Source organism: Photinus pyralis, unplaced genomic scaffold (assembly GCF_008802855.1).
Source record: "Photinus pyralis isolate 1611_PpyrPB1 unplaced genomic scaffold, Ppyr1.3 Ppyr1.4_LG6, whole genome shotgun sequence".
Classification (NCBI taxonomy): domain Eukaryota; kingdom Metazoa; phylum Arthropoda; class Insecta; order Coleoptera; family Lampyridae; genus Photinus; species Photinus pyralis.
Window position 1 is genome coordinate 10,278,722 of NW_022170663.1, and position 72,089 is coordinate 10,350,810.

At 36.4% G+C, this 72,089-nt stretch overlaps 1 protein-coding gene across 1 annotated transcript; it reads left to right on the forward strand.

Moving 5' to 3' along the window:
* The first annotated feature begins 9,674 nt into the window (after positions 1 to 9,674).
* LOC116174081 (orexin receptor type 2-like) lies at positions 9,675 to 56,639 on the forward strand. Its single transcript, XM_031491875.1, has 4 exons — positions 9,675 to 10,194; positions 25,026 to 25,173; positions 48,737 to 48,967; positions 56,389 to 56,639. Exons 1-4 carry the CDS (start codon positions 9,781 to 9,783, stop codon positions 56,622 to 56,624), a joined length of 1,029 nt encoding a protein of 342 aa, XP_031347735.1. The 5' UTR covers positions 9,675 to 9,780; the 3' UTR covers positions 56,625 to 56,639.
* Positions 56,640 to 72,089: the final 15,450 nt, after the last annotated feature.

Here is a 72,089-nt window from a genome sequence, read left to right on the forward strand (position 1 = left end):
TGCTATAGAAAAAGTGCGAAACGGGGAACTATCCGTACGACAGGCCGCGGAACGATACAACGTACCAAAAAGTACTTTACAAAGAAGGATTGCTAATAAAAACAAAATTGTAACAGGAAGCGAGAAGTATCTTGGAAGATTTAGGCAGGTTTTCTCTGTCGAACAAGAAAAGGAAATTATCGAATACATCTTTGAAATGGAAAAGCGCTTCTTTGGAATAACGTATTCGGAACTCCGTCAAATAGCATTTGATTTTGCCGCTGCCAATAACATTCCTAATAATTTTAATAAAGAAACCAGGATGGCTTCTAAAAAATGGATTTATAATTTTTTAAATAGGCAAAAAAACATTGCCCTAAGAAGACCAGAAGCGACATCCTATGCCAGAGCAACTGGATTCAATCAGCGAGCAGTCCAAAGTTTTTTTGAGAATCTGAACAAACTCTATGAAAAACATAAGCTCACCCCAGACCGTATATGGAACGTTGACGAAAGCGGCGTTACTACCGTTCAAAAGTTGCCAAAAATTCTAGCCCAAAAAGGCAAGAAGCAGGTGGGTGGACTGACAAGTGCGGAGAGGGGAGTAAATGTTACAATAGTGGCTTCCATGAGTGCTACTGGGAGTTTTTTGGCACGAGCTTTTATTTTCCCCCGGAAAAAAATAAAACCGGAGTTGATGGACAGTACACCCAACGGAAGCCCAGCTTTTCCCCAAGACAAAGGTTGGATGGATCGCGAGATATTTTTGAAGTTTGTAAAATATTTTGTCGAGCAAACAAGACCTTCAAAAAAACGGCCAATTCTGATTATTTTAGACGGACACTGTTCCCACACTAAAAGCATAGGCGTTATCGACTTTTGCCGTGACAATGGCGTCATTTTATTATCTTTACCGCCCCATTGCACCCACAAGATGTGGCGTATTTTAAGCCGTTCATGTCTTATTACGATGCCTACATTACACGGTGGCTAAAAAATCACCCGGGTCGTGTGTTTTTGGGTTGTATCAGATCGCCGGAGCAGTTTCGGAAGCATTTGGAAAAGCATCTACGGTACAGACAGCCGTAAATGGATTCAAAAAAACAGGTATTTGGCCTTTCGATAATGAAATTTTTCAAGAATGGGAATTTGCTGCATCCAAAACAACAGAGATCCAAGAACACTATGAAACGGTAAACTCGGCTGAAGAAAACCGCGCAGTAACACCCACCAACTCAATTGCAAACGTTACACCTCTTAATTCCAAACCAAAAAATATTGTGATTTCGTCATTAAATCAAGAAGAGAGTGATCCTGAAGAACAAATTCCGCTGTCAGCTTTAGTAGCTAAACGAAAAGCAGCAACAAGTTCTAATACCTCCAATAAGGTGAAGCTAATTGACATTAGTCCCCTACCAACAGCGAAGGAAAAACAAAAAAAGGTTTCTAGGAAATCTATGAAGTCTACCATTTTGACGGAGTCACCATATAAAAACGAATTAGAATCTTTGCAAACCACTAAGACAATAAATGCCAAAACAGTAAAAAAATCATTCGTTAAGAGAAAGAATTGTCACAGTTCCCAAAATACAAAGTTGGGCCAGAACAAAAACACTAAAAAGGATAATGCTACCGAGAATGCTACTGTAGATGATACAAGTTGCATCGTATGTGAAAAGCCATACAACGAAAGTGAGGAAGATTGGTACCACTGCCACAATTGCTTGGAATGGGCTCACGAGTCCTGTGGGATCATGGATGACTATTTTTTTACATGCGCTAACTGCGAAAATTGATGTCCCGTCTTAGGAAATCCTTGGTCCCATCTTAGGAAACTGGTGTCCTAAGTTGGGACAAATTCACTTTTTTTTTAAATATAAGAATTCACATCGTCTGTTTGTAAATATTTTATTTTCTTATTACTATATGCTTTTGATTGAATAAACATTTATGTTTACTGTGGAATTTCCTTATGTCGCAATTAGTTTGTCAATTACCAATTTTTTAAAAAAAGTGCCCCATCTTAGGTTACTCTCCCCTATGTACGGCGATAGGGGGTCCCACAGAAAAACTTTTAATAAAGACATACCTAGTTTGTCTTTTTAATCATTCTACATATCACATTAAAAAGTATTAAAATGCACGCGGGATAAAGAACTCGAGTTTATAAAGTTAATCAATTTCTTTCGTTTGCGCGATTTGAAAGTCAACAACTGACCTAAGAGGGATGAGTTTTATTTGATTTTGGCTCTAATTGGAAACCGTAGCATCTATCCCGTAAGTTTCGCTGAATTTCAAACCAACGGTATACAAACTGAACAGATATTCCAGATGCGGTTGTCACTAATTCGCGAAAATTCAGGAGATAAACAAGATTTCTGCAAATTTCCAGGTGAAATTCGAAATCATCGTTTAGTTCTGCGATGTGAGATATTCGTTTCAAATATCTAATTTTAATGACAAATCTTCCGAGATTTCCGTAGAGTAATCAAACATCAATAAAAGCATCCCATTTGGCCGGGAATAAGTGCTAGTTTTTGAAATCAGTAAGTACTCACATTGGCATATGATAAAGTGTAATTAGTCCAGAATTGCTTGCAGGTGTTTGTATGAAGAGAAATTGTTTACTTTAAAATCATCCCTGTGACGTGAAACTACCACTGAAAATTGAACATTTTATGAATCTGTTATGTCTTACATTTCCTGGAACCCAAGCGTGGGAGTGTAACAAACACGTTACTAAATTTATTTTATTTTCTCTTGTATCTGTTATTGAAAGGTCACATTCGAACCGACCTCCCCAACAATTTTTGTTATCATACTTTATTACAACTTAAACTAAGTAGATGAAGTTAACTCAATCACCGTTTTTATAGAACTTTATTTCCAAATTACTTTTGTAGAGCATTTCACTAAAGGCAAAACCAGCTGTTATAGAATATCTGCTCGTCCGTCCGTTCCGCAAATTACTACTGTTAAACTGGATAAACTTTACAAAAATCCGTCGTTTTTAAAATTTTATTTTCATTTTTATGTAACATAAAATTAAAGAAGTCTGTATAAAAAAGTTCAAATAGTTGATGATTCTTTATGTATAAGAAACAGGATTGACCGGCTGGTCAGGGCAGAGTTAGGTTTCCCAGCCCTGGGCGAATGCAAACCCGTATAGAATGCGCGCCAGGCAGATACAAAATCCTGCCACACTTAGGCTTCTTAAACGGCTCAAACTCCGCCGATATATATATATATATATATATATATATATATATATATATCTGGGGCTTGGTTCTAAAAGGGCCAATATCAATAATGATGTATTCAAGAAAACTTGTTTTAAAGTTTTGTGCATAATTACTGCTCTTATGTAGGCGCTTTACTATTAGTAGTTAGTTGTTTTGTTGACTTAAAATGATTGCGCTGATTACTCTTTTGCCCTTAAGATAACATCATATTATGAAAACTAATTTTTTTGGAAAAAAAACTGACATTGGCCTTTTATGAATAAACAAAAAAATGGAGGAAAAAAGACTTTGACCTCGTTTCAAATTCTATATTTCTAAAAGTAACTTACTATACAACAAAAATTTCATGTAACAAAATAAACTTCAGTACTAGTCGGCAAAATGATACTCTTCATCTTCGCTTCCACTGAATGTATCGGAGGCTGTTGGGGATGTTGTTATAGTGTTAAGAAACTGAAGATAGTATGGTCTACTGCACTCATCAATATAGGGTAACTGGTCTCTCAAATGCTGCATTTTATTACTAGGAATACCCAAAGGTTTCGTGTTAATTGGCAATAGGGCGACACTTTCAGAATTTCTAGTTCTTTTCCTCAGCAATGTCACTGTTTTGAAAGGGTCATCGTCACTAAAAGAAGTTTTGTATTGTAACAAACCAAGGAACTCGCTTGAGTATTGGATAACTCTTATTTTAGACCACACAATCTTTTCACCTAACGTGTTTGTTTTGGAATGCTGAAATTTTCCTGATAACAGTGACTTGAAGTTAAGGAATTCTTGTTGCTGCATTTCATGAACAAAAATAGGAGGTCTTCTAGAAATTGAACGGATCAAATTGGCCCAATCTCTGGGAATGTCTACTTTCACTGTGGTCAACTTTTTCGTTTTCTCAATCGCTGCATGGATAGTGTCCGCTTCCATGTGCGTATGCCCAGGCACCAAACATTTATGATAGATGTTAATCTCTCTCCCTTCTCTTTTCATTTTTTCTACAATGGTAAGTAGCATCACTGAAACTAAAATGTTTCTATTTTGACCAGGGCAACAGTCACTGTATAAAACTGCTTCAGTGATATTGAGAGGAATCTGATTCAGGTAGGTGTATAAACATGAACCACCTCTTTGAGCTATCGTCTCATTCCAGATATAGCATTTGGCAGAGTTAGTAACCCCCTGAGTTTCAAAAATGGTAAGATTAAGAGTCCATAATTTTCTCTTATAGAATGATATGCTGCTTTTTAGATAGGGGTTTGGTAAGCACTTCTGCAAATCGAAACTTATTACCAAAAGATGTGGATTTATTTTACATGCAGCTTTGTCTTTCTTCTTTTCCTTGTAAGCGAAATCAGCTAGTGATCGTTTTTTTTTTCCATTTCAATTTTCAGTTTTTCATTTTCTTCCTTGGCTGACTTTAAAAGAAGATCATACCTATCGCATGTAGCAAAGGGGTCTTAAAGGATACCTATATTAAATTCTTCAACAAAAATTTTTCTATACATAGCTTCGTTTTTCGGTGTTACATTAATTTCTTGGCAGTATTCAAGATAAAGTTTATACATCTTTGAAACTGAAAGATCAGAAGATAGTACATAGATACTTTTTTGTAGTCTGCTCTCTTAAATAATGACTTTCACACACATGAAACATTCGAATATGATGTCTTATTATGTCTTTGTCTTCTTCTTTTGTTTTAGGGTGATTTCCATGTTTTCCTCTAGCATCGTCTGGACAAATCTGTGACTTAGAATTGCGCTTTTTCTCTACGATTATCCGTACTTTCTTTAATGATAGGTCAAGTGTTGATCTAAAAAAAGTTTGACAGACTTCAATTTTTTCTGTGTGCTTCTCGAAATAGTAAATTCTGGTGTAATGTCTCCTACTTTCTTCATTACTGCTTCTTAGCCTTTGTACTTTCTTCTTTATTTCTTGAATGTGACTGGCTATAAACTGATTTTGTGCCTCGTGTGATAGATAGATTGTAAAATGCCCTGAAAATCGCTTGCCTTTCCTCGTGTGAAAATTGTTCAAAGCATTTTTTCCTACATTTGCAACTATCTTTCAACGACTTTTCGGGTACTGTTTTACCTTTTATTGTTGTGTAAGCTTTTCCTTTCATTTTCAAACTCTTCCTTCTATTTTTGTCCCAATTATTTGGATTGCGCTTCCGTTTCCTACTCTCCTCACCTACTTGCACCCTTTTCCTTCCTCTTCTTTTATTATGCTCATTATTTTGTGGCTTCAATGTATTGTCCATCATTTCGCCAGAATCTGCCGTAATGTGTGTTACTTCTTCACCTAAAGTATTATCATTCTGATCAGAATCTGAATCATCGCTTTCATTCTCTTCTGGTTTATATTCATCATCAGAACTTCCTTCATAATCACCATCTATTTCATCGTTGCACATATTTTCTCTATAGGACACAGAGAACTGGTCCCTTGATCTTAACTGCAATTTATTTTGATTTTTAGGTACAGTACTGTTACTAGAATCTGCATTTCTCTGGATTTCTGCAACAAAACCAAAACTCTACAAGTTACTTACCTTAGTTCTCAACATAAACCAGAGGGGTTACCTGATGCTTTTCTATCCTCTGCTCTCTCTGAATGAGTGTCAGGATTAGGAGTATAGACGGTATTATTCATGGATTCTGTAATAAAAATGGTACTGCTAATTGTAATTCTTACGTGTAAGCAATTACCAATCCGTCCAGCCTAAATTATAATTTCATCACAAATCTTACCTTTACTTGACATTTCTGCCTCACAACACATTTTCACTAATTGTTTACCACGAGACAACATACTTGCACGCAAAAAATCGACCGAAGCCCGTAATAAAAGCCTCTGTTGCAACTTGCAATAAACGAATTCTAGGTTAAGTATAGGTTGTCAATCGGCCAATGTACGCCATCTGTGACGCCATCATGCGGTAAAGTTTTATGATAAAAAGGCCAATGTCAACTTTGGCCCATTTAGAAGCAAAAGTAATTGTTCGTATCCGGGCCTATGTCTACATTGGCCCTTTTTACTACAAGAAATCTGTTCTATCACAAAACAACTTAGGCCTTTTAGTACTTTGTATCTGTTTTCCTATTGCATATAGACATTGGCCCTTTTTACACATATAAATTTAGCTGGAATGTAGTTCCGTAGTACGTATAGGCCAATATGCAAAATAATTGACATTGGCCCTTTTAGAACCAAGCCTCAGATATATATATATAATTTTTTTTCATTTTCATTTTATTGCCTATATAGTGGGCCGAGTGTTAGCAATTCCCACTCACCCCACTATACAATCACAAACAACCATGCCTTACCTGGGATTCGAACCCAGGACCCTTGTAGCCAAAGTTAGAGCTACTAACGGTAAGCTCATCTACGCTAATATATATATATATATATATATATATATATATATATATAATTTGTAATGTGTTTTGTGTACGGATATCTTTTATTTGGATTACAATTACCAACATACTCCATCTAACTGTGAGATTCTTTGACCCCCACGGCTGTGGCTGCGAAATCTTGACCGTGAACGTTAATTCGATTTTGCATCGGTGGTCATAAGCTTGAGTTTTTTCTGCAGTGGTGCGATTCGAGCACGGTATTTCGTCAGGAATCCTCTTGAGTTATTGCTCGCACTGATAAAGTGGAATTATCGCCACCAGTAATGTTCATGATGTATGTGGTCAGCCATGTCGGCTAGTGCTCACAAATTGACGTGTCTCTTGGCAAGTACAAACGGAACTTGCTGTGGTAATCGTTGTAAAAATAGTCCCAGAAAAAAAATAATCCGGAATGGTTGTACTCCCTGCTAGTTGTCGCATTTCTCGGAGCAGTTGTGATGGTCGACGCTTGTCTAATTCCATCTCTGTTAAAATTTGTTTTTAAACGTTTTTCTTCGGTTTCCGTGAAAAGGTAGCCGATTCTTCAGGTCGGAATAAGGTTCAATGGAGATGGATTTTGTAGAATTGCGACGATCTTTCCGGTCTCTCTCGTTCCGTCACATACAAGAAAAAAATGCAAAAAAGACACGCATAAATATTTAATTACTGAATTATTCCAAGTACAAATACGGTATTACTGACGGAATTAAAATGTGCTTGAAACGGCGGGATCAGTCGACGGAGCTTCGGGCGCCACCAGACGTTAATTTCGCGCCTGGGCGGCGGACAGAAACTAACGGGACGGTTACGGCTGCCACAGGTGCTTCAATCGGAGAAATCGGTTAATCCAGGGCTTCGAAAAGGTACGGTAAAGACTGACGGTAATCTACAACAGAATTACGGACAACAAATTCCCAAAGCGGGAACGGCAAGTAATTAATTATCTAAATGAGAAAAATACAGAGGAAGAAACCCCTTTATAAATCCTAACGGTTAAGATAGTATCTCACCTCGGCGTAAAAACAGTCGGAATAACGAATTCAGCAAACTCTTCTAACCAACAAGATGGCTCCTCTCGTGCTCTTACCTATTTATTCATTCGTCAATTTGGGAAGGGAATATGTAGGAAAATCCAAATCGGACGGCGGCGTGTCGTTGCGAGAAGCTCCAAATTAAAACTTCTTTAATTAATTGTGTGGCCCACATAGGTCCTAAAAATCGCCAACCGGTATCTAAATTCCAATTAATTAAGCGCGCTTCGAATAAGACCGGACTCCACGCAATCGGACTAGGTTGGCTGCAACAGATAAGATTAGCTACCGGGATTTATTCTCACTCGGATGGTCGGTTTGAATTTTACAAATTCAGTAGTTCATTACTGCCCATCGTTTCTTGGAATTTGGGGTCACTTGCAAAAGGTCTGCGATAACGGAATAAATCGAACGACCTTGCAGCTTTTCATGCTCGTTTTAAAACAGAACGTAGAGAAACTGAAATCAATTATTAGCAAACGTGGTAAGCCAAATTTAAAGACCTTTCTTTGATAAATTTAATTTTTTTTCAAAAACATTCAAATAACTGATGTCCGCTTTTGGGCTTGTTTTGTGTTTTCGAATATGTAATGTCAACATCCTAGTCAACTTTTTAATAAAAGAGCTATGTTTCATAAATTTAATCTAATTAAGGTGATCACCAGTTTCGGATCAATATAATAAATCTGATGAAGGTTGCAACGTCAACCGAAATATATTAAATTTATCAAAGAATGGTCTTTATATATACAGGGTGGTGACTTGCGTCACGCATCATAGGGATTTCAATGTAAAATTCATAACATGCGATTATTGGCCCCCCAAATTATTTTAGAGCAAAAATGTATTAAGATTTTTTGTAGAAAAAAATTTTTTACGTCAATAAAATAAAACCTGCATCTTTTTCAATAATCTGCGATGCCATGGAATTTTCTAAAACAAAAAGATGTCCAGTTATCAATTAGCAGCAGTTCGAAATGGATTTTATGATCGACTTGGTTACTGTCTTGCAGTTAATGGTGACTTATTCGAACATTTATTGTAAATTATTATATTAGGAAATCGTTTTTAGTAATTTGGTCTTTCTTTATGTTGAATTCGCGGTTCTAAATATAATACTTTTTGATAGAATTTGATTTGTTTTATAGCAGACATTCCATGGCATGACGGATATTGTAGTTTTTGTATTATAAAATTCCATGGCATCACAGATTATTGAAAACGATGCGGGGGTTATTTTCCCAATTTTCTGTCTTCATTATGTAAAAAATTGGAAACTAACGCTGTTGATTGACGTAAAAAATTGTTGTCTATAAAAAACCTTAATACATTTTTGCTCTAAAATAATTTGGGGAGCCAATAATGGCATGTTATGAATTTTACATTGAAATCCCTATGATGCGCGACGCAAGTCACCACCCTGTATACCCGTTTGTGATCAAATGTTTTTATCGACGTTTAGCGACCCGTTGTGTGACGTCGCGAGGCGTCACCAAAATGCAAATCTCGGTAACGGAAAGTCGTAGGAGGGCATGAGAGGTATCGTCGGAAAGGTCTCGGCGGCGTGGTTACGATAGGTTAGGTTTAGTGTGGGACCTCCTCCTACCTCCCGGGGTGGTCGAGGCGGATCGAAAAAAATTCGAAAAGTGGTCACCCCTAACGGCTACGGATTCCGAAAGTGCCGGGCCCGTAGGTCGAATAAATTCCCGTCCAGGTTCGAAGAGGTGTTTTTTCCATGTCTTACGGGGGGGACTGGTCGAACGAGTTTCTTCGTTTTCACTTATTTTCATGTCCCAGCCGTGTCGTGTGAACTTGTCAAATTTTTATTTTTTATTTGTTTATTATATTATGTTTAATCAATGAAGAATATAAACAATACAATATTATGATGGATCTACTTCCTTTATTGTTGTATGACAGAGATAACATAATGTTAGTATTAGAAAACGATCGCAATATTAGCTGTGCATATTGCATATTTTTTTAGATTGTACATCTTTATTAATCCGATTTCTTGTTCCAGATGAACAAATTTAGAAGACAGCTGGCCGGATGGTAGAAATTTTTAATTTGCCAAGAATGAAAGGAAGTTGGAAAACGATCTTATGCTGTGCTAAACATTAAAACAAAATGGAATTACAAGTCTTTGAAATGCTAAGAAAGCGAGATTCCGAGTACTATCTGGACCTGAACGACACTCAATTCAATTACACCGATTTTTACATGAACAATACGTTTTACAGCGAATCTGATGAATCTCGATTACAACGTGTAAAAAATTTAATATTTCCGAAATGCTGGACTTGGATATTAATTTTTCTTCATTCGGTGGTGTTTATAATAGGATTAATTGGAAATATATTAGTATGTGTCGCTGTGTATAGAAATCATACAATGAGGACTGTAACGAATTATTTTATTGTGAATTTGGCGGTGGCAGATTTTTTGGTAATACTTTTGTGTTTACCTCCGACTGTTATTTGGGATGTCACATTGACGTGGTTCTTTGGGGACTTCATGTGCAAGACTGTCTATTATTTACAGGTAAGTTTTGTCAAAATGCCATTGCATGAAGGAACGTAGATAATTATAATTTTGTCTTACCCTCGTGGTGGACATTCTTTCTATTCACTACAACTACTTACGGAACTTTAAATTTAAGTAATAAATTTCCTTATAACGATTTCATATTTTATGCTGGTACTTGTACAGTGAAATGAACGCTAAAATCTTCCCACACCTAAAATAGAATAAAAAGAATGTACATCGATCTACATTATTATCTCGATATAAGCTGAAAACCCTTTGTTCTCTTAAAGAGCCCTTCCGCGTTCCTCACAATGTATGAGTGGGTTTGATTCTACATTTCGACACAAATTCGAAATATGACATGGAGAAAGGTACCTTTCAAGGGGCCATATCTGTATTTATAGAACCGCATCCTACCAATAATAAAGGATTTTAAGAGCCTGTAATGAACTTATATTTAGATGAAAAACGTATCATTGTTTAGTTGGTTATCAAAAGATTGTATCAAATAATTGGTAATTAGTAACCGAATGGAGAATTTTTGTAGGATACTCCCTTATGGAAACGGCACTGAAGTTTTGACGTTACATTGAAATATTATAAGTGATAAATTACGGACCATGGTGAAGAGGATAGATTTAACGGACAATAACATAGTTGATGTAAAACTAACACACGGCCAGCGGAGGGCCAAGCGAAAACCGCCTATACCAGAGACTTGCTATAACTAGACTGCGCTTAACGTATCTAAGGTGTTGTCGACACAGTATGCAACACACAATGCACCGCGGGGCAAAAATCGCTGAGATGATATGCAATATAATGAAATAAGCTGTTATTTTAGATGTTCCGTTCATTAATCATTCTCGTGATTAGCTCGAATTAGTGAACAGATAAATTTCTGTTGAGAATAAACCAATAAACTTAGGTTAACTTGTGCCTATCAACATGTACTCTGTCGATAAATTTTTAAATAATATGCTGATTTTCAACGGATAAAAGTTTAAAGGGCCAATGGATCAGAGCCATTCGAAGAGAAAAATTTACTCCCACCATAGTGCATTTGCGGGGAATGAAGCCGATTTTAGAAAGGTACCTACGAAGGTGTTAAAGAATAATGCAATACCGAGCGTTTTCGACTTTCCCATTCACTTAAAATAACGTAGAACTATTATTCGACATCCTTTACCAGCAAGACAACGGCAGTACCTATTTGCCTATTAGGTATAGACGTAACTAAGTACTTACTGGTACTAAGTATATTTCAGGTTTTGTTACAAGAAAAATAGCTAAGTCTGTTAAATGTTCCATATGTGCAGATGCGATATTCGCATCAGAGAGTCATTCAAAGCTTTTAACTAGAAAAAATCGTGGAGGATTGTTGCACGTATCAAGCGATGCATTAAAAATTTGCCAAATTGCTGAAAATGTGTTCAGGTTTTTCATTCAATCCACACCACACCGCGTTGTAAACAAAATGGTTATCAGCAGTCTAAGAAAAATAAATAACAGTTACAGCCCATTTGGGTTTTTGGATAGGCATATATTGAATCAAAATCCGCTAAATAATCATATATTACTACTTACATCTTTAGTTTTAAGAGTATATTTTCCTATACGTGTTCACCACCAAAATACACATATAAATCAAATTAGGACTAGAGTAAGGCAGTTATATACCAATTGCGTTCAAATAAAACACCAAAAAATTCGATTAAAACAGTTAACAGCTACATGTTATCTTTTTTTGCTACTAAAATTTAGAATAAACATGGCTAAAGCAAGCTGCAGAACGTACGTCTGCCCCGCGATGAACAGTTGGTTGCCTATCCTATCTTGACAACAGGCGTTTATAGTAAAATCTACGTTACGCGCGGTCTAGTTATAACAAGTCTCTGGCCTATACAAATATTAAAAACATTGTTTGTAATCTGAAACCATTATTGAATTAGATGTTAACTGAACAAAACGTACTTACAATTCATTGATGTACAAAGATTATCATTATTTAATTAAATTTTAATTTTTAACCCCATTGGGCAATTAACAGACCTCAGCTGAAGGCAAGTGACAAACACATACCAATACAATTTAATTTTGGGGAGCAGTATTACCAACAATTTTAAATACAAAGTGAAACCAAAATTTGAAAGTACAAGGCGAGTCAAAAAATTTTAATGGAAGAATAAGAAGTTATTGTTAAAGCCTTGAATTTCATTCAGGGATAAGTGAGCATTCTTTTTTAATTGAGCCCCGCAATCTCCAACATTTCCAGAAAGTTCATTTTCATACCCTTGTCGCAAATATGAAGTACAATCTTAAAATCCATATTTTTGTTAAAATGATGACCGGTTTGTAGGATATGAGCAGCAAAGGAAGATTTAACAGCGAAGACATTGTTGTTTTTTTATACATAACATAACATTATATAATAACACAGTTTAAAAGTATTGTACTACTGCATTTGAAAATCGGGAGATATACTAAATAAATCGATGTTATCATTAAATTTGTTCAATGCCTCCAACAATCGATTTCGAATGTTACGAATGTAAAGAGTTCGATTAGATCTCAGTTAAAGAAACCTCGAAGATCGAACGAATCTTTGAGAAATATTAAAGTAAATGTCAGACAAGATAGTAGGACAGTTTATGTGGCCGTTTAATAACTTAAAGCCGAATTGCAGGGTAAGTAGTGTTCTTCGATTATATAATCCAAGACTCGGTAGCTCAGTCAAGTAGTAGATTGTGGGAGTGGGTCACAATCGTAAATTGAGGTTTTTCCGGAGGGCGCCACTATATTTCAGCTTTTGGCAACCACTAGACAGTATCGAATATAGATAATACCAAAAGTGGTCAGCGAACTACTATTTGGGAGTTAAACAACTATACCAAGACCCTTCAAATAAACTTTAATGTCATATAGTGATTCAACAATACCCAGATTTGTAAATTATAGATACATTTTTTAAAAAAATTCTCAAAAGTAGGAACAAATTAGTTTTCCACAATATCTCCGTTTGAAAGTGCAACAACTCAATAATTAATTGCATCTACAAAAAAAAATGTAACAAAATGAATATTGAATATACAAATGCATAACTACCAAATTTCGTTCCAAGTGAATCTTCACAACAATAGGAAGTAACATCTACGGAAACGAAGAAATATTTTCCATACACCTTGAGCTGAAATAAACAATTACAAAATTTTGAACGAATTTCTGCTCCAATTTAAACTCGATAATTAAAATTCCCGTACTTAAATAAGTCTTCCAGTTCTAAGGCCCGGTTGTACAATGCCAGGTTAAACTTCAGGTTGGTTTAACTGACGGATTTCAGGAATACGATTGGTCAACGTGTGACATATTAGCCAATCAAATCCTTTAACCCACAATTCAACTATAAACTGAAGTTTAAACTGCCATTATACAATCGGGCCTTAATCAGTTATTTCAATTATTAAAAATTGACAACAGTTACGGTTTAAGTTGGCATCAGTAGATCGTTGAGTTTTATGACGATTGGCATTTCCGATACGACAATTTATAGTCGCTTTCCATTCACACAGAATAGCAGCTATCGATGACTGTGGGCTTTTAGCAATGCGTTCCTTTCATCTTAGGCGACAAGCCACAAACCTCACTTTAGCTTCTTACCTCTTTCCCCTCAAGCCCGACCATTTTACATCGCCACAATTTCACGCAGCGTCCAATAGTCAAGTGGAGCGCTACGTATCCACCCTAAAACAAAGCCTTCGATGTCTGGCCAAGGAACCAGGGTCAGCCAACACTAAATTACAAGAGTTTTTAGCTGCCTACAGAAGAGCCCCACACTCCACTACTGGTCAGAGTCCATCGATGCTATTCCTGGGACGGGAACCTCGATCTCAACTTTCTACATTTCGCCCTGATGTAACAGCGGAAGTGCAAGAAAAGATCAGGAAAGGACAGTATTCATTTGCAGACACTGTATTCCATACCGGTCAACGGGTGTACCATATACCCATATGTGGCACCATCTGCACCTGACCCGAATCCAACGGTTCAGACTCCGGTTGTGAACTCTGAAACCTCTACACCTCAGACTAACACACCTTCCTCGATACCTTCCGAACCTTTGGTAACTGATTCATCTACAGCAGCTCCGACGGTTGTTTTGTCAACTCCACCGCCAGTGCCACCGATCACAGCTGCTACAGACTCCGCTACACCACTCCGAAGATCGCAACGCTCAAGACGACCTCCAGAGCGGCTAAATCTATGACATACTTCTGAAATTACTGAACTATTTTCAAATTGATTCTATATAATCCTTATTACGTAGGGAGGACTGTGGCGTTTTCATACATGAATTAGGCGGCGGAGTTATCACACATTATCTCTTTAGGACATGGAGCACCATATCTTTCCCATTCATTCAACCAATAAAGGATGGTATTGGCATCGTGCTTTTCTGAAAGCATTTGAACGACTGGAATTTGGTGCGTGTTGGTATTCATAACCAATTCACATAGAAAAATATTTCTTGAACTTCCGTGTGGTCTTTGTAATCTTCTCACAAGAGTACCTGTAGAGTCGATGCATAATTTCACATAAGACGATTTAGCAAAGGATTTGTATATATGCAGCTGAGCCGGCGAATAATAGTGTATACTGAACTTGTCTACGGCGATATCATGAATGGCACCTACATATGGGTACTGGTATTTCATCGCACACAGGGCCACTACTGGGTCTTTATGTTTCACCACTTTGGATGCCTTGTCCTTATATTCCTGTTTCGCTTTTCTTAAAACATCGGCAGAATGTAGATCTGGTGGTTCTACGTCACCTTTGTCCATTAAACGTTCTGCTTCGTGTCTCCGATAAACCGCCACCGACTGATCTGATATTTTCATGCCAACTCTAGTCCAGTCAACCTGTTTTTAGTGGGAAAAAATAGTATAAAGCTAATTTTTTCTCCATCGACTACTAACATTTAGACAAGTGTTTAGCCAAAAGTCCCCGCCCCTACCCCCCTTTCTTCCCCCCCTGTGCCACCCTAAACATGAAAAGTGTAGGGGTTTCGTAAATCGCGTCTCTCTCGATTACTAAACAACATATCGGATTGCAATTTATTTTATTCTCTTTGCTATAACATTGTCTACAAATAAATTTCACTTGACTTTCGTTGTAACTTTTACCGTTTGTTTGTAATTCGTATGAAAAGGTAAAAAGTGGTATATTTTTCGGCACGTAATTTTACTTTTTGTCGCAGAAATTTTCACGCCGACATTTTATCAAAAAATGTTCCCTACAAAAGTTGTAGCTCCCATTATTACCTTTAAAATGATATGAAATAGTACTTACTTTGTTGAAGAGCCTGCGAGATTCGGCCGGTGTAATGCAGAATGCGTACCCAGTCGTGGCGGGTTCCGTCGAGGTGGGCCCGGCGTTGCAATGCTAATATTGTTGTATAGTGAGTGTTTTTTTTTAACTTTAACATACACTATTGCATTTTCTCTAAACTAAACCCAACGAATCTCAATGAAACCTAAATTCCACCCTTTTTAAATTTGTGTCAAATATTAATTAAGTCCTTGTATAGGTACAGCTAAAAAACGTATTTTAAATAGTTTTTTGTTTGAAAATGCATGTAATATTTTGTTTATGTTATTTTAGAAGAAAATAATTGTGGTATCTTAATTTTAAGTAAAAAATATTTTCAGATTATTCACATAAAAAATAAATTGGTGTTGACCATTTCCGATTTCCTAAACTTCCATGACAAGTTCTTCATTTTCCTCGACTTCAACCAAAATTTTAATGACATTTTTGCAACAGCTTTAATTTACATTGGATATCTACTGTCATTCAGACATGCAGACCTTGTGCATCGATATAGTTTCAAGAAAAAAGCCTCTTCTACCTCTTTGATAATATTTGTGTCTGCCTGTTTTTCATAAAACTGTTAAGTAGTCCAGGGAATAGAGGGTTTTAACTTGCAAAATGAGAAGTAGTTCCAATTTGCATGTCGTAGGCAGTCATCTGGTGGTTAAGAATCTAAGTTTTCGACCTCCCACCCCTTGTGCTTCCCCCGTACCACCCCCAAAACCCCTGAAATTTGGTTGGTTTCTTAGTTTTTCAATCATATCTTTTTATAGGTTCACTTTACAAAAAAATATTGTTATCAGAAAATGTAGACCATAAAATTCTACAGAACTTTGATATATACTAGTTTTTTGTGAAATGTTTATTAAAAAAGATATAGAGCTTGAGAGTTGGTTATATTTTTAAGAATTCTGAAATTTCTATGTAGGTGTTTTAATTAAATTTCATACTTTTACACTATAATTAAGAGTTTTATGAGATAAAACTTGAATTTATCGTGGTATAAACCCCCCTACCCTGCACCTTCACCAAAGGTGATGCATAATAATTCAACTTTCAACCCTTGCTGGGGATATTTGAATCACTGTGAGATTGTAGCGCTTTCTAATATACTTTTGAAACTAAAAAAATTGTCTCAATTCAGTTCAGTGCCCCTGTGTTCTATTCCTCTTTAAATATCTATTCCTCCCGCGGTTGGGGAGGGGGGGGGGATGAAGGCTTTTAAGGATGAAGCTGAACTGAAGTAAGATAATTTTTTTGTTTCAAACGTATATTAGAAAGCCCTACAATCTCACAGTGATTCAAATATCCCCACTAGCAAGGGTTGAAAGTTGAATTATTATGCATCCCCTTTGGTAAGGGTGCAGCGTAGGGGATTTATACCACGATAAGCTCTATACCGTTTTTAATAAACATTTCACAAAAAAGTAGTGTATATCAAAGTTCTGTAGAATTTTATGGTCTACAATTTCTGATAACAATATTTTTTTGTAAAATGAATCTATAAAAAGATATGATTGAAAAACTAAAAAACCAACCAAATTTCTTTGGTTTTAAGGGTGGTACGGGGGAAGCACAGGGGGTGGGAGGTCGAAAACTTGTTTTCTTAACCCCCAGATAGTCTTTCATGACATGCAAAAAAAATTGGAACTACTTCTCGTTTTGCAGGAAATGGTCCATTTTCATTCTCTATTTCCTGGACTAAAGCTTTTGTGCGATCATTTGATGAACTTAGCAATTTGTTCTCGTTGATTTTGCCTTTGCCGAATAAAGAAGACGTAGTATCACATCCTGTGATAGCATAAAAAAAATCACATCTCTTCACGGGTCTTGCTGATGTCATAGGTTGATGGTGTGCCAGAGGGTTTGTGAAAGAAGACATTTTGGCACTGTGGCAGCCCTAAAAATTGAACGAAAAGATCTGTATCCTGTCCGACAACAACTGTAGGCCTCACACTTTGAATCTGGGAGACACTATTGCTCTTCCAAAATCAACGCGTACAAGTTGCTAAGTTCATCAAATGACAGTTTTATGAAAAACAGGCAGACAAAAATATTCTCAAAGAGGTAGGAGAGGTTTTTTTCTTGAAAAAAATATGGATGCACAAGGTCTGCATGTCTGATATTCAATGTAACTTAAAGCTGTTGCAAAAATGTCATTAAAATCCAAATTTAACATCGCATCCCTCCCTGCAACATCTGGTGCTGCTGAACAACACGCTTATCGTCTATCGAGCATACTATCAGATTCAAAAATGGATCCTGCAACTGCAAAAAGGCTTGCAAAAGTAATTGCAGCTGCTTTAAAGCATCACTTGTTGCACAGAAATGTGTGGGAGCTGTGGCGGATCATGCAGTAATGTAACTTTGGTTGAAGTCAAGGAAAATGAAGAACTTGTCCTGGAAGTTTAGGAAATCGGAAATGGTCAACATCAATTTATTTTTTAATGTGAATAATCTGAAAATATTTGTTACTTCAAATTAAGATACCGCAATTAGTTTGTTCTAAAATAACATTAAAAAAATATTACATGCATTTTTAAACAATAGTTATTTACATAAAAGTCAGGAAAATGATACATTACTGTCGAGGAAGTATTGAAGTGCGAGGTCCCTTCGGGGCCGAGTACTTTAATTTCCGAGTCAGGTAATGTCATTTTACTGACGAGGTTTGTATTAAATTTTACCCGAAATCGTATTTTAATATCAAATTTCAATTTTTATATAGAACTTTTCATTAATGTCAATCTCAGTGATGACAGGAGTGTTTATAGACATTTGCAAATGTCACAAATGCGGCCGGTAATTGGTAAAGTGACGGTGCGGCCGGTAAAGTGACAAACGGCAGGAAACGTAGTCTGCTCTGCCTCTGTCATGGAAACTAAGATTTCCTGACAGAAAGTAATCATGAAAATGAAGGTTCAGGACGATTTTGGATAACAGAAATCTATTTAAAATACGTTTTTTAGCTGTACCTATACAAGGACTTAATATTTGACACAAATTTAAAAAGGGTGGAATTTAGGTTTCACTGAGACTCGTTGGGTTTTGTTTAGAGAAAATGCAATAGTGTACCTTAAAGTTAAAAAAAACACTCACTATACAACAATATTAGCATTGCAACGCCGGGCCCACCTCGACGGAACCCGCCACGACTGGGTACGCATTCTGCATTACACCGGCCGAATCTCGCAGGCTCTTCAACAAAGTAAGTACTATTTCATATCATTTTAAAGGTAATAATGGGAGCTACAACTTTTGTAGGGAACATTTTTTGATAAAATGTCGGCGTGAAAATTTCTGCGACAAAAAGTAAAATTACGTGCCGAAAAATATACCACTTTTTACCTTTTCATACGAATTACAAACAAACGGTAAAAGTTACGACGAAAGGCAACTGAAACTTATTTGTAGACAATGTTATAGCAAAGAGAATAAAACAATTGCAATCCGATATGTTGTTTAGTAATCGAGAGAGACGCGATTTAAGAAACCCTTACACTTTTAATGTTTAGGGGGGCACAGGGAGGGAAGCAAGGGGGGTAGGGGTGGGGAGTTTTGGCTAAACACTTGTCTAAATGGTAGTAGTCGATAGGGAAAAAATTAGCTTTATACTATTTTTTTCCTTCAACTGGTGTTTTACGACACAGGTTGACTGGACTACTCGGTTTCTATTGTCACGTCTGAGATGTCGCTTTTTAGTATGAGAAACTCATGCTCAAGTAAAATGAATGTAGTAATTAATTATTTAGGCAATCTTAGTTCAATTATACCTTTATAATTAGGTCTTTTTGTGGACCATTTGCCAGAAGTAAAAAACCATATGTAGATTGTAGTTCCAATATTTTGCTTTTGAGGTTAGAAACACATACACACATTTCTACCGCCAATTTCTAGTTCCATTCGTAGCACCCAACAAGCACTTATGGTTACACGCCCAAAGTCACCAAATCAGTGAATGGAAAGAAACTTATTATAGGTACGAGAAAATGGCGGCTATCTGCTTGACGTCACCGCGACGAAAATTAGAAATTCATTTAATACGAGTAATCGAACAATGTCAATCACAAGGATACCTTTTCGTATCTCTCGATTTTATTGAAAAATCCCAATCCTTTTGACAGACAAAACCGTATGTGCGCACAGCGAACTAAATCGAAAGCGCACGTTCAGATTTGATGAAGTAAATGTATCTACAGGATGACCTAACATAAAATCTACACGTTACAACTCCCCCCTTTCAAAGCCAAAGCGTAGTAAGGGAAACACCCCCCCCCCCAAGCAGTTAGAAGAAGGAAAAAACAAATATAGAAGGGAAGAAAACAGAAAAACAACGTATATAGATTTGTGATATTTTTAAATTCACTTGGTAAATATTTCCTTGTACTGTCTTTTCTGTAGTAGAGTGAGGGCATGGCAGGTAATAATTTTTTGGGCGGGTGTTTACCCCTTCTATCTTCTTGAGAAACTGAGATTTCACTTTTATGAATTTCTGTGTGTCGTAAAAGCTTATCTGTAACATCTCATGTACCTACTCATAAAAAATTTTCGACAAAATTTTTTCATTTAAAAATGGTAAGAAGTAATCTCTTGACAGGTCTTTTCTGCTTTCTGTAATATTCACGCGACGTCTCTTAACATCTCGCACTGAAATATTTGATGCTATAAAATCTCGTTTACCCTGGTATGGCAATTCCCAATATTTTTTGAACAAATGTAATCTGGTTTTTTCATCAAATCTTATACATTTATTTGGGCATTTTCCGTCCAAGCAAGGATTTGGTTTAACCCGACGCCCTATTTTTGCTATTCCTTTGTAATTGGTATAATTTTCACCCTTATTTCTCTTTTCTTTTTGGATTTGATTGTATCCAAATCAGTAAAAGGTGTATCGATGTTCACCTCAGTTTCATAAATATTATGTTCATCACTGTCTCTGTCTGAATTATCGTCGGTAGGATTATCTCCTGTTAACAGTACCAACGCCATAATTGTTTTCGTTCTACCCGACATGTTCAAAAAGTATCTAACAAAAGGGGGAATGGGTAAATAATAATAATAATAATAAATGTCTTTATTGTCAACCGAACAAACAGCAAATAAATAACATTTCTTTGTTAATACATTTATGAGTGACAATAGGTGCAAGTTCAGGGACAGGCACAAGCGCCGCTCCTGGTCTTCCACTTGGACCAAAATCAGCAACGGGAAGGAAGAAAATAAAATTTACAATATAGATAGAAGAAAGAAAGAGGAAAGAAATAAAATCTACGATATAAATAGGATGGTTCACGAAACGTCCAGATTGCTAACAATTGATGCGAGATAGTGATAGTTAATGTGGCTTATTGAGATTGTAGTAGGTACTGTTTACTAGCAGATTTGAAAAGAGGTAAGGAGGAGATGTTCTTGATGTTATCTGGTAAAGAATTCCATAACTTACAAACATTATAAGAAAAAGACCTCTCAAACAGTGATGTTATGTGCCTAGGAGGCCTAAGATAAAACTTTTTTCTTACATTCAGATTATATACATCTGTGCGGTATGTTAAGCGTTCCGCCAAATATGGAGGGGTTTTGTATTTAATCACCTTAAAATAAAGTGCATGATGTACCCTTCGATTGGACATATTTAACCACTTTACATCGCTTCAATAAATGTGAGACTTTATTGTACTTGCGAATTCCGTATATAAAACAAAGGCATTGGTTTTGAATTTTTTGTACCCTAAGCTTATCATAAGAATCGAGACAGGGACCATAGACGACATCGCAGAAATTAAAGTTCGAAAGTACTAATGATTCGCACAGTGTAATCTTTAATGCACGGCTAAGTACACGACGTTGAGAATATATTTGTTTTAAGACTAAAAACGACTTACTAATCATTTTAGAGACATGTGATTTAAAACGCAATTTGGTATCTAATACAACTCCCAAATTTTTTGCACAATTAACAGAATTTAAGTCCACTCCATTTAAACTTATTTTCAGCTTATCACTCAAGTATTCAAAATCTTTATTTTTACTAAATATTAATAATTGAGATTTACTAGGGTTTAGTTTTAAGCAGTGATCTACAGCTTGTCCTGAAACGACCCTATTGATAGCATTAATTGAGGAATTTACATTTGCGACATCAAAAGCGTAATAAATTTGTGTATCGTCAGCATATACGGTCTATTCAGTATATCTTCCGTTGCACGTCATTACCTGAAGAAAACGACGTACCAACGTAAACTTACTTTCGTTTATTAGGCAACACATTAAGCATGTAGTTTATTTTAGCCGCAACAATTGGTAGCATTTCGCTATGTTGTCGTGTTTAAATTTGTAAATTTGACAGGTTGCTTTTGGTTTACTTTTCGTTTGATTTGATTTTGATTATTTTCTACGTCTTTCGCTGTGCATTGGTTTGAAGAGAAATTACTGAAGAATTTAGATAACCCGCCAGTAATTGTGTTCGATAACGGGAAAACAGACAACATTAAAGTGTGGTCAGGTGATCATAATGTGCAGTTCTCCGAAAATGATTTTACAGCCGAACTGTTCAAAAGGTTGCACAGTAAGTACGTTCGCAAATTATTTGATGTTATATACATCTTGTTGATACTTTTAGGATTAAATCAGCTAAAATGTACCGCATAAGGCATTGACCACTTAGCTGAGCAATACGGTTACTTCGTTTTACGATTACCACCCTATCATCGCGTTTGTAATCCTATCGAACATATTTGGGGCATAGCGAAAAATTACTACAATCGACACATTGGTAGAGATGGACGAAGCATTGAAAATTGCATAAACATGTGACAAGAGTCACTACAATGGATAACTTCCGAAACGTGGCGCAATTCAGTTAAGGATACGGAAACTGTAATACACGAGTGGTACAAAAGAGAAAAGCAATTAGATCTTGAAAACGTTGCTACTATTATTATAAACTTTGAACACGAAAGCAGTTCCGATGATTCCGATTAATTTGAATATCATCCATCACATCACATAACCTGTAAAATTTTATATTTAGTACTTTCTCTGTAAAAGAGATGCTACATTTGTACAGTTCATAAGTTATTAAAGTATATTGTATGTATATTGTGGTTCCAATTAACGAAATGAATACTTAATAAAAATTGTTTTTATTTTATTTAAGGTGTGGATTGTTCACACAAAGAATGCACTGTCTTGTTGACAAGTGACATAACCTAAATCGCTCAAAACTAGATTTGGCATTATTGCATAGTAGTTACGTCATAGAAAATGATGACGTGCAACGGAAGTTATACGGAATAAAGTGTAGATGCGTACTGACCTCCTGGAGTCCACCAAGGTACTGACTAGTGTATATAGTAAATAATAATGGCCCTAGAACTGAACCCTGAGGTACACCCCTGGACAACACAAGTTCATCTGACACGACACCGTTTAACTCCACAACTTGAGATCGATTAGACAAGTATGACTCAAAAAGATGTAACACATTTCGACTGCAACCGACATAATGCAGGATAGCCAATAAGGTATCATGGTCAATCATGTCAAAAGCCCTAGAATAGTCCAAGAGTATTAATGCAGTAGCCTTACCCCTGTCAAGAGCTTGGAAGATATCATCGGTGACCGCAAGGAGGGCCGTACAACATCCATATCCAGGTCTTTCTAAACGATAGAAAAGACGATTAAGCCTTACCTTTTTATGTTGCTATTTCACATTTAAAGCGTGCACTTTATTACCACTGCAATAAACAGAACTGAAAACTGATAATTTTAAAAACATAAAACGGCCAAAATCACCGGAAAAAACACTGCATTCTTGTCTACATACAACTGTCACTTGTCATAGTTACGCGAGACAGTCCCTCTCCATGGCGTTTATATGATCATTCGTCCTTTTACTGTTTTGTCCATTTAACATTCGCACCATGTTGTTATTTTGTTTTTTAAATATATTCTTAAAGTAATAAAAAGAAACGTTCGCCCTTTTGCTGAAATGTGTAGAACACATTTGTCCACCAGAAAATGCAAGAACACTAATTTCGTAAAAAATGGCATATTCGCCCTTTTGCCAAAACACCATATTATATATATATATATATATATATATATATAGATTTTTTGCAACAGATGAAAGCTTACGATCTCTGGCATTTCAATTTCGAATCGCTCACAACTATATTTCAACAATATTGAAGGAAACACTGCGATCACTTTGTAGAGATCTAAAACCTATACATTTACCAGATATCACAGAAGAAAAATTGGAAGTGGTTGCTCAAGATTTTTTAAACAAGTGGAACTTTCCCAATTGCTGTGGAGCCTTGGACGACAAACACTGTCGCATACAGTGCCCGCCAAACTCTGGATCGTTATTCCACAATTACAAGAATTTCTTTTCTATAGTTTTGATGGCTTTAGTAGACGCTGACTGCAGATTTCTGTGTGTTGATATTGCGTCCTATGGAAAAGAGGGAGATAGTGGAATTTTTTCAAAATCCAAATTAGGAAAACAGATTAAAAGTGGAACATTTCCATTCCCAAACGATGCACGTTAACCTGGATCCTACTTTCCGCATTTTGTTATAGGAGATGGAGGCTTCAAACTTCTGCCCCGTTTGATGACGCCATATCCTAATGCCCAAAGTGAGGCAGACGCGCAAAAAATCAGAATCACGGTGATTCCATATATATATATATATATATATATATATATATATATGGGAATCACCGTGATTCTTATTTATTTTAACTTTAGCCTATATACCACGAGAGCAAAGTATAATTTCCTCCCTTAACTGAAGGAAATTACATACTTTGATCTCTTGGTATATAAATAGCTATTTCCAAGTTCAAATTATGTGAGAATTCATAAATAAATTAATCCATCGCAACAAAGGCACAAATTCTATTTTTAAAAGACAAATCTCGTGCTGTGCACAGGAAACGACTGTAAATAGTTCGGAATTCTTACGAGAAACCTATGTGGCTATGTCCGTCAAATTTACAGGGGCACATATTGATGAATCTTTGAACTGTTAGATGCGCATAGGCTGTTTGAAAAAAAATAAGCAGTAACATTTACGCTCTACGGCGTCTTAGTGACAGTTTATCACTGCAAAGTTGAACCTCAGTGGCAGCCCATTACATATTGGTAATGCACTACGGAGTGCTAATCCGGGGCATTTATGCTTCAGTATTCTTTCCTAAAACCTTTGAATATTTTACATTCAAAGCTAAAACTCAAAATATCCATGAGTGGAAATCCCAAAATTATTTCATTTTCTTCCTACATAGTATCGTTTCAGACAAAACGCAGTAAATTCAATATAAGAAATGCCTATAGTTGATAAAGCATACGGTGCAATTTATTTTAACACCATACAACAATAATTTATACGCATATGTATCGTTATTTGTTCATGTTTAATACCCCTTAACAGATCTGATATATTATAAAATTGCTTTTTCTTATTTTTCAGAATGTTTCCGTTGCCGTATCCGTTTTAACGTTGACATTCATTTCCATCGACCGTTGGTACGCAATCTGTTTCCCTCTAAAGTTTAAATCAACTACTGGAAGGGCGAAAACCACTATCGCCATTATTTGGTTACTCGCTTTACTATTCGGTGAGTATAATTTTAATTTTGTTTATAACGTACTTTTATAGAAAGCACCTCATCTGTACGAGAAGCGTAACCGAAATTTACATTTCTAAATTAAAGATACGTTAAAGTTCAACACATGATGAAAGGTCCTAATCTAATCTTATTCTACATATAAAAGCGAAACCGTTTCAGGAGTTCTTTGAATTGCATAAGGGTGGTATAATAAATAACCAAATTTGAAGAGCGCCACTGTACCTTACACTTTTGATATAGACCCGAATTTTTGTATTAATGCAATTCACTTCACTAATGCAGGTTTACATGAACCGCAGTACTTAAAAACTGCACATGTGATCTTTATTACAGTACCACTTAAAGAGATAATGATTTTATAATCTTATTTGGTCCGTTTAATCATATAAATGGAAAGACGTTAAAGGAAAATTAATTTTTACAATTGAATGTTTATTGAACTGCAACTTTACTCAACTATAATTTTTACTTATTTTAAAACTATTACCTACGATAAATTTTCTAACAGAGGAATATCCCTAGACGCGATATAACAGTAGGCATGTTGGCGCTGCTTTTATCTCACACTCTCTGCATAAACGGCCGACTAGCTCAGGGTTAGAAAATAAAACAAAAAAACGTGAGAGTCTTCGCAGCGGTAGTTCATTCTGGGCATATGATCTTCGGAAGTTCTTCGTTACTACGTACCAATAAGGTTGAGCGCCATTCAATTTTTATCTTAACTCTCCCGATATAAAACTGAGAAGATACAAGGGTAGTAATACTAGTGAAATCAAATCGAAATACTGCTTTATTCAATCACCAAATAGTCCAGGCAATAGAGAACATACAGGGTGGCCATTTGAAAACGAAACAGAGCCTATTTTGGGAACCTCAAAACATTAACGAAAAAATCCTCGGACCCGTCAATTTTTGATTCAAAAGAGAACAATTTTTTTGGTAGTTTCGCCCTCCTAAGGACAAAGCCCTAGCGGGGGTGACGACCGCCCCCAAAATTTTAAATCGAATGGGGGGTCGAGTAATACCTTATTTTGAAGGTATTTTTATGTGGATTATAACCCTTAAGTTTTAAATCGCTCCTAATTTGCCTAGCCGATACAGGGCCTAATAAAAGTAAAAAACGTGTCAACATTTTCTTATGAAAAAAAATGCTTGTAAATTAGTTAAATAACAACAATTAATACAACAATAAATACAAAAAATGTTGTTATTGTACATTCTGAACTGTACTTTTTGTTGTTTTCTTTTCTTTTTAATATCTGTAGGTGGCTATGACGAATGTTCCTGTTTACTAAACGGTACTGTGAATCGTCACAACTGTCGCTATTGGGCTGATTGAAATCCCGGAATATTTCGTGAGGTGCATACACAACGTCCCGAATTTTTGGGCTGGCATTTTTGGTAACCATATCGAAGGCCCCTTCTTTGTACCTGGCAATCTAACAGAAGAGATGTACCTGGAGTTATTAGAAAATACGATTCATCCAGCATTAGTGGAGATACTAGAAAATAACAACCAGTACTTGGAAAATCGTCTAGTATTTTAGCAAGATGGTGCGCCACCCCACTATGCTGCAAGGGTTCGTCAATATTTGGACCAAACGTTTCCAGGACAATGGATTGGAAGAAGAGGAGCTATTGAATGGCCCCTCCGTTCCCCGGACTTTCCGTTAGATTTTTTTATGGTAAAATTTATGCTAGTCAGTCAACATCGCTAGAGAACTTGCGACAAAGAATAATTGATGAATGTCGTCAAATCACCCCAGAAGTTTTGCAAAATGTACGGGAATGGTTTGAACAAAACCTGTATTATTGTATGGAAGTCGAAGGCCAACATTTTCAACATTTACTTGATTGATTTTAGCTTTAAGCACTTAAAATAAAATTGATTAAAATCTTAAGAGTAATAATCTACATAAAAATACCTTCAAAATAAGGTATCACTCGACCCCCCCATTCGATTTAAAATTTTGGAGGCACTTATCACCCCCGCTATGGCTTTGCCCCCAGGGGGGCGAAACTAGCAAAAAAATGGTTCCCCCTTGGATGAAAAATTGACGGGTCCGAGGATTTTTTCGTAAATGTTTTGAGCTCCCCAAAATAGGCTCTGTTTCGTTTTCAAATGGCCACCTTGTATATGAGAACCTTAGCTTGCAAAATTAATGGTAATTCTGGGAAATAGGCGTGTCCGTGAAGTTGGAGTTTAAAGGAATTAAGTCTCCAAGTATCCCATAGTTTTGTGCTAATTTGAAAAAGCTAGGAAAGCAAAGCCCTCAACAGGAGCTGTCCGACCAGGCCTACGAGGATGTGGTTAGGAATCAGTTTGCAACACACGCAAGAATGCGGCTGGCGGTTTAGAGGGGAGATAACTAAACAGCTCCCGTCACCGACGAGGACATCCTGCAAAGCGCGGTCGCGATACCCGTAAATAAGATCTGGATACCGGGGTTTACTCCGGCAGGTGGACGAAGGCGAATCTGGTCATGATACCTAGGGCAGCTGGGAAGCACAGACCAATATGTGAACCGCGGATCATCACTCTCCGAATGGCTTGGCAAGGCTGGTCGATAAGAGCTTATTCGTATCTCCAGATCGCTTATGACTTTCCGAACAACCCCAATAGATACATGATTTTTTTAAATTGTTTTTCGGACTCCGTCACCTAAAACAAGCAAGACTATTTCACCTAACTAGTGTTTATTTTATGTAACATATCTTCACCTTAGTCCTACAACTAGGCAACTTAAAAAATCACATTCTTCAAAAAACGCTTATAAAATTAACTATTAACTGAAAATAAACATTTAAAATGATTTTCAGGGTATGTTACTGTTTTAGAAATGGCATATATTTCAAAATGTTTATAGAAGCATTTTGCCATTTTGTTCATTTTTCGGGAAAACGAGATATGTATTTGTTACACTGACATGAAAATGTGTTAAATGGAAGTTATCCACTTTTGCATTGGTAGAGAAAGGCCCAAAAGCAACTTGAAATGCTTTTATTCACAAAACAAAAGTATAGAAATAATCAATAATCATGAAAACTATTCATCGTCCGGACCTGTGTCGCTTTCTGAGGATCCATGCATTCTTCTTCTTTTTGTGTTCCCTTGGTATGGTAAGCCTTCATAAAATGGCCGATATTCTAGCCCTAGTGCAGGAGGAGTCAAAGTAAACAAAGAATTTGGGTTGTCATACTTTTCCTTTGAAATTGGAATTTCGAACTTATACAACGGTTTCATTGTATCTGACAACGACTGTTTCTTATTACTATTTCTTGTTCTTTTCTGGCAGTCCATAATTCTAAATTCATCAACAAAATTCTCTTTGAAGCGTATAACCATTGGTCTACTTTTTGTGAAATTCCGCCAGTTTATCTTTTGCCATCCCACTGGTTTGCGATTATCGTCCTCTTTCCTAATCACCATATGCCGCTCCAGGTGAGATTTCCAATCTATTATTTGTTCATGAGTAATCTCATGAACAATATACGGCCTGTCACCCTTTCTTCTAGCACTCCGGGCAATGGTTTTCCAATCGGCAGGCCAGCTGACTTTTCCGACTCTTTTCTGTTCGGTAGTTATGGCCGAGTGCATGGAATCACATTCCATTTCGCTGTGGCCTACTACTAAAAATTTCAAGTCGATGGTTTCTATGTTAGGTAGTTCTTGAATAGCGGTCAAGCACAAACTTGTTTAGGTTCTGTCCGCCACATCTGTCACTGAAGCAGGAAATGTGATTGACAATTGGAGGAAGAGTTTTAAAGTATTGATATAGGCAGCTTGCAATCTCACAACTGCCTCTTTTTCCTTGTACTTCCGTCCACATAAAGCAGTCTCCTCGTTTTGTGTTGACGTCGTATACAGTAAAATTAAAAGACTTAAATCGTTGCTTATAAAACAAAGCATTATTGGTTGGATCGGTTGGAGCCAACAAAACTTGCTGAAGGTCAAAATTGCAGCTCACCACAGTCCCATTTGAGTTTCCTGCTTGCTCTTTGTCACTTCTTTTCTCTGTTCGAGCCCTGTCTTTTGCTAAAAGATGAAACTCGTACTTGGCTTTAATTTCGTCTTTGTCATTTCCGGGAGTATTATATGCCATGCATATGCGGCATTGGTCTTTCTTTGGGCGGTGGAAACCCAAATTGTATTCCTCTGTAAAAATCTTCCGATACTGTAGTGTATGACTGCGGTATGATTAAACTCTACGCCACTGGGAACTGCGCTTCACCCCCACCAGTCATACCTATGTATATATACCTTAGACCATATAGTTACATGGACTGCTAATTGTAATTAAAATATAGTCAAGGACATCGCCTGGGTATGTGCGTTTCAGGGTAAACGAGTCTGTCCGAAATTGTCCGTTGAGACACGATTTGGGGCTGTCAACCTATAAATTCACAAACGTCAATTAATTAATCGCCTAGATAAGCCAAAAAAAGCAAACCTATTCTTATTTGTGGACGTATAGAAGATAATCAAGAGTATCGTACTACGCGGTTGCCATAAAAGCTACTCTTTACGCGATCCGAGTGGTGTTCATACGACTTTAGTTTACCCTGAGATTCACATACCCACGACTACAGTGCCCTCTATCCGTGACCACCCATTTTGTATTGAAAGCATAGGGCTAATAGCAGTCCATGTACTATATGGTCTAAGATATATACCCAAACATTGCTTAACTCTCTCTCTCTCTCTGTCGATTGATGCAAGTTGAGTAGTAAATAACCTAGAAATGATGTTGTGAGTAGTACATACTTTATTGTTATTGTACAATAGGTTTTGTAGAACAATAGTGTTTTATTAATGTGGTATGCGGCGTTACTCAATCGCTTCGAGTAATCGATGGCTACAACAGCAAAAGTGGCGACGAGGAAAACAAAACGTAAACGTTCTTAGTGCAAGACAAAAGCGGTGCATCCAAGGTGCATCTTCCCAAACAACAAAATGGCGGCAATTCCACCCGAGCAATTGGCACAAATTACAGCAGCTGTCGCCGCAGCTATGCTTCAAATCGATCCGGCTAGAACACAGCCCGCAGCAGCACCCATAATTAATCACAATATTCCGCCTTTTGAACAATATGATGCTAACAAAGGAGATTTTAAATTGTACAAAGAACGTTTTGAAAACTATCTACGGATGAAGGAAGTTTTCGAAAATAAACCGAAGGCGCATGCCTCTTGTTAGGTTCGATCGAGGCAGTGCATTACCAAACAATAAACGCATTGGTCGCACCCAAGAAGCCATCTGAACTTAATTACGATGAGCTAGTTTCAAGTTTAGAGAAGCACCTATCGCCAGAGCGGAACATGCTCGTTGCTCAGCATTACTTCCCATCAACGTACCAATCTGAAAATCAAAACATTAGCGTATACGTAACAAAGTTGAAGATGAACTTAGCAGCGTGCAACTTTGTAGTAACCTGCCAGTGCCAACAGGAAGTATCAACTGCAGAACAATTTCTACGCGCCCAATTCATAGGAGGGTTGAAGGATGCGTGGATAACCGAACAATTACTCCAGTCGAACATTACAGACTTCAACGAAATTGTCAAGAAAGCCATAGCACTAGAAGCAGCCCGGATGGATAGTACCCGCAAATTGGGTATCGACAACATGTGTCTTCGATGTGGTCGTGATAATCACATTGCAAAAGATTGCCGTGTGAACAAAGCAAATCTAAAGTGCAGTAGCTGTGGTAAGGAAGGGCATGTCATAAATGTGTGCATATCAACACTCTCAAGATCTAAACGTGAGCAAAACGTACAATTATACCAACAATGTACATAGTTTTAGTATTAATCGAGTCGAGAATGTGTATTCGTTAGAACGTGACGATACCAGGAAGTTATTATACATTTATCAATGTGGAAGGTAAATCAATACAATTCGAAGTAGACTCCGGAGCAGGGTTTACATTGTTACCCAAGGACATGTTCGACAAACTACAGTGTAATAAAAAAACTCAAATGAACTGAAAACCGAAGAGCAATAACTGATTTATAGGGACAAATACTCGTAGTTATTTTTATATGTTACTGGTAGCAACACTGAGCAATAACTGTCAATCCATGCTGTCAATTCGATGATTCCCCGAACATTTTAATTGTGATATAAACTGTGAAGTGGAAAAAATAAATTGTGAGATGGAAAATAAAAAGAGAAAAAAACAACGAGCAAAAAATTATACTGAGCTTGAAAGAGAAACATTATTATCGCACATCAAACCTTTCAAATCAATAATAATTGATACCAAGAAAACCGACGCAACGACTGTGGAGGGAAAAAAACATGGGCTGTAGTAGCGGACAAATATAATGCCACTTCAACTAGTGGCATACGAACAATTACGCAGCTGCAAGCTACTTATGACGAAATGAAACGGAAGGCAAGAAAAATCAATCCGACGACAAAGTTGCGTAGAACCTTAAAGCGATGAGAAGTTGGTTCATGGTTGTTACTGGGTTATTTCGCGCGGAAATTGGTTCTAATCCACCTCGTATAACTTCTAGTACTGCTTGTACACTTTCTTTCGATAGCCTGAATCTCTGATACAACATTCGTTCACGAAGAATATTTTCATCATCCGATGAAGATAAATCTAAAATATCTGGTATTAAGGCAATTCCTGTAATACATTTTTGTTGAAGAAAAACATCTATACTTAACTGAAAATAATTTTTACCTGTAGCAGAAATTACACTAGGAGGACACAATTCTAACATTCAGCATAACCTCAAAACAAGTCAGAACTGTCAATTTATAGAGCCAATAACTTCTTAATGGAAGACATTTCGGTCAATAACTTATGGGTTCATTTATGGGACCAATATCACTATTGAAGTGTGGTGCATACGGATTTTTTTTATTGAACCAATAACTTCACTTTATGGAACCAATAGAACTTATTGAACGTTGGTGAATACGGGCATTAATCTCATAACCGTACATAAAAGGGCAAAGCTAGCTTGGTAGATGTAAATACAACTTGAATGTAACACGCGCTCGGGAACGGCACGCATGTAACATTCGAGTTCCGCTTCGGCATAACCCGAACCGACGGAACGCATGTAACATTCGAATATGTACCGTTAGATAGCACTACCAGTATAAAAACTTAATTATTTACTTCGTGATTTGTTTTACAAAATAAAGACGTACCCTCAATTGAAATTAAATAAAATTAATTATTTAACGCGGCCAAAATTACTCGTGAGATCGATAATTTTAAACTTCGCTAATAAAATACTGACCTGTATTACCCAAAATGCGCTTTAATCATGCATATGCTGATTTGCAACTTGTTTTCAATAGTAGTTAGGTTAACAGAAAAAATGTTTTAAATAAAAGTGTAGAAAATTCTCTCCAAAAATCTTATGCGATCTGGAAATCTGGCGAGTTTTGATAGATGGCCTATATACGCATTTGATTGGGGTAAGGCGAGGCGAAGAGGATTGGTTAATGATTAAAGATGCCCGATTTAACCTATCAGCATCATTTTATATGCGTGTTAGAAAATTAAAAATAGAGTAGGGACGCGTCCAGGAGAAATAGCGGTAGGACATTCGGACCGCCAGAGCGTTAAGTGCGTGATTCGAAATAAAATAATTTCGGGCAACAGGAATATTATAGACCACGAAAATATTACAATTAAAAGAGATTGTACTGGATATCAAGAAAATCAGTATACGTGGGATTACGTAAAATTTGTGTTGAAAGCCCAAGGATAGTTTTAGTGCAGTGAATTGAAGGAAGACAATAAGTTAAATCGACCAGCCGGCCGTTGAAATCATTAGGAAAACTCTCAAAACAACTTTCTGAATATCTTGTACATTCTTTACGACCTAAAAAATATTCCTAGTGTTGTCTAATGGATACTTATTCCCTAAGTTGTTGACGAGAGCGTCCAAGACGTCACTCAGCCGCGAGATGGAATGTTTTTCAACCAGACGAGTTTACATCTCTTTTATTCATGTTTTATAGGTGTGTACTTTTTGCTACGAATTGAAATTTAGTGAAATGAATGTTATTCTTTAGTAGGGAATATTGTAACTACGCTCAATGGTATTTAAAAGTTACGCCCTCGGGCTTGAGAGTTTTTCTCCTTCTGCACACCTTAATTCGTAAATTCATAAATTAGGCTAGAATCTTAGTATTTAACAATGAAATATCTCATTAATTTCCTCTTACTGAAGGATATTTAATTTATACTTAACTGCACATAATTTAATCTAGCCGAAGGCTTGGACGAGTTCTCTCTTAATAATTGGACGACAGCATGCTGTACAACGTTTATTAAGTTAATCCGAGATTCATTTGGCAATTGAGTTTACTTCTTAAATACAAGAATTTAAGATGGCATTGTAATTAAAAGAAGTCAGAATGTTGAATTTGTTACAGGCAAAAACTCGTACTTGTAATAAATTTAAAATGCCAAGGCTCGGTAGCTCAGTCAAAGTAGGCACATGGTCGTAGTCCATACGATCAAATTGAGCACATTAAGATATTCCGGAAGTCGCCACTATGTTTACCTTTCGTCACAAACGTTATAGCACTGAACATAGAAATATACCATAACTTACGAGAAATACCATTACTGCTTGTATACACCGAATGAAAGACATCAGTTATCGACCCACAAAATAATTTTTAATCATAACATTTTTACCATATTTATAACTCAACTGCCAACATTTGTATATTTTAAATTGCTCGACACATACCTAATTATCAGTCAAAATAAATTTAATTGTAAATATCAAATTCTCCAAAATAAGCAAATTTTGAAATGAACATTTACATAAATAAAGAAAATTATCTCCGCTTGAAAGTTAATCACTGACGGATAAAATATGTAAGGTAAAATGTGAAGTAAACCAATAAATAGTACACTACAGAATGTATCTCCAAGTCTAAATATTCCGATAAACATAGGATTAATACGAACATACCCCAAAATTCTCCGACTTTCCTAGAGCTCTATGAATGTCTCTCGGCGAATAAAGGATTTATCAAATGATGTGAAAGCTGAGTTAATATCTCGCCTAAAATGTTCAAAATTTGCAGTTCAAATGGACGAATCTACCGATGTAGCAGGATTAGCAGTGTTACTTGTATTTGTCCGTTATCAACATGAAAAAACTGTGCAAGAGGATCTTTTATTGTGTGAAGCACTCTCAAGTAATACGACTGGCGTAGAAATCTTGAATACAGTCAACAATTTCATTGAAGAACATCAATTACTATGGGACCATTGCCTCGACATATGCACGGACGGTGCGAAAGTCATGATAGGAAAAACCGCAGGTGCTGTTTCTCGAATGAAAGCTATTGCAAAGAATTGTAGTAGCAGTCATTGCATTCTACATCGCCAAGCATTAGCCGTGAAAAAAATGCCACATTATTTAAACAATGTTCTTGATGAAGCCGTTAAAATCATCAATTTTATAAAATCACGCCCACTAAATTCACGTTTGTTCAAAATATTATGCGATGATATGGGAAGTAGTCATACTTCTCTGTTATTACATACAGAAGTTCGATGATTATCTCGTGGATAGTGTTACAAGAGAAGCAGCAGAAGAAGAAACGATGTAGACGTACTTGGATTCATAATAATTTATGGCGAGCACGCGAAGAAGAAGGCGAGTTCCATACAATTTTCTCACGCTGAAAAGACGATCCATTCAAATTTTTGAACTATTTTCGTATGAGCTATGTAAAATTTGAGAACTTGTTAGAAAAAGTGAGACCGCTAATCTCAAAGAAGAATAGCAAGCTGAGAAAATGTGTGGAGCCGGAGAAGCGACTTGCTTTGACCCTTATGTAAGTTAAAAACCCATTAAAATATACATAAAACTGTAATTATAATACTCAGATATCTGGCGTTTGGAAGTTCTCAGATTTCTATGAGCTACAGCTATTGTTTAGGAAGAACGACTGTTCATGATATAATTATTTCCACATGTAATGCCATTTGGGTAGTTGCGGAAAGTCATGTCATTATTCAAGCCCCACCAGGAATGGAACAAGATAGCAAGCGATTTTTACAATATGTGGCAGTTTCCAAACTGTATCGGGGCCTTGGATGGCAAACATGTCATTATTCAAGCCCCACCAGGAATTGGAAGTCTTTTTTACAATTAAGTATAAGGGCACATTTTCTGTAGTCTTACTTGCGTTAGTAGATGCAAGAACTAAATTTATTGCCATTGATGTAGGAGCATATGGAAAGTCCAGTGACGGAGGAATTTTATCTCGATCCGTGTTGGGTAGATCGTTGGAAAGTCGTGCGTTGAATATACCCCCTCCCCTTTACGCTTTACCGCACTCAACAGAGGCATTACCTCACGTTGTGGTAGGAGACGAAGCGTTTACTTTAAAAGAGTATTTGCTTCGTCGTAATGATGAATCCCAGAAGATATTTAACTATCGTCTTTCCCGGACCCGGCGTCTATCAGAAACCGCATTTGGTATTATTGTCCAGCGATTTAGAGTTCTCTACGGCCGGATTCAAATGTTTCCCGAAAACGTTGAGAAAGTGATCCTAGCAATCTGTGTGTTGCTTAATTATTTAACGGACGAACCATATCCAGAAGATGATGGCCAGGATTTAAGAAGTAATGTGTCATCGTTACAACCCCTTACTTGTACCAGCAGCCATGGTAGCAAAGATGCAGTAGAAGTTAGGGAGCAATTTAAAGAATATTTTGCAACTGTTGGTCAAGTCCCATGGCTGGAAGATATGGTAAGAAGGGTAAAATCATCTCGGCGCAAGAGGACTAATAACTGATTACCTAACAACCAAAGATGTATTGTTAATATTGAAAGCGCGTATTTTGTTAGTAACTTAAAATTTTTAAGATTATAAGAGATTAGAAGTCGTATTATATTATTTATTCGTTTGGTGATGTCGTTGATCCATCTTCAGTTCTTCCGGTATAGCGCTGTAATACGTTGTTTGTAAATCAGCCGTCGATGTTTTTCGTTTTTTAGATGTTATGGAGACGATTGAACCTGGAGAATTTAAAGGTGTACATTCGATGTCATCACCTTCTGGTCGAGTGTCATTTTCTTCTTGATCTTCTTCATCTTCTATATCTTCTAAATTGGTATCAGTTCTATAAATGATAGAAAATGGTGTTATTACCGTATAAGCATTCGCAGCATTTGAAATTAAAGAACCGTGTGCAAGTATTTGCAAACAACTTTTCACAAAACGTGATGCGTTTTGATTGTGCGGTACAAATACGTAAATTCTCGAGTCAATACCGAAGTAACTCGAAGTTACTAAAACAGTTCCGAAATCTTGTTCTCACTAGGGCGACTGTGCGGAGGCTGTGTCGGATTCACTTGGAAGCAAGTAGCAAAAATCGCCCTGGTAAGTGATTTCTGGTGCACAGTCTTCGCATAGCCTGCGCACAGTCTCTCTAATGAAAACGAAAAATGGATTAGCATTTTTCGTTTGCAAATACTTGCACACGGTTCTTTAATTTCAAATGCTAAGTGCTAATTAAATGGGAGAGGCAAAGTTGCGATTTACAACACCACGACACAACCGCCGCACAGCTTCCCTAATGAAAACCGGCCTTTATTGCACCACCCCACCGGTCTGGCAAGTGCAAGTGGGAGACGAGTGCGGAATGATTGTTCATCGCTTCTGATTTAATTGACTGACTGGTGCCTGTAACGTTTCCGGTGTACATTTGCAGCCGTATAGTCACCTTATCGGCCTTTTAATACCGAATTGAATACCGGCGCCAGCAAAAATGAAAAGAGTCGGAGGCGATATTCGCGACTTTTTCAAAAAACAAAATGAAGAAAACAACCGATGCTGTGGATAAAACCGCCACCGCTGCGGGGAGTTCTGATGGAGGAACAGCAAACATAATTCACGCAGAAAACTTTTGCCTTCCGGGAACATGAATTTGATATTGGTCCTGGCGTCAGGTCAAAATTTAGGCTCGAAGGAGCGATATGAATTTTTGAAGAATGTTTGGGAGCCACCCGAGAATTTTGTTTTCCCAACTACGCCCGAAAAAGGTCACAATAGAAAGTTTCAGAGTGACTGGCTTAAAAAATATGAATGGCTTGCTTACAGTAGGCTTTTCTGTTTTCCCCTTCTGGTACCGGTATCGGGTTTCAGGTGGGTTCCAATATTTTATACGTAATTATAAGCGGGTGCTAAATTGTTATATTTATTATAGCCGTTCAAAACTCTTGTTAAAGTGCCTATGCAGAAATATAAAGATGCCCTCAAAGATTGCAAGGACCATGCCAGTAAGATATACCACTTAAACTGTGTAGAGCGAGCAAGAGAGTTTATGAGAAATTTTGAGTCGGGAAAAGATGTTTCTACAATGCTTGACAAGGCGAAGAACGATATAATCGAAAAAAATAGAATGCGTTTGATACCGATCATAAAAACGATTAAATTTTGTCTATCTCTACGAGGACATCGCGAAAAGGGCTCGATGAAAGACGAAATCACACAGAAAACTGCATTGATGGGTTCACAGGGTGTATTCAGGTGCTGGCCTTTAGAATGGAAGCTGGGGATAATAAGTTAATTCAGCATTTTCAAGATTCTGGTGAAAACAACACAATGGTTAGTGGAAAAATCCAAAATGATTTGATCTATGCTATGGGAGAGCAAGTTCGTTCTTCTCTTTTGCTGCGTATAAAGAAAGCCAAGTATTTTTCTATTTTGTGGGATGAAACAACGGACTTGGAAAAAATGGAACAGCTCACCTTGTGTGTCCGATATGTCAACATAGAAAAATTCGTCATTCGTGAGGATTTCGTTGGTTTTGTCGAAATGAAATCTACAACTGGGTTAGAAATCAAAAATGCAATTGTCGCCGAGTTATCTAGGATGGGCTTAAGTTTAAATAACCTCCGCGGTCAAGGATACGATGGAGGTTCCAATATGGCTGGTCGTCCGAAAGGGGTACATGCTCTTATATTGAATGAACAACCTCTAGCATTCTACACCCACTGCTTCAGTCACTCGCTAAATCTAGCTATATGCAAAAGCTGCGAGATAAGTGCTATAACCAATATGATGGGAATTGTCAAAAGTGTTTCTGACTTTTTGAGTGCATCTGCAAAACGTGTAAATTTATTGCAGGATGTAATTACCAAAAAAAATATCTCTGAAACCAGGAAAAAGAGACTGAAAACGCTCTGCGCCACGAGATGAGCGGAAAGGCACGATACAGTTTTAACGTTTCAGGAACTATATCCTATGATTTTGACAGCACTTTCAACTTTGGAAAAGGACAAAGATCCCGAAACACCGAAAAATGCAGTGAATAATGCCGCAATTCAAAGGAGCGACTTTATCATTCCAGCACTCTGTTTATTTAAGCAAGATACTGCAAACACCAAACTTAGACATTTCCATGGCTTTCGAAAACGTTAACACTCTAACTGGTGTTTTAAAAGATATGCGAGCTGACTGCGATCAGGTGTTTGAACACTTGTTTGAGGACGCCGAGAACAATGCTAAGAAGCTTGAAATTGAGATAAAGAGGCCCAGAATATGTGGCAGGCAAACGAACAGAAATAATGTGGAATCAATTTGTCCTCGGGATTACTATAGGAGAACTATATTCATTTCCTTTTGGATCATTTCATCGAGCAGCTGGAATCGCGGTTTAATAATCGTATAGAATCTGTAATATCGCTAGAAGGGCTGATTACAGACAAATTTACCAAACATACCACTTCTGCGGTAATTGCAGCTGGTATGGTCTACGAGAACGATATTTGCGTTAACGAAAATCAACTGCAAGCTGAGATTTTACGCTGGAAAAAGAAATGGGAGGGAAAAACTGAGGTTCCATCAACAGCCGTTGCAGCCCTTAGTGCGTGCGATGATTTAACTTCAGGCATAAAGACACTACTTCTAATTTTCGCTACTTTGCCAGTAACAACTACAACCCCTGAAAGAAGTTTTTCCACATTGAAACGGTTCAAGACCTATCCGAGGTCTACTATGGGGGAAGATCGTTTAAATAATAATAATAATAATATTGCCTTTATTGTTCCAAAAAAAAAGAAAACAAAGATTTATTGCAGTGCATTAAGGGCGAAGTTCAGCACTGCGGCAATGCCACAGTCTGCTCTTCCACTTAACCCTATTACTACATGTATTACTAGACGAGAAAAAAAAGTATTCAACTAAACAAAAAAAAACAAAAATAAAGAAGAGGTACTTACTTTAAAATCATTAGCTCTTAATACGCCAACAAATCATTATTTTGCATTATTTACCCATTGATTGCTAGGCCACCTTTCATTAACGAAAGCAACTTCGGTTTGAAGCAACTTATTGACATATTTTTCAGAATATCCGGTAACTGATTATAAACTTTTGCTATGTTGTAAGTGAACGATCTTTTGAAATACTCCGTAATGTGAGTCGGTGGCGTTAACATCCCTTTATATCTTAAATTTAACGTATGGACATCTGTCCGAAACGATATTTTTTGGAAAAGGTACTGTGGACTTTTGCATAAAATAATTTGGTGAAACAGTGAGGCAGCATGTTGCATACGTCGATTATAGTCCAGGCGCTAATATAGGTATTGAGCATGCACTGGAAGTCTAACGCATTTTGACTTTGGATTATTGTTGAGGGCATATAGTAGATAAAAAATATCGATGTCGTCGCATTTCCGCGGTGGGCATAACATGAGGGGGAGGAGGCAAAGTCGCGCGCGTGGCGATTCACTTTATCGCTTCTAACTCAAAGACGGTAATAGTTAGAGCAATACTTGAAGCGGCTATTTACAGCTACTTATATTGGCTACAAAAAATGTCCTAAGGATAAAAGTCGTACTTCTAACCGTTTCGTTACAAATAAATTATTTCAGAATATATCCAAATACACTGAAAATCATATTTGCCACATATTTCTTGAATCTGTAAGAGAATTTTAATAGTGTCGTTTATATGTTATAAGAGTAATTATAAAAGTACATAAGTATTGTCATCATATTTTAATTGGCATAATGTAGGAATTAAATTTAAATCTTCAAAAGATTGACCGATCACTAAACATGTTTAAGTAATGCAGAAATTACTTCTCACATAATGTTTTGGTAATGTCCCCTCGAATTAGTTCCAATATTAAATGTCTGCATATCCATCGGGTATTAATTTTGGTGATCTTCAGAGTGATGATTCATCAATTTTTTATGTATCTACACCTGGCGTATTCCGAACAATTTATGAACGTAAAGGGTAAAATTGATACTCAAGCCATGCTCGCCAGCATTGATGTTATGCAAATCTGGAAGCAGTTCAGCCCTGCAAATGCAAAAACTGCTCCAAAAAAACATGTAACTGTTTATCAAATAATTCTTCTTGTTGTTCTTATTGCAAATGTGTTGGTAAATGCAGAAACCCATTACAAACTAAAGAGTCTGACGAAGAGAGCGAAGGCGAGAAAGATTTGTGACTGGGTGCCCAAGTACGTGGTGAATAACTGTAACTGTATAAAATATTTATCTAATAACATACATTATTAAATTTATCTTACACATATAAGAAATGTGCATTAAATATGATTTATGATCGAATTTAGATATATTCAAAAATAATTTATTTGTAACAAAACGGTTAGAGGTACGACTTTTATCCTTAGGGCCTTTTTTGTAGGTAATATAAGTAGCTGTAAATAGCCGCTTTAATCAGTGCTCTAACTATTACCGTCTTTGAGTTATAAACGATAAAGTGAATCGCCACGCGTGCGACTTTGCCCCCTCCCCCTCATGTGATGCCCACCGCGGAAATGCGACGACATCGATTTTTTGCATCTACTATATGATCCCAACAATAATCAAAAGTCAAACTGCGTTAGACTTTCAATGCATGCTCAAACCCTTTAGCGCCCGGCCTATTACGCATATTTAACCAATCTAAGGCTCCTAATGTGTGACTAATCCTATTGTATTTACGGATACCGAAAATTAATCGTAAACACGCGTTTTGTAGCTTTTGGATTCTTGAGGCATCAATAGAGTCCAAGCACGGGCCATAAACTGCATCACAGTAATTGAATTTTGATAGCACTAACGCATTGCAAACACGAGATCTTAGTTTCACGTTCATCATGTGCCGATTTCTAAAGATAAGTTTTAACACACTATACGCGGTATTAAGATTTTTAGTGACATGCTCCTTAAATCGAAGTTTGTAATCCATGTATACTCCTAAATTTTTTACCGAATCATTTAACGAAATGTTTTGGGAGTTCAGAATTATATTAATAAAAGGTAACGCTCTTAATCTGGTCTGGTCCCTACCGAAGAGTATTGCTTGTGTCTTTGATACATTAAAATTCAATTTATGCTCTTCAGAGATGTTGTTGATTAATTGCAGATCTTCACTAATTAAATCACACGCATTGTTGACTTGGTCTGCAGCGAATGACAAATATATTTGTGTATCATCAGCATAGAAATGGGATTTACAGTGTTTAATTGCATTTGAAAAATTAGAAATATAAATCATAAATAGAAGTGGGCCCAACACAGACCCTTGTGGTACTCCCCTGCCATTATATAGGAAATTGGAATCTTCTCCCCCTAAAGAAACTGCCTGATACCTGTCACTTAAATAATTTTTGATCAACATCACCGCCCCTTGATCAAAGTTAATTATAATTCAGTATAGCTAGCAACAGTTTGTGATCAAGAGTATCGAATGCTTTGCTGTAATCAAGCAGTACTAGTCAAGCAGTACTAGTATGAACTCGCACTATTGAATATTCATAAAGAAATAGAAATTGATCACGGAAAAATAGTTGACCATTTTGCAACTATGAAACCAAGACGTATGCAACTGAAAGATTGGAGCGGCGATTGAAATAAATGTTTTTCCATTTCACATTTGATGATGATCCACATATTTTCCATTATGCGAGATTTCTTTTATTTTTTTCCGTGTTGGGACAAAGTTCGGGTTTGGGCCCCTCCCTTTACCAAATCCTGGGACCGCTACTGATCATGAGGTTAATTCAGTATTTCAGCACGGTGTACCGTGCAGATAGGGACCCTTTCCAGATCTTCTGTCGCACGTACCATAAGATAAGCCTGTAATGATAACAATTATAGATATTATATGCTTGCAACATTGGCATTTTAGCCAGGTATTGCAAAAAATGCACAGTAATAAGAGTGGGGTGATGATGTTGCACGCAATTTCACGTGTTTTTGTTTAAAACCTAAACTTTAAATAGTTAAACGTCGCACGTTGGTTAGTTCTCGATGGCGAAATTGAAAAAGAGAACAACTTGAGTATATATAAACAGATAGAGAACAAAGAGAGTTATCTTCCCATACTACACATATTTTTCATTTCCATTGTCTCCGTCCACGTCCGCTAAATTCTACACATTTAAGAAAGGATAAAGTTTGTTTAAAGTTGACACGAAACTAGAAGAATTTAAAAAAGGAGTTAACCACGCAATTTTAATTTTTACCCTACAGTAATCGTGTGGTGCACTAAAATAATATTGAAATTGCGTTTTCTAAGATGCACGAGATCTTTCATTTATAAGAGCGAGATGCTCTTTACGAGCAACACATTCTCGAATATTTGGATTCCATGCTTCCGCAATAAGTTTGTGTACAATATTGATAGACGATATTAGAAGGGGATCTATTGACGTATGCACTATACGCTCATGATACGTGGTATATTGAAATACTTCCAAAGATTTCGTTTGAACGTTATTATATTGGCATACCGATTGTATTGATATACCGGTAGAATTTGTTTGCTATAAGACGGCATCGTAAATTAAAAAATCCCACTGCTATAATTGCATGGTTAGTTAATGTGGCGCACAAGAAAATGTTTCTAGTTTTCAGATTCAAAAGTGAATCAATATAAATACAGAATTGTCAAGTGACTTTGTTTGGTTGATATTAACCATGTCAGGTATAATTTTGATATAAAAATAATCAAGTTGAAAGCGTTCTGTCAAACGGTCAACAAATAAGTGTTTCATATTCAGGCATTTAGAAGAGCGCATCTTTCAATTTCTCATGAAAAACTATTATCCCTTTGAAAATTACATGGAGGTTTTTTCAATCAACCAATTAATCAAACTTTATTACGTCAACTGACACTAAACTTCGAATGTATATATATATATATATACATACATACATACACACACACACGTATACACGATACGCTAACGCCTGAGATAGGGAAATTTTTACGTGTGGATGTCGAAAGGTGCGGTGGATATGTCTATATATATATATATATATATATATATATATATATATATATATATATATAACATTTATATGCTTTTCTTTTTTTTCAGGATCCTCATCTACTTCTTCCCTCCCTCTTCCAGTACTTCATTCCTGCTTTATAGCATGTGGTCTATGTCCCCATGTTCCCCTTCTAATGCTACATTTTCTTCTTATTTGCACTTATTCCCCCTTTCCTCATTTCCGCAACCGAATTATATTTTTACTTCCCTCCTCTATTGTTGTAGCTGTACATAAATGTTCCTTTTTGTTAGCTCGTCTTTCATTTCTTTCATAGTATTTTTTTTTGTTTTTCCCGCATTCCATTTGTGTTAATCCTTTTTACTAATGTACTTTCTCTTTCATTTCTTTCCTGGAATGTTAGCGCCCGTCCCGACGCCATTCTTATCTTCTCCATTTTTATTTTCTCCTCTAATTTATAATTTGGTGTACTTCCGCTTAGAATAAACACTTTATCAACCATTCGTGCTTGAGTTTGGAACATTTTTTGCAACGTTGATTAAAAAATAATCATACACTGCCGACACTTTACTGCTAATTATGAGAATTGAACATCTTTTGTTTTATAAAGGCACACTTGGGTTCGAAAAAGAACGTTTTTTTTTACAAATTGACGTTTCGACTTGGTTTTTCTCTGAAATGTTCTTATGGAATCTGTGATTTTGTTTATATCAGTGTAAAATTCGTAGTTTTGGCTACCCAGAGTTATAATTTGTTTAGGGGGGTGCCATTTGAAATTTAAAAAAATATATGACATTTAGCGAAGGTCAATCAAAAATTTTATTTTTGGGATCAAGTACCTAATAAAAATTATGTGATTATGGAAGAGGTCTTAACCTATGCCTCAGTCCAAAAATTAGCCGCCTGCGCGATTTAGTTTCTCTAAAAAAAATTTTGACAAAAAAGGTTATGACAGCGAAATCGTTAAAGTTGGGGGTATAACATGTTACATAAAAAAATAAGTACCTTTCAAGTACTCTCCAAATCAGTAATAAAATATGGAGTGTTCCATGTAAAAAAATGGAAGTTTTATACGCCACTGGAATACCGCACGCCCCTGGTGATCAAAAATATTTTAGAAACATGCCGGCGGTAATTGTGTACAATTTTGCTTTTTGACTTTTTCGGTAGCTTTTATGGTAAATGAGTTATGATCCGAGGGATCTTAGGTGCTATACCCTGTATATAATTAACCGATCCTAGTGGTCTGTCGGTTCACCTAAATTCTTTAAACAACGTGTTTCATCATACAAATTCCTTAATTCGCTAAATGACTCCTTCATCATGGGATAATGTTCAAATATTGCGCGAATGTGATTATACAAGATCAACTTTTTATTTTCAATAGATTTTTAGCACTTCCACCTCCTTTGCGATTGAGGATCGTAAATATAAAAAATTTTGTATATCGGTTTAACTATCCCCTTGATCCACTAAAGTAATGAAGGTATCCTTTTATTCCAACCGGTTACTATATTGTCCGTCAAAAGATTCTAGCTTAATAGGAGGTAATTTAATTGCAGAGTTAATCTCACCACCATTATTTATATTTGCCGATACAACAGAGGTGTTTGTCGATGCAGAGGGGCTGAAATCCCGTTCAGATTTTTTATTATAAATTTTAATTAAGGCTTTCGCTTTGCCCATAATTGTAAAATATTCATCATCAAATTTAGCCCTCCCATCTTTATTTACTCCTTTCAATTCTAACAATTCAATTTTTGTTTGTTAACTCTGTAAATATATCTAGACAAGGTTTTTGCTTTTCTACACGTAAACTTAGTTGCTGATAAACAATTTCCTCAATCTCGTTGTTTACTCTATGCCTTATATAAGATTCCAACAATGAAAGATTATCTTTAATTACTTCCTTTTGACTTTTTAGGGCCTGTAAATCTGCCATCTTTCCACTAAAATGCAACGCTACGTACTTGGGACCGTAAAAAATGCAACGGTTAAATAGGACACTACATGAGTAAGAAGCTCGGTACAGAATGTGCAAACACCGCCGATTGACTCCCATAAAACTTGACAAAGGTTTTCGGCCTGCATCTTCGTAATTATTTCGTTCAAATCTTGATTATTCTAATTCTAACCTAGTTTTTGTCATCCGGATCGAAAACGACCAAATGTAATGTGAAATATAAATTCGAAAATGGACTGTAGTTTATTTCAAACTGAACGACACAAAAGCTCTCTGTCTCAATGTTACATTCAGTGTTGTTCTGCGTAACTTAAGCTGAATTTATAGTTCCGTAACCGCAACACCGTACCGTAACGTTTGGAATTAAACCCTACTTGTTGCGCGTGAACATTTATAGTTCGCGTTAACGTTGCGTTAGAACGGTTACGGTACGTAAGAAATGCCCAAATCTTATTTCTTACGGTAAATCGTGCTAACGCGTTTGTCGTCGGCAGTACTCGGATAATTCAAACAGTTGAGTTTATCCTGACGTTCGTTTCGTTTATTTACAATAATTATTGACACTTTGTTGGTTATTATTATTTTGCATGCACGTTACTCTTACTGACAGATGACATACAATGACAGATCTCGTTTCGCACTAATGCGCAAGCTCATCTCTTACCACTACCGTAACTATAAATCGTATAATTTTCGTTAACGTAAGATTTTACGGTTCCGTTCTTACGTTCTTACGGCTACGGAACTATAAATCCGGCTTTACAAGATTCGGTAGGCAGCATTGCCAGATTTCGGTAGATGATTTTTACTTGTTTCTTTTGTCGTTTCACACTAGCTGCCTTAATGAAAAAATGAAAAATAACATTTAATTTACATATGCACTTACAAAATTAAAACCACTTCGTGAACTTGATGATTATGTGTAATAATAATATAAGAATATCTGTAAAAATATTATAATAAAAATAACACTAACAACAGCATAATAAAACTGAAAATAATGTTAATGTAAAAGAAATGCAAGTTAAAATGGAAGTATTCTGAAAATCACTTGTTCTTTCAAATTGATTATTTATAGCTTTCCACTTTGTGTACGTCGCCGAACACCTGTTGAATGAAACTGAAGTCACACAGTGAATGGTTGCATCAGCTGATACACGCCACTACTTCGAAATCGGAATTGCATTATTTTTCAAGTCGCCACACTTTTTCAAGACACCCCATTTTACATAGAAAAAAAAAGTGAAGTTTTTAAAGCTGTCAGCGAGTGATTGTTTAGTTCTTTGTGCGCCAGAAAAGTTGTCTATCGATCGCTTGCATGCTTGGTATCTGTAAACCGGCCCTGAGAGCGTGTTTTTCTTTCAGCTTTGTCAATGTTTGTGTAGCCCGTATAAATGTTATGTGTTAATGAATTTTGTATTTAATCGAACCCTAAATTTTACGACCCACGATCAGAATTGTCATGTTAAATTTAATATTCGTGCCCAGATTTATACTAGGTGTTATTCGAAATTCATTTAAATAATTCCTTGGAGTTGTTGTAAGTGATCAGAGCTACTGAGATTCCTAAATTAATAAAATTAAATCTATCTATTTGTCATTGTAGCAGAAGCCGGGTGCGTCTTGATAAATTTATTATCAAGTTTATTTAATTGAGCTAACTGCTGTTCTGTGGGCACATAGCAATATAAACAGTCGTTCGATCCTCCCATGTGTGTTTCCTCCGGCATTATATTTTCTTCTATTTCTCTTTTTAATCTTTCAGTCAATATCATAGCATATATTCTGTACGCCGTTGTCAAATCCCTCTATGTTTTTATTTCCCTGACTTGCTTTTCGTATTCTTTCTGTTTCTCTATCTTTATTTACTCCCTCCTATTTCGTCTTCTTGTTCCTCTAATCCCCTTCGATATGACTCCACAGTGTGTCTAGTCCATCACTATATCTCACTTCGTCTGAGTATCTTTCCCTTTCTTGATCTTATCTTCCCTTTAAAACTCACCTCTATCGTTGTTCCTACCTCAAATTCTTCCAGTTTTTCCAGTATTTTTAGCATTGGAAATGCTTATGTTTTGCATATGGATATGAAGTTACCAGTTTCGTTCAAGTAGAAAAGACAGTGGTGTCGCATCAAGTGATGATTTTACCGTACTCGGCCGCAATCGGTAGGTTAAGGAAACGTCGCGAATACTGTCGATACGGTATTTAGGATTACGAGCATATTATGAGGCTTATTATTCAGACAGTTTGTTGAAACTTAAGAGTTTTTAAGTTTGTTAAAACCAAATTGATGAAATGGTTAACCTTTATTGAAGTAACTTACATTAGAGTTGAAACAAGACTGCCCGTTAATAGGACAAAACTTGGTTAAAAAGACTCTGTTAACAATTGAAGCGACTGATGTGCACCTAAACAAATAATACTACGAACTGTGCTACAAAGAAAATGACTTAAAGTTAATGGGTTCTATTGAATAAGTCCATCAGGATTACTGAATTCTGAGGAACTGAGTAAATTGCAATCCCTACTGAGAACCTTCTCAGAAGGGCCTTTCCTGAAACTATTGAGATTGTCTGACAGAATTCGCGGAAGGTGCTAAGATGACATGACGTTACATCTACTCTTTACGTGGCTAACAAGTGATTTATCCCTAAATACTTAATTCCTAGTTACAAAATATGAATATAAAATTCTCCATCCTCTCTTTTCTGATAATTCCAATTAACACTTCTCCGTCTTTGTTGCCCTCTTTATCCCTTGATTTTATATCTTGTGTACCTGTTCCCATCTAAAGCTAAACATTGATTACACATAACATGCTTTATACGTTCGTGTTCTACCGATTTAATACTGCAAAATATCTACGTAGAGCAGCTGCTGGAAGGAACATAACCTAAATTAGTTCGGTTGTAGTTTAGAATGCTGGCCGGTGATCACTTGGTTGACACAACATTTTAATAATGCCAGGTATTGATTTTAGAGAAATAAAGTACAAATCACGCGTTTTGATTGATTGATTCTTTTAAAATTTCGAAAATTACATCGGTGGTAGTATAGAAAACGTAAGAAATCAAATTATTTTCTGAACTGCGCAGACTTAATTAAAAGAGGAAAAGCATGTTCGCATTTCCGGATTAAAATAGAGGCCCGAAGATTAAAAGTCGAGGCTCTTTGCAAAGGTCTGTATTTGACAGAAAAGAACAATTTACTTGCTTTAGGAAATTTATTGCACACACACACACACGCCAGTGCTACGTTTAATTTAAAATAATCACCGTAAAAACGTACAGACATTTACAAATGTGTGTTTCTGTTCCAGATATTCCCGAACTGTTGGTATATCAAACCGTTCCTGACCGCGGATATCAGAACTATAGTAGTATTTACCTTACACAGTGCGAGCCTAGTTGGTCTCTCGAAACGGATCGCAATTGGACGATAGCGAAGATGATTTTACTGTATGTAATACCGCTAATATTCATGACGGTGGCCTACTGTCAAATTATACGTGTCTTATGGCGTTCGGGGCACGTAAGACAACATGCGTTAGGTAAGTAATATTTACGATTATATAACTCATTATTTCGTCAGCCAATCAAATTTCTTATTTTCCTTAGATACCATGATATTGACATATGAATATACTCTTCACGACGTGGTATAATCGTTTTATTTGTTACTCAGTTGTAAACGTTGATTAACAAGACAAAACGCAAACGGGTAAACGTCATGTTTAAACGCTACTGACTTGTAAAACTGACAGCAGACCTGTAAAACTGACAGCAGACCTGTAAAAATTTTACAAGTTAGTAATCTAGTAATTTCATTGGCCAGAATTAATGCGAAGTCTCTGTTACATGGATAACATGATATTTTAGACATTTCTACAAGATTAATTTAAGAACTAATTATTTACGTTTACTATTGTTTACAAATGAGTAACAAATAAAATATTGTACATTATACGCCAGGTAATAGTTTTTACTGGCTCTAGGAGATGACAAGCTCGCCTAACGGCTCGCTAGGCAACTTCTCCTATCGCCAGTAAAAACTCACTTACCTGGCTAATAATGTAAAATACTATTGGTGTTTCGCTTCTAACGATTACTAGATTCAGAATAGGTTTATCGGTTTCGGTTGTTTCAACAAACGTCAAAAAACATTTATTCTCCATTACATAAAGATTTCTTGTTTTTTTCGTTATGGAACGTTTTGGAAATACTTCCGATGCTAAAATTAGTGAGGAAGTAAATCATTTAATGCCGGCTAACACGGTGAAAACTCATAAGTATGTATGAAAAAGTTTATTTCGTAATCCCTACAAAATACCCCTTAGGTACGTTTGGAACCAGTTTTCGCAATTTTGCAAGCACAGGAATTACGTTTTAACTAGCCAAACTTTAAACGAGGAACTTGCAAGTATCTTAAAAGACTGGGCCTTTAATATGAAAAAATGATCAAAGTCCTCGTGTGAGATCGAAGGGACTTCAGCGCATTTTTGTGTGGCAGATCAGTGTTTTATTAGCCAATATTGACTCCACCATCAATAAGATCTTGCCGAAAGCTACCACGTTCACTTTGTCGGTACCATTTTCTCACTTACCGTGCACTTGCAATTCGCGTTTGAAGTTTTGACTCCACCATCATTAAAATCCTTTGGGGGTTATCATATTCCCTTTGTCGACACCCACTTCTGATCACCCGCAACAATTCGGATTTGAAGTTTCGACTCCACCATCAGTAAGATCTCGTCGGGGTTTATCAAATTCCCTTTGTGGATACACAGTTCCGACGTCCCGTTCATTCGTAATTCACATTTTGGTAGATTTCGCTAAAATCCCGGCATAAAATCGTATTCAACTTTTGGGTACTTCACATAGCTCGACCTTCTATTAGTGACACGAGAAAGAGAGACCGCGATTCGCGCTGTAAGAAACTTTTGGGCGCCCAAAGTCGACTACCCCTCGAAGCGCGCCGCGCAAAAGGTGGTTTATTTCGCCCCTAGGAAAAAAAAAACAAAATTCCGCCACGCAGGAGTTGTGCGCGTTGACAAGATCTTCCCGACGACACCAATTTGAAAACAATCGGAGAAAAACTGTAGAAGAAGATAGATAAAAACTGAAAAATCTCCAGGTTAGTATAATACGCTCGGGGATGGCGTCCAGATGTCGTCGACTCCAAATCTTGTAGCCCCATCCCTAACGTTCTTAATTACACGGCCCCGATAGTTACATGTACACTCCTTGTCTTTTTACAAGCGTATTTCTACGGGCGCGCATTTACTGCCAGCCAGCCAGCCAGCCAGCCAGCCGACCAGCCAGCCAGCCAGCAAAGCTACTTTTTACAAAAAAAATTTTTTGCAAAAATGCGCTAAAAAACAGATGGCACCGACTATAAAGAAAGTGTAGTAAAAACATTATGGAATATTACAGCCAAACGCCTTCAGAAAAAATACTTTGAGGAATTTAATCGCAAAATTGATTCCTTTAAAGATATCATTTTTGAAGATGCTAGAAAGGCACGTTCCGCCAAAAGGAAACTTTTGCAAGCAATTCCCGAAAAAAGGAAAGTTAGTTCTGCAGCTCTTACGAAAGACGATATCAGCAAAATTGTTGAAAGTTTTGACGAAGCAACACCCGATGGTCTCCAAAAAAAGTTCTATCAGATTGCCGCCGTGGAACTCGCATGGAGAGGTAACGAAGCCGCTTTTTGTTTGCTAGAATATTTTAAAAAGGAAGTCAACAACGTGGGCGTCTTTACTGGCCGTTATGAATACAATACTGTATTCTCCAAGACTGCGCAGGGTGGCGAAAAAAATACTGCCAAATGTAAATGGTTGACGCCAAATGTGAAATGCAAAGAACAATGTCCAGTACGTCTTTTAGAAAAAATGCTAAGCAAGAGAACAGCAAATATAAAAACCAATCGTTTATTTTTGACTCCAAATTCGGACTGGTTGCAGACAGGAATTTGGTATAAGAATTGTCCAGTGAGGATTAATCAGTTAAGTAAATGGACGTCTCAGGGCGTAGAACATATTGGATTGGATACCAAAAAACGTAAAATTACGAACCATTCGAATAGGTCTTCAACAGTAAGCAATTTGAGTGAATCTGGCGCAAATCTACAAGAAGTAATTAAAATCACTGGTCATTCTTCTACGGAATCTTTGAAACCGTATTTAAAGCTTAGTAGCCAACACCATTCGCACATAATAGAAAAAATACGAAAGGAATCTTCGCAGTGCACAACACTACTCTGCACTCTACCGCTATTGAAAATTCAACTACGCAAAAAACTGACAATAATGTAACCAACATTTATTATAATAACTGCGTTTTCCATATCAATTCAAAATAAATTGAATTTTGTTGTTGCTAATACCTATATTGATTCCGTGTTTTTAGTACATATTATAACATGGGACAAATTATTCATTATATAATCTAACGAATACTACTCTTGTATTCATTACAATCAGAATATACTATATTGATACACTCAACGTATTTTTTTGGGAATACGTTTCGTGTCCAATACAGTATATTCGATTATAATGAATGCACTCGTGGTATTATAAGTGATAATTACCTATATTGATTGCACAAGCTATCAACTATCTAGTTTGTAATGGGCTACTGCTATTTTTGTTTACTTGGGAAATCGTACTTAACTTGAATTTCCAAAGGCTACTCGACAGCAACTCATTTTTGATCGCCCGTTATTGTAACTGATTAAACCGTAGTCGGCGGTAGAAAACGGCGGAACTGTGGTGCAGGGAACGGACGGACGGACGGACTCGAGCGCCAGCTGATGAAAATCTCGTGCCTGGACGACGTCGGCGGTATCTACGGAAGGACGGGTGGATCTCAGTAGCTTCGGAAGAAGTCTCAATCGGAGATGTTATCTCTGCGGTCAGGTCAAGTAAATGGCGGCGGTCACTCCAGTAACCCTAAAACCCTAAAAAAAATGACGATAAAAATGTGAAAGCAAAACGGCAAAAGGATCGATAGGGCACGGTTGCAAAATACATAACTTACGACAATCAAATAGTCAAAAGATTTACTTGCTTACGGTCAGTAAAACAGACAAAAGATCAAACTTACGGCAATTACAAAGGCACGCGAAAATGGCAAAAGACGCGGACTTACTTACGGCAAAAAAACTCTTCCAAAATTGACTTTTTACCTTAAAGAAACCCAATTTGGTAGAAATGGAACAGGGAAAATCCAACTCTTCGCGTATTCAATACGAAATCTAAAGAAATCAATTCGATTTTTAATTAACCCTCTCGTGCATTGGGTCCACTGTAGTGGACAGTTATTTTTTCTTGAAATATAGGCCACACATTATGCCAGGCCCCTAGAAATCATTACAGATCACTTCCACAACCTTCATTCAATCACCAGTAAGTGGCAGCACAGACCAACAAAGTGTAGAATTCATAAAACCACATGTTTTGTGTTGTATGGTGTTGTGCTATACAATTCAAGATGGATGACGATTGTTTCCAACCTATTAGTGCTAGAACTTTTTATGGAGGAGGCAGAAAAAAGGTAAAAAATGTTCATTCGCTGCATTGTGGTCCTCTAAGACATGTGCATTGTGCTTCTTCGCCGATTTAATTAAAATAATATAATTATCAATCAAAACTTAGCTGTCCACTGCAATTTGGGTTGTTTTCCAACAATATGTTTTCTATTTTTAGACTGTTATTTTTGATCTTGATAATGATATTATTGGTGTCGAAGAGAATCCTGAAATCGAAGAGGTTATTGAGATTGAAGCGGGTGATACGGAGCTGGACATCACCGAGTTCAATTTCAATTTACCCGATGGGTCTGAATTGGAATCCGAAGCTGAAGACGAAAATCTCTACCAGCTACAGGATACTGACGGTGAATTTAGTTCAGAGGATGAAATACCATTGGCCCAATTACTGCGGCGTAAAAATTGAAAATCTAAAAAGGCCATTGACAATAAAAGGAAATGGGTAAATTCTGACAGTATGTATGGCCCTGGTACTTTACCACCATTCCTCGGTTTGGAAGGAGGAAAAACTCAAAGTAAGAGACCAATAGATTACTTTTTATTTTATTTCTCTGATGAGATCTTAGAAGAAATAGTATTTCAATCTAATTTATATGCACACCAGTTGGACAAACCCAACTTCACCCTTACAAAGTATGAATTGCAAACATTTTTGGGTATAAATTTGATAATGTCGTATATAAGATATCCACGAACACGTCTCTACTGGAACAGTGATGCTGCATTTCGTATGAGTTTCATTGCAGATTCTATGCCTGTAAACAGGTATGAATCGATTCTGAGACATCTACATTTTACAAATAACCTGGATCTAGATACTAATTCCACCGATAAACTCAAGAAACTCAGGCCATTTCTCGATAAACTTCAAAAGAACTTTTTGAGTGCCACTGAACCAGAAGAATACCAGGCAATAGACGAACAGATTGTTCCGCTAAAGGGGCGGTTGAGCATAAAACAGTATCTTCCGAAGAAACCTAAGAAATGGGGCGTGAAAATTTGGGTTAGAGCGGGTGTAAGTGGATATATGTATCGTTTCGAAGTATACCAAGGAGCGGGAGGAGGACGAGAGGCAATTAGCGATTTTGGTGCTTGCGGAGATGTTATTCTCCGTCTCAGCGATGACATCCAACACAAAAATCACAAGTTGTTTTTCGATAATTTGTTCTGTTCTGTGCCACTGTTGCAAGAGCTGAAACAGCGAAAAATATGGGCTACTGGTACGTTGAGGGGAAATCGCCTTTCAGGAGCAGGAGAATGTTTGATGTCAGAAAAAGACATGAAAAAACAGGGAAGAGGTACTTCTTCTGTAGTTTCCACAGAATCAGGGGATATTACCATAACAAAATGGATGGATAGCAATGCCATACACATAGGTTCAACATGTGCAGGAGTTGAACCACAAAGTTCTGTGAAACGTTGGTCTAAGCCCAATAAAACCACTATTGAAGTAAATAGGCCGTTCTCTGTCAAATACTATAACAAGAATATGGGTGGTGTTGACTTATTAGATCAACTACTTGCACTGTACCCTTTGCGAAGGCGGAATAAAAGGTGGTACATTAGAATATTCATGCATTTTCTGGATGTAGCAGTAATAAATTCTTGGATTCTGTATAAGAAGGATGGAAATAGCGATATGGATCTCCTAGAATTCAAAGGAAGCGTTGGCCGAACACTCATAAATAGGGGTACTAGAAACTCAGAAAATAAAAGGGGAAGGCCCAGGTCTACTACCCCACCAACTAGCATACTGAAAACGAGAAAACCAAACCACCATGCTCCAGAAGAAATACGGAAAGACAATTTTGGACACTGGCCCAAACTTACAGAAATAAAAAATGCAAGAAGATGCCACTCGTCTTCGTGTAAACGGAAGACCAAATATATATGTAAAAGGTGTAACGAGCCATGTTGCCCAGATTGCATGGAAAATTTCCATAAGTAGGATGTAAAATGCACTGTGTCCACTAGAGTGGACAGTTAAAATTTTGACTTTTTTTGAATATATTTTTTAATTTGATATACTTTTGAGTTCCTGTAACCCATTTTCTAGTTATATAAATACAAAAAATAATTTATTTTGTTTTTTTTTATTCTTTAAAATAAATCATGCATGAGAGGGTTAATTACTCGGCTACTGTTCGTGCTAAAATTCCCGGACATATGGTAATCGCTGCATTAATTAAGCGCGCAAAATTTGACACCACAATCTCTGCGATCGCCGCTCCTTTACTGTAACTAATTTAATTAGTGAATGTTAATTATACATACTCAAAAGGATTCATGGGCGCTCATGAACTCATTACATTAATAAACATTGTTAATTGCAAGTTTTCGGATACAGAGCCGGCTGGCGCTTATCTAATTTTTGCAGGCACGCCGCCAACTGATAACGAGGAAAACAACTCGCTTCGGAATTTGTTCTATCCTTGCTTTTACTTACTATGGGGAACTATAAACAATTAACGGCGTTGAAACCAAAAAATATTAATTGTGTCTCATATTCACCATGACGAGAGCATTCGGTGGTTACAAAAATAATTCCAATAGGAATGGTCGTAGATGGACTAATTACGGTATCTCCTTGTCTCTATGACACCGCGGAAAGTTCTCGAAGTTACGGTTTTTTATGTAACGAAGCCCAAACCAATCGTTCCTATACAGGGTGGTCCTTGCAAACGACATACTCAAAAAATAAACTCCGGATGCTTCGTTACAATTCGACTTTTGTATCGTGTAGTCAAGCCTTCTTGCTGAAGGGATGGTATGTTCAGTATCTTGTCGACTAACTTTGACAGCCGTGGGTTGTGAGTGATTCTTAAGGAGCTTCCATGCTGCTTAGCAGTGTGTATCGGTGATGTTTAAATGTGGAATTACCCTTGCCGGTTCTTCCTTGCGTTAGTTTTCAGATACTGCATCTCCACAACGTTTGCTAAAGATGTGTTGTGGATAATCTTGTGGAAAATGTCTTTGAACTTCGTCCATCTGTCGTATTCACCGTCAAAACTCGGTAAATTGAGCTTAGGTGGTTTATAACATGTGGATTTTATATTATATACTATTAGACCGCTCCGTCGCGTCGATTTGAGGACGGAAATTAGCAAATCCGTATATTTCCTCCGAATGCTGTAATTACTGCCAATTTCATATCCGTTAATACTTGATTGATCAAATGATATTCGGTCCCTTAACAAACCCCTTCGAGCACATCGAGAGCAACATAATCGTAGTTTCCTATACACGGTACGAAACTGAAGGCTTTTTACCGGTTTAAAGGGATTTTACTAGTTGATGGCATTGTTAAATTTTGCCGCGTGGCATATCGCCCAAAACCTATAAAACAATTTATATTTCTTTTCCCTTAAGCAAACATACTTTAGACAGATATCCATTGTACCTCACGTATTTTTCTTTTAGATATTTCGGACGGAAGACAGATGAACACATTTGCCATGAATACAAATACCAGTACAGAGAGCCAACTGCGATCTAGAAGAAAAGCCGCAAAAATGTTGTTTGCCGTTGTAATAATGTTTGCCGTGTGCTATTTTCCTGTTCATCTACTGTGTATACTTAGGTATGTAATTACATTTCGATTACTATTGACATTTTGCACTTTACTGTGTTTTCCCGGTTTGTTTAGTTGTTCTTAATGTTTGTGATTGAATTAAACGAATCTATTTATTTACTTAATGATGAGTTAACAAGATACGCTATTTCTAACTTACAAATTGTCAGAACAGGGTTATCAGGCAACCTTAAGCAGCATTTTCAATATTATTTCCTGTAAAACGGATATTGATGGTGCTTATTGTCAAGGGAATTACTTAATTTTTACCATTAATTTAGCCAATTATGAAAAACGGTCAATTACACCACATTCGTTATCACCTGAATATGAAAGTTACCAACAGTTTTATTTACTTCCACTATTGTTCGGATTCATCGTAATAGTTTTTAATTCGTAAGTTATCCTTTTTAAATGAGGGTCACTTAAAACTTTAATTCGCCACGGTACAAATGCTAATCACACTCAAACAAAATGATTTCGATAACACTTGTTATGCAAATTTTTTAGGTGTTAACATTGATCCGAAATTAACGTTTAAGGAACATGTTAGTAAAGTAGCCAAAATAATACATATTTCTCCTACGGCGTTTATCTGAAAACGTTTCCCCTAATATTTTACGTATGGTCTATTATCAGTGATTCAGACTCACTTATATTACTGGAACATTGTTTGGGGTAATTGTGCAAGTGCAACACGTCCTCTAACGTCGTGCCATTAGAATTATAGGCAATCTGCATTATAGAGAAGATTGCAAAAATGTGTTTATTAGATTCAGATTGTTGAAATTTCCCTGCATATTTATACTACACTGTATTCTATATGCTAAGATTCGTGCCAATGAACTTTGTTTTAAGGTCCGATATACATAGTTATAATACACGAAATTGTAGTAATCGTGACATAAAGCATTACAGATTAGATAAAACTCACAGAAGTTTTGTAAATATTTCGTTTGAGCTTTTTAACCTGCTGCCTGGCCAGACCAGGGATTTACCGTACAATACCCTGAAAACTAAATTAAAAACATTCCTTACTGAAGGCGCATTTTATACTATTAAAATGAATTTAAAGACTGTGGTTTATGTGTACCTACTACCTTCTTATAATGAATGCAGTATATATGTATATGGGTATGCGGTGAAGTTATGTTCTAATTGTGCAATTTTAACTCGGTTTGCAATAATCGCCAACTCATAGGTATTAACTTACTTGGTTTGGACGTGATGCATTATGCCGCAATGTAGTTCATGTATTAACGATCCTCGAGATAGTTTATAATTTTGTACTGCTGTATGTCTGCCCGTCTGCCTGTGCACGATAACTTTGTTTAGAAACGTCCGGTCGCTTTGAAAATTGGTACACATGTTCTTAAGGATATAAGAAAGGTCGCTATTGTTTTTTAGTTACGTAGACTAACGAGCCAAACAGTTACAGCCCAAAAACTGCTCGAACCTTCAAAGAATGGTATCTTTTATAATAAGTTCTTGTTACAAAGAACATATAAATGCCCGGTTTTCTGTGTCCGTAAATATTCATTAAACCTCAAACAATTTTGAAGATGAAAAAATAATATTGCGCATGCGCAATCTAATTTTTGTATTTGTTAAGATATTTAAATGAAATTGTATGTACGCACCTCGAGTAAAAGTAAAAGTAATGCTAATGGGAATGCGGAGAAGTCAAAGATACTATTAAGACGATGGATGTTAGTGTTATTTGATTTGATCGTCTGTTAATAGTAGTAATAATAATAGTAAGAAAATGGTCATTCAATTAAAAAAACCTGAGTTTTTAGTCTTTGAAGTTTCATAACTTTGGATCTCCATAGGTGCGGTTGTCCGCAACTTAACTTTTTTTTAAGTACACTAAATGAAAGCCCTATTCATTCTCTATGCACTAATAAAAATGGGTTGCTATGACTACAATCGTTTTCAAGTAATCAATTATCAAAGTACCATCTGCATCCGCCATTTCTTTTCTTAAAGTCAAAATAACTTAAAAACCATAAATGGTAGATATCGACATGTGGATATCAAAAGAACTGAAATTTCACGTAGAATCCAAAAATGTAATAAAAAATAGGGGTTGCCATTTAAAATAACGAAGTTACTAGCCACTTCCGGTATTTCCGGAAGTGCGTCCATTTTGAAAATATTTTACATCGTTTACGGCGCATTTTAGCGCATGATTTTTATGGCTTAACCGTAATGGCGCTAGCTTTAATTCAAGTGGCGCAATTGAGCGCATAACCAGGTGTATCGAGTGGCACAAATACCGGTAGCAAAATGCGTTATGGGGTTCCGTTCACTTGGCCCCTTGTCCTCTATTTTTTTCTTTATTCTGTTTTCTAGTGATGTGCTGAATCTTCGCCTTTTCCTAATGTTTCCTACTTTTGTATATAAACTTCCTTCTTTTTTTGGCATTGCGCGAGTGCGGAATCAATTAAAAAATCGATGATTGACGTCACAAAAGTACTATCAGAACCGAGATCAAGACCTTCACTGCTTTCATTGTCGATTAAATTGGGGACTTGTGAATTTGAAGGGCAAATAAGAATATTTTGATGAATAATGATGGTTGGCGATGGGGATTTGCTTTCTTCATTAATCTCTTCTAAACTTTGTAAACTTGAAGATGAGGATGAAGGCATCACAAAATCAGGGTCAATTTCTACCTCATCTAATGTTCTTTTTTTATAGTTTTGTGTCTTTATTGCTGCAACTTTATTACATACTTAATTCCATATTTTGGCTTGCCAATTGCAGCATTCGCATAGATCTAGCATTAGAAGAGTGACTATTCCCAAATAACACAAGTATATGGTATGCATATATTGAAAGCTCTAATAATCTACAATGTACACGCTATGAATATGCATGTATATGTACGAATACGAATGTGAAATGTACTGTACATACGTATACTATACATGCACTTCCACCAAGAAATTCCATTTTATTCAATTTAATGTCACACGTCAAATACTCCTTGTCATGTCAGACAAGAATACGCTGCTTCTCATATCAATGACGGTAATAATAATTTTAATTCTTTGTTCAACTTCACATTCCTGTAATTTTAGCACAGCCTGATGATGGGTAACTCATAACCCGAAATCGATCGCTTTATAGAAAAACAATAAAAACAGTCGAGGTTCTTTTGAATACTTCAAATACTTCAAAATGACAAAATATACTCAAATTTGATGAAAAATCAACCTGTTTTTGGCAACGTCTGCCTCATGGTAACAGTATCATCCTAATTCAACATACCTACATAACCTCAAAATGTACTATATAATACTATTTCTTACCTCTTTTAATTGCTGTTGTGTATATGGACGTTTGTTTTTGTCCTTGTAAAAATTATTGTAATGTTCTTGGAACAACTCACATTCAGTCTTTTCCGACATTATTTTTGTCACACCAAATTGTATACGATCGGCGCGAAACTCGGATTTTGAGATTGCAATGCTGCTGAACACAATCTGCAAGTAACGCCGCGCCGTCGTTTCACGAAACGACGGCTTCTAAATTACGTCAAATCATGTAGAGATCGGTATTTCACTATGCGCCAACATGAGTTGGGCATTTCACGAAAAGCCTAGGCAGATGGCGTAATTCTAATTCATTACGCTATTTGCCGGCGTTTCGTGAAATGACGGATTTCACACTACCACAGATATATTAATAATAATAATAATATGATATATTGTGCTACTGTGTGTTTACACTTACACTTGTCGTACATTATTCAAAACTAATACAAAAACATTTAGGTTTACATTCATAGGACATTTACAATTATTATTAGTAGTTACGACAAAATAGTAAATGAAATTGCTAACCTTAATAATGCAGATAGGACTTTCTGCTTTAACATAGAGTTGTATAATCGTAATATGATCTGATAAAACCAATAATGTGAAAATACAGTGAGATTATGCAGTTACGACTCTTTTTCTTAACAGGGCAGTATAGGTACTACTGCTAATTCCGATTACTGCACATTACGTCATTTAGTCAGTTTCTGTATTTGAATCAAGCATTCCTCACACTCCGAAAAAGACCAAGCTCGTTCTTGCGGAACGGAAACTTGATGAAAACTCCCGGTCACCGGGATTTTATACCCTTTTATACAAGACAACACGAAAGGATCGGAAGTAATCTTGCTCCAACTTTGAATAAAATTGTTTAACCGTCCAGCAATCTTACTTACTGGAACTACTGCCAACTGTAAGACGGACGATCCCTTTGATTGTATCTCCTCCAATTCTTTGGGACATTTTTCTCTAAATTTTTGGCCGCTTTGACATTGTCCTCCAAATTCTTACCAAATAAAAAATCGTCTATTGCCGTAGCATTCAAGGTTTCTCTTAAATTTTCATTTAGATTTGGTCTTACTAGGGTTCGTCTAAGAAGACTTTGGTTATATTGAACGTCGGCTATAATTCGAGCAGAATCATTTAATGATTCTGTTATCACCCCCGCTTTCCTCTCGCTCGAAATTAGATTTGTTATAGCAACACTTAACGCCGCTAACCCTGCACTAATTTTGTGTTGGTTTTGTTCGAGTCTAGTATCTCTCTCGCAAATCTTTTCGGATAAACACCCCAGTAAAGAGGCGTTTAATTTGGGGACCCTTATCGCCTCACAATTATTGGGCACAGGATATTTCAGTAAGAGTGAAGAAATATCTTCAGTTTTTAACCCATTTTTTAAAATATACCAAATCTAAATTTAAATTTAACTGCGTAAGTATTACTGCTCCCTCGGTAGGTTTTTTAACGACGTCATTGCCCAACAGCGATAAGAGCATATATGTGCGCGCCAGCGAATCTTCGTCGCCCGACTCCCCGTAACACGCTCGCTCTGAACTACTGTCCGGTGTGGGAGTTTCAACGTAACGTAAACTGTTCTGGGTTGGTGTAATACTTCCTGCGGAAGAAACCAAACCAGCGTCTTAAATTGAATCGAAACGAAATCACAACACAGTTAACCTCGCAGGCGCCGCCGTAGCGACATTAATAGTATTTTAAATTATTAGCCAGGTAAGTGAGTTTTTACTGGCGATAGGAGAAGTTGACTGGCGAGCCGTTAGGCGAGCCTGTCATCTCCTAGAGCCAGTAAAAACTATTACCTGGCGTATAATGTACAATATTTTATTTGTTACTCATTTGTAAACGTAAATAATTAGTTCTTAAATTGATCTCGAAGAAATGTCTAAAATATCATGTTATCCATGTAACAGAGACTTCGCATTAATTCTGGCCAATGAAATTACTAGATTACTAACTTGTAAAATTTTTACAGGTCAGCTGTCAGTTTTACAAGTCAGTTGTCAGTTTTACAAGTCAGTAGCGTTTAAACATGACGTTTATCCGTTTGCGTTTTGTCTTGTTAATCTAACGTTTGCAACTGAGTAACAAATAAACGTAATTTGTCAAAGCAGATATGCCTTAAAATCGAGCAAACGCTCTTTCCGCGCAAGGAAACTAACCTAAGTAGTCACGGCTCGGGTCGTAAATGAATAAGCGGTGAGTGAAGGGACCGTCGCATACCGCTATTTGGGACGGAGCTGTTAGTTTTCCGCGGTTGTTTCAAATGCACATGGTTTTGTGCATTTCTTTGCCCTTTCTGCAAAACGGCGGTGGTAATAACAATCCCTCCGGTGGTGGAGTAGCATTAGATCGTTCCCTCGTTCTGCTTTTCGATCTGTTTCGCGGAATAGGGTTCTTGTGTCCACGAAGTTTGTTCAGCTCACGAAAAATATCGCGTTTGGATTCTTCTAATTTCTTATCTAAATCGGTTTCATGATGGGTATTCATGCGTGATGAATTTGATTGCACTTCACGTGTGGCGACTTCTGTTACTACCGAGTTAGAATATGTTTCAACAATTTTATCGGCCATGACGGCCAAATTGTCTAACGATTCAGAGCTAATTGTTAAAACTACTTGTACTTGTTGGGGAAGTCGCTGTAGCCACAGTTTCTTTAGCAACTCATTGGAGATACTGGTACCGGATAGCGTCTTCATTTCTCTGAGTAACTGAGTTGGTTTACGATCGCCCAAGTCAAGATCGCGTAACAGTTTTTGTAGCTTCGCATCTTCCGATTCCGTGAGGCGGGATATAAGTGCATTTCGAAGTGTATCAAATTTATGGTTTTCTGGTGGTGATGTGATAATGTCGCTTACCAGTTTTAGTGCTTTTTGACTTAATGCAGCTACGACTGTAAAGTATTTTGTGGTATCTGCAGTTATGCGCGATAGCTCGAACTGGGCTTCTACCACTTTGAACCACAAGGTTGGATCTTCCTCCCAAAATACGGGTGGTTTGACTGTAATTTTCTCGATAGCTGTGCTCGTAACAGAAGTCGATGTACTAGGCGGTAAGATTGGAGTATTCGTTTCGGATGCATCGTTGTTATTTGCCATTTTAAACGTAAAAATGCAAACGTTTTACTGTTTGATTTATATGACGTTTATGGAGATATAACTGTATGCCTGTTCCTGTCAGTAGATAATAACTGTTATTTTCCTTGTTTCTTAATGACGGTGTGTTGTTTATCGAGGGTCATCAATGTAGTGTGGTCACTATTCAGCGTTTAGAATAGAATTAAATAACATTATAGACCATTCGCACCTTAGTATGCAGTATGGGGCTTATGGAGAAACAGTACATGCTTGCCAAACTTATTATAGGATCGATTACTGCACCGTAAAACGGTAGTTTAGACACTATTTATTACTTTTTAACCTAACCTCAGAAGTCAAAAAGGTAAATTAATAACAAGTTGTAATTGTTTGTCAAATGTGGCCGAGAACAGCTTGTATTTATTAAGTCCCCAAAAATTTACAAATGTACAGTATACATATTAGTCACTGGAATCGAATTGAAATTCATCGGAAGATGACTGCGACACTTGAATTATAAATTCTTCAACATCATCTTGAAGATAATCTGCTGCCCACATGCCATCTTCGATAGTTTTCACGTGATTGACATAATGTTGCCAATTTTGAACCGTAACTTGTGAATAACCCATTTTTATTAATTCTTCCATGTCCTTTATTTTAAATGTTTTGTTATTCATTTTGATATGATGTTTAACTTGAGCCCACACCATTTCAATGGGATTTAATTCACAATGGTATGGAGGTAAACGGAGAATCTCGTAACCTTTTTCTTGTGCAATAACATCAAGCTTATTTTTGTCGTAGTGATGCCGAACATGCGCAACAGAAGCCAGTAGGTCTCGTTTTAATGGATTTTCTTCAATCGGTACATTTTTCTCACGAAGCCAATCTATAATGTGTTCTTTTCTCCACGACATTGTTGGTATCTTCTCCAACTTTCTACTGTGGTACGAGGCATTGTCAATAACAATGACTGAATTCGGTGGCACATTTGGTAGAAGCTGTTCAAAAAACCACTTTTCATAAGTGTCTGCATCCATTTCGTTGTGTGCATCAGCAGTGTTCTTTTTGCAGAGAAAAGTCAGTTCCGCGCCCGGAATAAAACCATTATCACCACCAGCATGTACTAACGCAAAGCGAGGCCCTAGACCAGTGGGTGATTTTAAACCTGTACTGAGTCCTTTGATGAATGCCTGACGATTGCTTTCAACGGTGGTGTCATGCCACGCCCTGCTCACCGAATGACCAATGTTAACCCATGACTCATCCGTATACACAATATTTTTACCTAAAATATAAATATTATGTAATTTGCAATTAAATATAATAAAAAGATTAAGCACCTTCTTCTCTCAACTTCCTGATGCGACGTAGGTATTTATGTCTCCATCGTATAATATCATCCCGTTCAATAAGGATACTCTTGCGGCCAACCTTCTTAAATTCAAAACCCATATCTTTCAAGAGATTGAATAATGTGGTGCGTTTAAAGTTGGGTAGATCGTTATCGTCATTTACGGAAGCTAAGATGCTGTTCATAGTTGGTGGAATATTTGTAATGAAGAAGTTATGCACTTTACGTCGAATAACTGATTGCACATTTTCATCATACACATGAAGACGATCATTGCTTTGTTTCCCTTTTCTTTGCTTGCGTTTTTTCGGGCTTGATACACCTTCGTTTCCGTCTTCCTTTTTAATGGCATAGATGCTCCGTTCAGAACAACATAAAGCTTTACTTGCTTCTTTCACAGCTGCAGTAACGTTCATCGTTCCCGAGAAATAGTTCAGCACGTTGATAATGAGGTGTTTCTCCTTCCGGCTAAAACACTCTCCTTTATGGCGTTTCACGTTAGCAGATCCTGCTTCAGCTTCGGCTTCCATTTAATGGGATATTCTAAAAAGATGAAATCAAATAACGGTTCTACAAGAACACTCAAAGTTACCTTGTATATAAAGTACGAGATGGAGGCGTTCTTAAAAGAACGATTTTTAAAGCAATGAGACAATAAAATGTGTTAAATACGAAAGACAAAAACGAACCACACACGTAATGACAATACAAGAAGATTTGACGTTATATTTTGTTTTAAAGCTTAAATTCAATCATATGTAAGTTTGGCATCATTGCGGTAAGGAATAAGGATAGCGTTATTGAAGAATGACGCAAATTAGTAAAGGAGGGATATAGTCCATAAGACCCCATACTGCATACTAAGGTGCGAATGCTCTATAATAACATTTTTATATTTGATTAAATGACATATTCAAATTATCACCATGTAAACTAAAAAACAACTGTTCCAGATCCACCCATGGATCGCCACAGAGTCAAGATACTACAAGTTGAACTTGTGGAAGAGGGATCGAAATACAATATTAATTTATCTCCAGCAAGGACCTCACACCACTAGAAATCCTATCATGATCTGTTGCGACCTTATAAATTGCTCTCTGAATCACAATCCATGCGGTTTCACATTCCTGACGGTATCGTGCATTAGTAGAATGAAAAACTTTAAAGGCAACGTCAACAGCTTGTATGAGATTATCAAATTTGAAAAAAATATCGATTACCACATATGCCGGTTTAACATTCGACGCTGAGTCACCAACACAAATCACGAGAGGTTGGAATGTTGTCCCTAATCTCAACAACTTCTGCTTACGATCTTCTATTGTTATTAGTTGTGTTAAATCGCACTTCTGGGTGAAGAAATAGAAAGCGTGGGTAGGCACACATTGGAATGAATTCATGAAAAAGTCTTCGATGCTTATCAAATGAGACTTTAGCGCATTTTTGGCAGATTAGTAGGTATCAAATTAATTATTTCAGTACTGACTATGGCTTTTAGGCTAGCGTTATCCTCCCCCTCCGCCCAACAAAAGCTTCACAAATCAAATGATAAATACTGCAAGTCTCTTAACTATTGTTAAAAAAAGATAGCAACTAGGTATTTAAGGCAATACAAAAAGGCGTACCTATACAACAAAAATATCAAAGCGCGATGAAAAGATACATTTTTCCACACAAAAATGTGACATAAATGGCGACGCACGCTCCACCACTAACACCGACATAATTTTGAAAATGGGACCAAACTATACATTTATCTCTTGCTTTAGTAAGACAAGTAGGTACAATTGTAATAGCCCTACTATTACCGTCTCGCGTTTCTGATTGATAAAAAATAAATCTACATAAATAAACCGATTCTATTGAAAAAAAATAAAATAAATCCAAATTCCACTGCACTCACAATTAATTTCCTTTTTTATATTAAATCTTAATTACTCAATTACTTACATCTATCCTGAATCTGAATAATATTTAAATTTACTTAATATAACACTTAATTAAATTCCTACAGCAATGAATATTCTTCTAACTTATATTTATCCTATCTATATAAAAGCATTTGGCAAAAAACAATAACAAAATGACAAAATAAAAATTTAATATAAATAAATTTCTAGGTAAATAACTTTTCATAAAAATAACTTACAATTTAGACAGTAGTATTCTTCCCCTTTTTAGATGGTGGGTATTGTAGTGGAGGATGATTTAGATTATTCTCAATCTTCGCCTATTAAATCCAATCGCGTAATCCCAATTGAACAACAATTTCCTAGCGCGCTTTTGGTACTTTATATAATCTCTGAACGGAAGTCTTTCAAACTCACGTTAACTAAACTGCAGTTGCTTTTTTGGCAAGATACTCAATGATTAATACTTTCCGAACAATTCACTATTCCAGAACGATCAACTTGTTCCTGGTTAAAAAATACGATTTTAAATTAATACGCGCAACAAATTTTATTTGGTTTGGGCGTTTTTACTTAAATGGCCCGTAGCCGCATTTTCCGCGACAACACTCGCCCGTGCGAATATCTACGAAGAAACTTTATAAGTGGTGGCCGCGTTTTTTAAATCACGTACTAATCGTTAACTCGCCCAAAATAGGAAGTCCAAAACCAATAACTCATCTTATATTAAACGATATTTGAAACTTAATTACATCAGAAAAAAAATGTTTGTTAATTTTAATGAAAACTACAACTTCCCAGAAATCTGAATCATCGATACGCACTTCTACCCGAATATAATTTTGTAATCCACAAAACATAAATTTAACAAGCTTCCGTTACACAATGATGGTCGGAAGGTACAATGAGAGTAGCGCAAAAGAAAATCATTGGTATGCGCCATTGAGTACAAAGTAAAACAAATAGATTATAAGTATATTAACTAGGTACTTACCTGGAAAGGTATCTATGTACTTGTCCAATTTCCACTGTTGGAGTAAATTTTTGGTATATTCATCCATAACAACACATTGCAATACGAGGAACCCACACTTTTAATTTAGTCTGGTCCTAAACACTATAAAAGTCTAAAATCTGATGCAGTCGAACACGCCAACGCCAATGTTGCCAATAAAAGGATGCGCTGGAAACGTACTGTTTGCGTTTCAATATAGAATTTCTTTACATATGTTTTTTTAATAAGTAGTGTAATGGCAATTTTTCTTTCATCCTTTTTAATTACCGTCTTGGTATAAGCAGAATCAGTATACTTATTTTGTTCCTTTACACTGTAAATCGACCGAAGATAGTTAGAATATGACACCTTGCCACGTAATCATTTTCATTTCTATACATTATATCAATTTTCATGTAGGTAAAAGAATCGTAGACTGATTTCACTTCCGTCTACTGTTTTAACATCTAAATTATAATTAAATCGGTATCAGGTTTTTATTTCTGGTAGGATGTATTCTTAATCTTTTTCCCCGTTTTGTTTCAAATTCTAAATGAAGATTGTTGTTATCTCAAAGCGTGTAGAAACATTTTACAATTAAGTACGTTTCTTAAACTTGCTTCATTGTATAATAACCGTATTCAGGAATATTCCAAAATTTCAGGACGGTACGGTTTTTTCGATTAGATTCATTTTCCTCAGTGCGGTTGTAATAAATTGTTCTCAACGCACCAGGTGTAAATCAATTGAATCCGAACAAAAATGTACAGTTCAATTATTACCTCGAAGCAATTCCTTTGCGCGCGGTTTTAAATGATTAACTTTTTATTTCTTCATGTAAAAAACCCGTAATTAACTTCCTCTGTCTAAATGGATTTGCTAGTTCTACGCATTCTCGTTTTTCACTATTGATTCAAATTATTCCACAAAGGGATGATTTATTCGCAATCCTTTCACGTAGGTTTTTACCTCGAAAGTGGTATGTTAAGAAACAAACGTAAAATCAAGTCCTGATATTATATAATAATAATAATAATATTGCTTTATTGAGTTTAACACATTTTTTTTTGCGGTGTGGTACATTAGATAAATATTAATGCTCCTTTGGCTATTGTGGATGTGTACACACGTGCTTGAAATTTACTACTGTGCTATTCTCAAAGGCGAAGTTCGGTAAAGATCCATTATTGCTCTTCTCCGCTCTACCACTTAACCTCAAATATGTCTGCGCAAGGAACTATATGCGATGGAAAAGAAATATACATATAATCATCAAATATCGAGATAATAAGCGACCCATGTCTAGACCCCTTCTTACATACACATTCTTGGGACATGTCAACACTCGAGCATTAGTGATCGTATTCGATTTTTGAAGTGTTAACTGGAAAGATGTTTCATTTCGGGCAGGAGGCTATTGTAGAGTACAACAATGTTATACGAAAATGTTCTAAGATACAATTTCTTAGATTTGTATTTGAAGAGCGGCATTGATAATAGCCCCTTAGCACGAATATTAACATTGTGAACGTCAGTACGGTATCGGATCTTTCTATTTAGGTATTTTGGAAGACCAGTGATGATTAACGAGTGGTACATACATAGGGAGTGTAGTTTCCGCCTCTGTGTCATATTTAACCACAACAATTCTTTTAATTTATTAGAGATATGGCTGCGACAACGAAGACCTAAGATAAATCTTACACAATCATTCTGTACCGTTTGTATACGTCTGGCAGATACTGAATCAATGCAGATACTCAATTATATTAAATTATATTTATTATTAGTATTTAATATCGGTATTTTACATTATTAGCCAGGTAAGTGAGTTTTTACTGGCGATGTGAGAACGTAATTTGCCGCCGCGGATAAAGTCGAATACTTTGCCGGTGGTGTGATTAGTAAAATTGCCATCTTATCGTCATCTTTAAATGCAGAGCATTAAAGTCTTTGGACAAACCAATCGTGAATTTGGAAGAAATGAGCTGTCCAAACAATTACAAAAGAAACACAAACGTATCCTTGCCTCCATCATAATATTGAAGAATCGGTGTGTTTTAGAAAATTCTTCACTTCCTCACAATTGTATGCAATCAAAATTAACAAATGAACGCGGTACAGATTTTGTTAGAGTTCATGAACTCTGTTTGTGAAGAAGAATATTGCTCAAGGTTATGCTCGTGGCGATATCTCAATTGTAAAGTGAGACAATTAAGAAATCCAAGTACCTTCAACTCCTTCACAATTTCAAACATCTTCCTAAACTGTTAGAATTGAAGAGCAAAAGGAAGTTGTGTAAGGTTATAATGTAAAGAAAGAGGTACGAAAAGGCGTACAAACCTTTAAATGACTGGCGCAGAACTAAAGGAATAATTACTTCCACACATATTCCATTAATTGTTACTAATTAAAAAACCATTATCCTTTGTGTAGGTATATTAATATTTAAAAATATCCACATAGTCTGCATTATAATTATCCAATCGTTGATAGAATAACTTATTCAATGAACGATCTAATTGTTATTTTGCATGTACTAGGACTGTAATGGGAGTCAGCCAAAAATATTACAGTACTAGTCAGGTAAAGATCAACTTTCTAATGTCAAGATAGCCCTGAAATTTAGATTTTCTTGACGGTTTCAGGTAATAGTATATTAAGATACAAGTGTATAATCAAGTCTTTAAAGCACGCGCAACGAGTTTAAGGGCACGACGCAAAGCGGAGTGCCTTTAACGTTGCAAGTGCTTTAAAGACCAATTATACACGTGTATCTTATAGTATTTTTTATTATACCTGCAGTATAATTTAAAAATAGGAAATCAATGAAATCATATTGACGTTACACTCGAATACATGTCTAATTAAGTGGGCTGGGTGTTCGTAATTTCACGATTGCCATGGAAATGTCACTTGACGTTTGCTTATAAAAATCCGTCTTTGTGAATTAAACGATTTCCGTTGAAAAAGATAATACACCGTCCATTAAAACGATTGTTGTAAAATCTAAACAAACGTTGATAGGTGTAAAATCCAACTCCAGTAAAGCCTATTATAAAGAATATGAAAAATTGTCTCCATGGATGAATAGGAAGTTACGAATACAGTCTTAAATGCATCCATAATGCTGGCATATATGAAGGAAATGTCAAAGGTATTTAAATCTTCTATATTTTGGTGCATTCATTCAAAACTTTAAAGCAATGCTGCGATTAAAAAGTGGAACAGATTTGGAAGCATACCCTAAATTACGCGCGTTTGTGAAAGCTTCAACCAAAGGATAGGTACAAAAGCCAAAGAGATGTTCTGCATTTACAGAAAGCGACCTAAGAGGATTTTTTTATTTCATCCAGATGACAGTTTCAAAAGTCATACTTGAAGTATCGTTACTTAGCAACTTTAAATCACGTGTGTTTTAAAGGCCCTTTTTCGCACGCATTTGAGTGTTTAAAACGGAGATTGTGATTCAGGTATAATAAAAAACCTATTTTTTTGATTTTGATTGTCGTTCCTTAAATGCTATTTAAGCTGTCTAAATTATCTAATGCTTTGATGTGGCTAATTTAGAAGCAAACATAAAGGAAATTGTACGTATGTATTCTGTTGAATAAATACACCACCAGACAAACAAAGATCGCTACAGGCTCATTTCAATCACCGTAATAACGTTTGCAGATATTTACGAGTAGGTATAATGGAGATGCTAGTATGTATGACACAGAAGCAAAATTGTAAAGTTCTTTTTGTTGAGATAGATAGGTGAGTAGTAAAGAATATATGATTATGCAAAACGATTGTGCAAATTTAATCCATTTAATTAAATTGAAACGGCTAAGCCTTTAGTGTAAAAGGAAACCTTCAAATAAGAATACTGGCAGATCTATTGGCGCATACAGAGAGAAGATTTATTTTTATGCGTCCGAGAACACTTTAATTTGCCAAAGACTTTTCGTAGAGCGAGCAGTTGCAGGAGATAGGTACCTATCCCTGCTATGAAGAAATATAAACGTTCCAAACTTTTATCTTATAGGTTTCAATTTAAAAATCAGTATATTCTAATTCAAATTAGTTCTTTTAATCGATTCGAAAGTAAATGGTACGCGAAGAAACAATAAAGAAACAAATTACGGCTATTTACAGACTGGATTCACCCTCCTAAAGTGTAAATTGAACAGACAGTTATTTCTGAAATCGAAGCGTACGTAAGAATAAAAGTTTAAAGTAATTTGCTTTAGTTTCAATGCTTTTAGATATGTATTTTAACAGTCTACATCATAAATTGGTAGTACTTAGTCCTTCCATATCTCCTTTGCTTCTAGGTAAAAACTCAGTAGAACCATTGTCAAAATAAAATACGAAGCGAATCCAAGAAAATGGACTTAGGGCCGGTATTTCAGTACAGTTTAAGTAAAAGCTTAGGCTAAGTTTAAGTAAAAGCTTAGGCTAAGTCAAGTCAAGTTAATCGTTCCATCCCCGTCAATTTATTTACAATGGATGTTATTGATGTTCATGTTTATCCATCCAGTGATGAAGATGATGGAGAAATTGTAAATTTTGTTGAACATCTTGGGAGAAGAAGAAAACTTAGAGTCTTCAGAAACAGGATAATTTTGTGGTGTGGGACGAGCATGAATTTTATCAGCGTTTCAGGATATCGAAACGTTTAGCAAATATTGTTCTTGAGCTAGTTCAAAATGATATTGTAACAAGAACGAGATGGTAATATTTGTAGAGGTACTTATGGTAATTAAAAACTACAAATATACGTTTCAGGAATCATGCAGTACAACCCGTAACTGCATTGTTGCTAACACTTCGGTTCTTGGCAAGTGGTAGCATGCTGATTGTTGCTGGGGACTTTGTT

What these genes read in the sequence shown, in the direction of transcription:
- LOC116174081 (XM_031491875.1), top strand. Translation starts at nt 9,781, where the DNA reads ATGGAATTACAAGTCTTTGAAATGCTAAGAAAGCGAGATTCCGAGTAC. An exon ending in GTTACTCGCTTTACTATTCG is followed by an intron (nt 25,174 to 48,736) that starts GTGAGTATAATT and finishes TTTCTGTTCCAG; the next exon opens with ATATTCCCGAACTGTTGGTA. An exon ending in CGTAAGACAACATGCGTTAG is followed by an intron (nt 48,968 to 56,388) that starts GTAAGTAATATT and finishes TTTTTCTTTTAG; the next exon opens with ATATTTCGGACGGAAGACAG.